The 72089-nt window shown below is 37.3% G+C and overlaps 5 protein-coding genes across 6 annotated transcripts; all 5 read right to left on the bottom strand.

Moving 5' to 3' along the window:
* Positions 1-13633: 13633 nt before the first annotated feature.
* LOC118587270 (olfactory receptor 147-like) lies at positions 13634-14578 on the bottom strand. The gene has a single exon (XM_036193094.1). The coding sequence runs from the start codon at positions 14564-14566 to the stop codon at positions 13634-13636; it is 933 nt and encodes a 310-aa protein (XP_036048987.1). The 5' UTR covers positions 14567-14578.
* Positions 14579-28505: 13927 nt separating this feature from the next.
* On the bottom strand, positions 28506-29438 carry LOC118587268 (olfactory receptor 8B3-like). The gene has a single exon (XM_036193091.1). It carries the CDS (start codon positions 29436-29438, stop codon positions 28506-28508), a length of 933 nt encoding a protein of 310 aa, XP_036048984.1.
* An 18691-nt stretch (positions 29439-48129) lies between these two features.
* Positions 48130-49062, bottom strand: LOC118587472 (olfactory receptor 8B3-like). The gene has a single exon (XM_036193454.1). The coding sequence runs from the start codon at positions 49060-49062 to the stop codon at positions 48130-48132; it is 933 nt and encodes a 310-aa protein (XP_036049347.1).
* Positions 49063-55208: 6146 nt separating this feature from the next.
* On the bottom strand, positions 55209-57966 carry LOC118587337 (olfactory receptor 145-like). 2 transcript variants are annotated; one of them, XM_036193252.1, is made up of 2 exons: positions 57953-57966; positions 55214-56150 (listed from the first exon to the last, which is right to left on the bottom strand). In XM_036193252.1, exons 1-2 carry the CDS (start codon positions 57964-57966, stop codon positions 55214-55216), a joined length of 951 nt encoding a protein of 316 aa, XP_036049145.1. The 2 variants fall into 2 exon arrangements, with proteins under 2 accessions (XP_036049146.1, XP_036049145.1); XM_036193253.1 differs by lacking the exon at positions 57953-57966 and having other exon boundaries at positions 55209-56201.
* Positions 57967-64461: 6495 nt separating this feature from the next.
* LOC118587545 (olfactory receptor 147-like) lies at positions 64462-67903 on the bottom strand. Its single transcript, XM_036193585.1, has 2 exons — positions 67001-67903; positions 64462-64659 (listed from the first exon to the last, which is right to left on the bottom strand). Exons 1-2 carry the CDS (start codon positions 67901-67903, stop codon positions 64462-64464), a joined length of 1101 nt encoding a protein of 366 aa, XP_036049478.1.
* Between the last annotated feature and the right edge of the window lie 4186 nt (positions 67904-72089).

Raw genomic sequence — 72089 nt, 5'->3', positions numbered from 1 at the left:
GTATTTAATACATATTTCTGCATTGGCCGTTGTTTATGATGCACTGCAAATGTACTTATGGTTTCACAGAACATGGTCTTACTACATGTTTGATGTTTACCTTATAAATATAAACAAATAAATTTTTTGGCAAAAATACACTATTGCAAGCATAACATTGAAGCTGAGGAGAATAATACTTTACATAATGATACAGGATTCTTAAAGAAAGTTCATGAACCTTTAGACTCTTGATTTCAAGTCTATTACCCTGTTTAATATACCATCCACCTAAAATGAAATATGATGGCATTTCTAATGTAGTATTATTTTCTTTGCTGATGAGCTATAAATTCAAATCATCACTTTTTTGTGGCAGCTATATTTATTCAGTAAAACTGTTTGCTGGCTCTTTCCTTGTTTAAAACATATGATGTGTGTTTTGCTGATGAAGTTAAAGATGATTGATTAAAGCTAAGGTCTGACTTTCTTTGGAAAAAAACTCAATATTTGAAGAGGCAATTTTGTTAAGGTCCTGGGAAATACTAGACGTTATAGGTAAAAGGTCAAAAAATCAAGATATAGGAAATCCCTGTGTGCAAAATGTTCAATGAAAAGTAAATAGCAAGTTGATCAGATTTGTGTGCATTTTTAAATTAATTTTATATCTGACTATTATTAAACTTAATTACTTATAAAGTTTTGATTGAACAGTATCCATGATGAATGGAGGTGTGATGACTAATCTTGGTTGTCAACTTGACACATTTGGGAAGAGGAAGCATGAACTGAGGAAACATTTACATCAGACTGACCTTTAGGCAAATCTTTATGGCTTTCATTGATGTGGGAGGATCTACCCCTACTCTGTGCTATACCACCCTTGGGTAGGTCCTGGGAGGTATAAGAAGGTGGTTGAATGTGAGTCTGAAGTACTTAGCATCCCTCCAAGTCTCTCTATATGGTCCCTGCCTTTAGTTCCTGCCCTGACTTCTTTTAGTGATAGATTCTAAGATGAAATAAAACCTCCTGCTATGAGTTGATTTTGTTCTTGGTCTTTTATCATAGCAAGAACAAGAAAAATAGGACAATGGGTTAACAGGACTTTAGAAAATTATTGAAAATGAACAGATTTTTGTGCTGATGTTATTAGACAACAGCCTTAATAGAAAAAAGAAGTTGCATTTGAAATGTGCTTTGGGGATATTGAATTTAAGGGAAAAAATGAAAAATCTTACTTTCTTCTTTAGAAATACCTAGCAATACAATGAATACAGGAATTCTCTGGTGATGACATTGATTTATGCTATTTAATACCAAAGAATGTTTAAGTTTAAAGTGTAGTAGAAACTATATTTAAAAAAAAACTAGATAAACCAACTCTGTATTTTTTAAAATTTTTTTCTCATTCTCATATAGAATAAAGACTTTTAAATCCTACTTGACCTGACAAAGTAAAGCAAATTTGAAAATATATTTAGTGACTAACTCATACTGTAGAAAAGTCCTCTGAAAGAATGCTGAGAGTTATGATGGAATATTAGAGGGATATAGTAAGACCAGGGAAGTGAAAGCAAATCCCTGAGAAAGTGTCTTCTTCTCAGGAGACATTACAAGGGGAAATGGCAAGAACATATGGAAAGTGCATAGGGGAAGGGGAGAGACCAGAAATCCTGTAAAGTATCAGCCACAGAGGGCTCCCAACCATAGTGCTTCTCCTACCCTGAAGGGATAAGGCTGTTGTTACTCTTGCTTTCTCTAGGGCCTTTCTGTCTTTCCTAGACTTCAATTCTTGGTCTGTGTCAGAGAATGATTCAGTCATCCCCTACACAACAATCAGGACCCCTGCTGTAGTTCATTTCCCTCACAAGCAAATGATATGAAATGACTGAGCTAAGATTCTTTTCATCTGGCACCATGTCACTATTGAAATATTTTGTAGGATAATTACAATAACTTTTACTATTTTTTCAGTGTTTTCTACTTCTTATTCATAATCATTATATAAAATTGGACATGCATGGTATGTTGTCTCAATTGCTTAGATTTAGATGAACATCATGGTTAAACTCCTGACTTATAGTTCAACATGACTCAATTCCCATTTAAGGATGAAGTTGACCTCTATATAAGAGTTGAAATTGAGGGAATGTTCTTATCTTTATTTTTGCCTTTAAATACAATTGATTGTGCTTAAATTGTGTTTTGAATAAGAATATATTGACATAAGAAATACATTTGTAATATTTAGAACTCTTTGCAAGGATTCCATGGATGGGCACACTGACAGAGTCCACAAGGAGAGCCAGTAGATGACAGCTGATATTTATAAGGCCAACCTGCTAGATGACAACTTACAATGGAGGAAACTCAGACATGGTCTATGAGGAATATTGCCTATAAATTCTGACTGCTTTTGTCTGTGGTTCTCTTGTGTGATGGTTCCCCTCTAAAACAGCTGTTGGATCTGTCCCACAACCTTATCAGAGTATTTCTCATTCCTTAGGCCCTGCCATTCCTATGTACTGATAGAAGGATGACTTCTCCTTACATTGTGTCTTTCTGGCAAATAAAACAAGCTCTCATGGTTCTGCTATTGTTCCTCATTATGGTGAGATACTTAGAATTCTGTTCTCTATTATTAGCTAAGCTAACAGGGCAAACAAAGACAGATGAAATGTCTTGTGAGACCAAAATGACCCATCTTATAAATAAGACCAAAATGCTTTCACCCTAAACTAAGGCCTAAGATTTCTCCTTTTAGGTACAGGCCATGAGTTACTGGAATAGGTCATGAGTTACTAAAATCAGTCAGGCAAGATTCCAGAAACCAGGAAGTGTAAAAGTACAGAGTCACAAGGTAGTCATGAGGTAATGACTGCTAGACTATGGAATGTCCTCTCCCTGGTTCCCTAGGTAACTGACCATAAAAATGCCCCCACCTGAGGGCAGCCAATGAGAGATGGTGGCAGACAACCACTCCCTTAGAAGTAAAGAATAAGCCATGATTTCTAGAAAGTCCCTAGAAAAGAGCCAATCGGAATTGTACTCATACGAGCACCCTTAAATAATGTAACCTTGTGGTTTTTGCCTTTAAAAACTGAGCTGGCAGAGAGGTGGGCATTTCCTCCAGCCTCCACTGTGTTGGATGTATTGAATGAAGTCCCTGCCTAGGCTTGTATTGCTTTTGTATATGCTTTTGGATATTCCAAATTAAGCCTTGCTTTTGCATTCCAGCATGCTCATCTTTGGTGGTCTTTCTTGGGGTCACAATCTGGGCACAACAGTGTCTGGTTAGATCACAGGTGGGACTTTCACAGATTAGACTCAACGACAAAATTACAAAGTGCCTGACTTTGTTGAATTAAAGTCCTTCAGATAATACAGTGACCTAATATGTCCTGTGCTTCCCCAATGGCAACTGATAAAGGGATCCAGCACTTACTTGCTCTGATCCTGTAAAGATCATCACTTTTTACGGACATTCTAACCTTAGTTTATGGTCTTAGATTTTTAAGCTCAGTTACTAACTGATTATTTTTAGTGCTGGATAACAGGCAACTAACTAGCTAACCAATCTAATCTAGTTTGGAAAGGACTTAGCCTTATGCAGTGAGAAAGGCTACACAGACGGCCAGAACTACGGAGAGATGGCCTTGCTTCATAGCCTTGAACAAAAATGTTATAAGGTTCTCTTTCTGCTTAGGCTGCAGGACAGAAAATTTATTTTTATATCTGATACTTTTTTTTCCTCTGCCAGCCAGATTTTGGCAAAAGTGCTGGTGTGAATCAATGCTGCTAGCTTCCCCCTTCTAATTTACACTGGTCACCATGGTTACCCATCACTCCATCCATTGATTATTTGCATGAGGCTCCCAGCCTAAGGACTATGGCTGTTTTTTAATGCTGGAAGCTGTGAAGAGAAACTGACAGCTTTGCCACATAATGTTATCCTATAATGTTAAATACACTTACAAAATGTAGAGTAGTACATGATTTCTTTACTTTTTCTTTAGATCTCTCAATAGTTTAGCCTTCTTCTCTTGTAAGCCCTTAGGTTAATCTCCATAGAAAGATAGTGTACAGTCAAAGATCCTCTCCCTTTTTTACAACCACAGCGTAGCTGCCCACTATCAGTAGCTGGCAAGATTGTGCTCCCTGTGTCTCTTGTCACTTATATAAGGAATGCTTTGTGACCCTGAGAAGACTTTTCTGTAACCTTTTTCTTACTACCTGAATATGTGGTTAAATGTGAATATAAGCTGTGAAGAAAAAGCTGAAGCAGAAAAATAAAGAGGAAGAGCTGAAAAAGATGTGTGTGAATTTCTTCCTTCAGATAGATAGACAGATAGAGATAGATGCATGGAGAGAAGAAGAAGAAGAAGAAGAAGAAGAAGAAGAAGAAGAAGAAGAAGAAGAAAAAGAGAGAGAGAGAGAGAGAAAGAGAGAGAGAGAGAGAGAGAGAGAGAGAGAGAGAGAGAGAGAGAGAGAGTCCTAAATTTTGTTTCACTATACTGTGGATTTTTTTTTCTAGAAACCCTGTTGTAGCCTTGGAGCTAGACTCCATGGGCTACATTAGTACAATCCTAATGGCTTTTATGACAACTCAGAGCTAATAAAAGTGGGTTAAACTATATTATTAATCTGGCATTTGAAGACTCACAGAATGCAATTAAGTCTGATCCATCTTCAGAAGAACTAAATTCTTGCGTAATTTATTTTAGACTTTATTTTCTCTTGTGAAATTTGTTTTTAATAGTGAAAGTATATTTTATAAAATTTATGGGAAGCAAAATTTGGAATATTGAAATTTATTTATTTAGCTTCTGAATTTCTGTTCATACACTTGGATTCTTGGATTTTTTCAAAATACAAATATCTCAATGGGTATTTCCAAACACTCTTTAAAAAGTGATTTTTGTTGTTGTTGTTTGTTGTGTCAAAGGAACTATAAATAATGTGAGAGAAAATATGATTACATTGATGGTATCACAGCGAGAGGTACATTTGTAATGGGAAATGCTGGCTTCTCTGCATTCTGAAAAGATAAAATTTATACTTTGATGGGGAACTTTATAAATTTAATCTATAACAAAAAAAATGTTCTTACTTAAGAGTGAGAAATTTTTCCACAATTAAACTTTGAATTTAATTTATCAAGCCTTTCTCTGAGAAAGCTGTTTTTTCTGCTCAGGATTGATATTACAAGGGTCATGACCAGGTGTACTCTGTTGGAAATCTGGTGAGTCAGATATAAAGGAACTGTGAGGTCGCTTTAAGACTGAAATATCAACATTGTATTGCATACAGGGTAAGCTTACAGAATTACTTTGGACGATTCTGTGTGTTGCCATTGTGTCTCTTGCAGTCCCTGCCCCCATGAAAAGGAAATAATTATTTGACAGACCTCTGTATTTGTCATTTAATATCTATATCTATCTATCTATCTATCTATCTATCTATCTATTGATAGATAGATAGATAGCTAGATAGATAGATAGATATAGATATATATGCCTAAATACACACACTATATATACATATACATGTATGTATATGACAGGCTTAATAAAAATCGTATTTCACATTTGTATATTAAGAATACTCTTGACAAAGAAACAATTAAAGATAAATGAGGACATGAGTTTGAAAAAGAGTAAAAAGTGGGGGCAAATGGGGGGTTTGGAGGGAGAAAAGAAAAGGTAGAAATAATTCAATTATATTATAATCTAAAACATATTATTAAAAATAGATCATAAAATGTTTCATATCTGCTTTTTATTTCCCCTTTCGCTAGTATTTGTTAAGAACATTCTGCTCCAGTTCATATTGAACTTTAAAAATATATATATATATATACATATATGTGTGCATATATGTAGATGTCTGTACATATATAGACACATATGTAAACACATATACACAAAGAGATGTATTCAAAACCTCTTGTCTCTATGAAATAGATATGTAACTTCATCTATATGTTATAGGGACCCACTTTTCTGTCTCAGCTTATTAAAGTGAAGACATTTCTCAATTTTAGGCTTAGGTTCCATAGAAACTACATGTTCATTACAAGAATAAATACATATTGACTCAACTACTCACTGTCTCTGCACAGATATTGGATCAAATATTTATGTCCAAGAAACCCACAAATGTACACCACTACAGTATTTGTAGGACATAAATGACTATGAGAGTCTACCAATATGCTATGTGTATACAACAAAAACTATGCATAGTATGAAATGATATGAAAGTTAGTTTGAGCTTTGGCATGTAGCATATTTACATTCTATACCATATAACTTCCAAGGATCTGTAGTTGAAAAATAACCCCCAAATTGAATATGTAGAAATGTCTGTTTTTGAGATCAACATGGAAATTTTCCATAAGTCCATAGATTTGCTTTTTCTGTGATGTCAGTGGGATGATTCACCATTAATTTACATGAGCCCTTGGTAAAGGAAGAGACTTATGTATTGTGCTTTTTGGAGAAAATATGTGTGTCTGAACACTGAAATCACAGTAAACATAGAGATCTGAGCCTACATCTCTATAAGTGAGTTGGAGACTGGTGAATCATCAGCATGACAAACATCTTTCTCAAGTAGAGTCACAACTGTCCAAGATCAATGTGGGGATGCATGCTAATAGTTCAGTAATCACAGAAGAATTTCATTATTTCTCTTATGCAGGGTAATAATTCATCTATTAGTTTGACACAATAATCCAGGAAATGTCATAGTGTGTTCATCCTCCCTAGGTAAACAAGAAGAATCATAGGCAGAAAATATAATGAAACTTACCATATTATTATATTAGTGAAGTATTTGTTGAGAATTCAAACACAGAACCTATAAACATGGGTAAACTATTGTTTTTTACATCTAACGGGATAATCAAGCAGTAATCAACATTCATGTACAAATGTGGAAATATACAACATATAAATAGTGATTTTGGAGGCTGGAAAGCAGCTGAGTGGTAAAGTATTTGTCTGTGTACAAAAATCCTGGGATCCATCCACAGAATAGCAAAGCAAAGGCAATTAAAGAAATAATTTAGGGACATAATGCATGAATGCAATTTTTTTGAGAAAGTAATAGACTTGGGAATAGGCTTTTGGGATATTAACATTAAAAGTTAAACAAGCATAAAGAAACAAGCAATACATTTATTTCTTTATGATAAGAAGATATTGGAAGATAGAAGTTTAATATTGGTTCAAGCATTGGTTCAAAGAGAAGTTCATGTCTGGTTAAAATATTCAATCTCTAAGGAAATAAAGGTACATCATGGTCTAACATATAAATGTAATCACCTCATTTCCTGATTTTATTTCTGTGATGTACTTGTTGGAAAGTAATTGAGAAGCTTTTTACATGAAATGAAACCACTGTAACTTTTCTGGAGTCTCATCAAGTGGCAAGTATATTAAAAGGAATACTGTTTATTTTCCTTCTGACATTTTTATAGCTAAGATAATAATATTCTGAATTATGAGCAACAAACCAGAAGGCATTCTGGTATAGGATTTTTTTTTTTTACAGCATCCTTTTAAAAATCAAAAGAACTAAAGGCTCTGAGCCCAATAATATCATTCTAGGATAACTGATGAGTAACAATAATTAGGTATCAGCAAGGTATTTTTCTCTTAAATTAGGTACATTTTAAAATCTGTTCCTGATAGTTTTCCTTTTTATTAAGATATTGATTATCAGTAATGTGTAAAATGTCATATATGATAAATAACTTTTAAATTTATGTTGTATCCTGTACCAACAACAGTTATAGACTGTAACATTCTTAACTCTTGTAATCATGCTGAATTCAGTTTCCCATATTTGTAATGTATAATTGAATTTCCTTTTTATTTAGCCCATGCATCTGACTTTCACTACACAGGAGCCACCAATCATAGTTCTACTCTCTTTCAGTTTACACAACTCTGTAGCTTAAGGTCCTGATCCTGCTGGGGTCCAGCCGTCCTGCAGCCACTCAGACCCAAGTAAACACACAGAAGCTTATATTAATTAAAACTGCTTGGCCATTAGCTCAGGTTTACTACAGACTAGCTCTTACACTTAAAGTCAGCCCATTTCTGTTAATCTATATGTTGCCGGGTATTCTGTGGCTTTACATGTGCACCATTACATGCTGCTCCCTGGATGGCAGGCTGGTGTTTTCTAATTCAGCCTTCCTCTTCCCAGAATTCTCCTTGTATGCTATCCCACCAATACTTCGCCTGGCTACTGGCCAATCAGCGTTTTATTAAACCAGTGTACAAAAGCATTATTCTGCAGCACAACTCTTTTAGATTGTATATAAATGAAAGATTATGGAAGATTCATCAAGTGTGATGAATTTTAGGCTCACATATGACTTCAGGTTGAGAAGAATCTGAGGATACTTGATGTACCCTTTTTTCACCCTTTTGTTCAGTCCTAAGATACAAGTACAGTTCCTGGAAAGATGATCAATATGTCCAGAGAGTCAGCAAACACTCCATTGTGGTGTCTGACTTGGTGATCTCCATGGAAAGATGTCATATTCCTTTATATTCATGAGGTTTCTCAAGATGCTGGCAGTAGCTTAAATATTCCTAGACCCTGGTTCTTTCACGTTTTTAATGAGACAGAGTTCTTGATATTAACTTTACACAGTTCAAACTGTGGTCAGCTCCAAGTTTTTAAAATTTCTAATAATATTAAGAGCTACCTAAAGAAATAAAGACAAGAGAGCATAAGGAATTTTATCCTGGTCCATTCCATTTCACCCTTATCTCTAGTTTATTAGTCATATAAATGCAAAAGACACCCAGGCCAACAATTGACACACATATGGATATTTTCAGCTCTATTTCTCTGAGATTCTAACATGGAGAAGCAATTGCCATTTCACTTCATGATGGTGTGAGATGGATTTACTAACATTAGCTTGTTCTTTGCAGATACCCCTCCTTGTATCTCAACTAGGTGAGAGGAAATATTATTGGAAGATCTGTGAGGTTCTCCTGGATCTCTACAGATTCCAGAAAGAAGAATGTCTCTGGTGAATGGTTCTTCAGTAATTGAATTAATTCTCCTCAGATTTACAGACCAGCCTGACCTCAAAATGTCCCTCTTCTTCATTTTTTCTAATAACACATACAATAACTGCATTTGGAAATTTGGCTTTCATCATTTTAAGTCTGCATAGGACATGAAAGTAGAAGTGAAATTTTTCAAAGGATTAGAGGGACTGAACAAGAGAAGGAATAGTGGAGAAGGTAAGATAGAAAAGTACAGTGGAATGTGCTGCACGTATGACATGTTCTTGCATGAAAATTTTCTAAGGTATGATAATATCACATACAATGATTACACAAACTAAAAATTTGAAAGAATAGTACTTTCTCAAAATGTGTTTGAAAATATTAGAGCTTCAGATTTTAAATCTGATGAATTACAGGAGCTACTTCAAGCTTCCTATTCATTTTAAAGAAAAATTAGTTGGTCAAATAGGATGCAACCATTATAAATGCCAAAGAACCTAGAAGTTGCCTTCTTCAGATACTGAGAGACTCAAGCAGGACTAGGCAATCTCCATCAATCTCTACCAATCTTGTTTTCATTTTACAGCTGTAGACAAAAATCTCCCAAGATTCCTATAGGTCCCCCACTGTCTTACCTGCTGGACAACTGGAGCAAATTAGATACTCATACAATTAAGAAGAGAGAACTGGTTATTTCTCAACACATGACTGGGTAAAAAACTCTCCATAAGGAAAAGTGGTCCCAGAACTTCAGTTCAGTGTAGATAGACTGAATGATGAAAGGTGATGTTTTTTATAGTTCTTGTTCTATTATGGATTCTTCTTTTTTAGTGGTAAGTAAGTAGACAAAAATATATTCTGCCAGAGGCCACAAAAATATGCAGCATATCACAACTAATATTCATAATGTCAACCCACCAGATGAATAACTCTCTGATGGAGAAACTTTGTCAAGCAAGACTTATGAGGCCACTGCCTATGAATGACTGATTGCTGCTGTCTGTAATTTTCTTGTGTATTAGCACAATTTTCCCTTAAAACAGCTATGGGACTCTGCCCACAGCCTATTGGTAGCATGTTCTCCACTTATTGGACAGTTATTCCCCTGAATTGAGAGAAGGATGAATTTTTAGACTGTGTAATTTTGGTGAATAAAATATGCCTTCATAGTGACATCTTTGTTCCACAAAATGGTGAGAAAATTATAAGTCTGTTTTATATCATTAGTTAGCTTACAATACAATTATATACAATTAGCTGATATAAGACCTCAGAGCAAATTCAAATTAGACTGAATATCTATATGGATCATAAGTTAAACCTCACAGATAATACACAAGGACAAAGTTGAAGGTGTCTAAACTTTTGAGCCAAGCTTTTTAGACACAAAGCAACCTCAATTAAAATGTCCTTCTCTCTTGCCAGGTCTGGCTGATAACACTGACCAGTGGCTAACTCCCTACACAAATTTCTTAACAATCAACTCATTGCATGAACTTCTAACTTCAAGTTTTATAATACAAGATTCTAGATTCAGCTAACTATTTATTGTTTAAGTCCTAAAATCTATGTGAATAACAGAAAAAGCAATTAGCCAACTAACCAAGTCCAGAGAGAAACAGCTTTATGCTCAGTTAAACCATGGGGAAATTTCAACAATTAGCTAGGGTTGTAAAGGATGTTCTAACTTCATAGCCTTGAATAAAGAGTTACAAGCTACCCTCCTTGTGATCTGCAGTTGCATGCATGATGAAGAATACATTTTTAGGCTTGGAATGCTTTTAATGTCTGGAAAGTGCAGAGCACTTGACAGCATGCATGCACCCCTGCCCTTTGCATTACAGCCTGTACAGCCTCAAGTTGCCATGGTTACTAACTTCCAGCCTCCCGGCCTGAGAAAAACAAAAAGTTTTACATTTTGTTAATCACAAAATGTTAGCCTATTGTTAGTTACACTTAAAAAGCATAGAGTAGTACATAGTTTTTTTATTTCTTCTCTGACTTCTTAATAGTTTATTCTTTTTCCTGTGTAACCCCTACAGCTGAACCCCCTTGTTTCACAGTCATAGCATAAGCTGCACCACTAATCAGAAAGCTGACAATTTTATTTCGAGAGTGCTATCAGTATTGCTCTATTCCTTATTGTTTGCTCAAGGAATGCAATGTGACTCCCAGATGTAGCCTTTGTGACATTTTTTCTAGTGCCCAAAGCTTCCTATTGAATGTGTGTATAAGCTATGTAGATCAAAAAAACTGGTGAATTAGAGCTGCAAGAAAATAATGCATATGACCCTTAAGTATGTGTATAGGTCTTATTTCCTCAGATAGATAAAAATTATTCCTAAGTCCTGCTACTCTGAGGAATTCTCTTTGCAATCCTGGAGCAGTCCTGAGAGCTGGTCTCATAGGCTGCAATAATATTATTCAATATTTAAAAGTAAAAGGGTGAAATCCAATGTGAAGATACATAGTTTCTAAATGCCCATTCTAACTCTATAGATGTTTATTGAAATGTATATACAAATTTCTACAACAAAACTTTTTCTTGATTTTTAAAAAGATTTTGATATTATTAAATAGAAGATAGACAAACAGACAGATAGATAGGTAGATAGGGAATATTTCAAATAAATACATCAGTTTGTAAATGTCTGGAGACTCTAACAAGATATTTTCAAAGTCAATTTTTCTCTACAAATGTCAAAGCATAAACGCCTTCAGGAAAGGCTAAGGCAATGCTTTTACTTTGTAGACCTGGCTCATTTGGTGTTCCAACTATATCATGTAAGAAAGGATGGGTCTTGTGATACCTAGACTTCTCAGTTGACTCCACCTTTCATTATCAGTGTCTGTCCTGCTTAAAATGATTTTTTAAATTCTTTAATCCCTTTTCTTATCTACTATCTTATGTGGTGGGTGGCAATAGAATATTCTTTTATCCATGTTCTTTTCTATCTATGAATGTAAAAAGGCAAATTCACTTAAAAAGATAGAATTAGCTTTTAGTTGCAATTTATTCAGATTGACAAACATATAGAAACAGAGTTCATAATAAATAGAACACGATACAATAGTAAAAAATAATCAATGCAATGGAAACCCATAAGGAAAACTCTCAATAAGTCTTAGGCAATCCAAAGCTGTTTCCAGGCAGATAGAACTAATAAGGCTAATAAAACACATTCAGAAAGAGAGAAATTTGTGAATCAAAAATTTAAAAGTGTACTAGATACAAGATGTGAGAGATATTATTTACTAAATACACTTTTCATTCAACAAAGAAAATCATTACATTGGAACAAGAGATAAGAGAGATGTTGAAAACACTTATTTCTCGTGAACAAGACTTGAGTCTAGTTCGGTGAAACCAGATGGAAGTTTACAATCTTCAATAATTCTAGTCCTGCACATCTAATGCCCTCTTCTGTCCTCTGTTGGCTCCTGCATGCCCATGCTGAACATAGACTCATAGAAGTACAGACACATACACATAAAAACATTTTAATATGATAAATCAGAGAAAAAACAACAGACAATTTTTTGCAATGTGTATTCACATGTTATATGTTTAATATATGTAAATATATGTACAAATGAATTGTTAAGGAAAAATCCAGCAGGTTAATATTGGTTTCAGATGGATAAATGGATGATCTTTCTGAAGTGTAAGTCAAGGATTTAATGATGCTTATGCTAAATTTCAAAATGTGAAAATATTTAATGAAGTTTAGAAAAATGAAACAACTACAAAATATTTCCAGGGTATCTTTAAAATGTTTAAACTGTGGTTTCATAACATTTGATTTAGTATTTTTTTTTTACTTTTAAAGTACTCTTCTTTTACTGTTTTAGTATCTTAAGGGTTGTCATTTTAGCTTTTTTATCAAGAGTCATAATTAAACATCATATTCAATGTAAAACATTCTCAAACCTTGGCTAACTCTCCCACTCTGCAAATCTTAACTTGAAGTTTAAATTCCCCATTTTAGTCATTATTCCCAAATTCTCCTGACTCAAAAATATGTCTTCTATTACAGCAAAAAAAAAAAGATAAAACTCAACTTGATAAATTAACTGAGAGCTCCTTGCTGAAAGATGTTTAATACATAGCGTTTGTATATATGAATGGATGAATTTAATTTACTATGGAAGCTTTTATTTCTGATTTGTAAAGGAGACATCCTCCAGTGGAAGACAGAACACCTAGAATAGAAACATACTGTAACCATGTTTCTCAAGGCCATGTCAGGTCAGTCAGTCCCTCCACTTACTTGCCAGAATTCTAACCTAGCATTGTGAGATGTGGTCATTATCAGGCCTTGATCTTTTGAAATAGGAGGAAAAAATGAAAGTGATCACACAATATTTTTAAATACATTAATTTTTCTGATAAAGTTTTTAAAGTACATGTGAAAGAAAATGATGAATTAATCACACCAATGGTAAATAAAGGTATTCAATGTCTTTAAGAAGTAGAAATTCATTATTGAAAGGGAATACAAACTTTTTCACTCTATTACCAAAAAGACAAATAGAGTAGAATAATGGCCACACAAATGGAACTAATGAAACTTCCAAGTTCTGTAACTACATGACGAGGACACTCTTTCAGATCAACACTTTCTCTTACTCAGGATCTTTATCAAGGCATCTTTAACATCTTTGTTCCTCAAGCTGTATATTAAGGGATTCAGCAGAGGAACTGTATTGGTATAAAAGACAGAAGAGATTTTACCTTCATCCATTGACATGGCAGAGGATGGTTTGAGGTACATAAATGCACCTGATCCAAAGAACAGAGAAACAGCAATTATGTGAGAACTGCAGGTGTTGAAGGCCTTGGACCTGCCCTCAGTAGAGCTGATATGGAAAATACTAGAGAGGATGAGACCATAAGAAATAAAGATGGTAATGCTGGGCACAATGATGTTGATGCCCACAACAATAAAAACCTCCAGCTCATTGATGTAAGTGCTGGTGCAGGAGAGCTGGAGCAAAGGAAGAATATCACAGAAGTAGTGGTTGATGGTGTTGGCATCACAGAAGGTCAGTCTCAGCATGCATCCTGTGTGAGCCAGAGCACCAGAAAATGCCATCATGTATGAGCCAAACATAAGAATCAAACATAATTTAGGAGACATGACAATATTATACAAGAGTGGATTGCAGATGGCCACATAGCGATCATAAGCCATTGAGGTCAGCACATAGCACTCAGAAATGGAGAAAAAGCTGAAAAAGAAAAGCTGGGTCATGCACCCTCTATAGGAAATAATGTTCTTCTCTGATATAAAGCTCATCAACATTTTGGGTGAAAACACAGAAGAATAACAGAGGTCAACAAAGGACAAGTTAAAGAGGAAAAAATACATTGGGGTGTGAAGGTGAGAATTCAGTCCAATCAAGATAATCAGTCCCAGATTTCCCAACACAGTGATCACATACATCACTAGAAACAGGATGAAGAGTGGGCACTGGAGATCAGGCTTCTCTGTTAATCCCACCAGGATGAATTCAGTCACTGAAGAACCATTTTCAGGACCCATTCTTCTTTAAAATAATCTATGTGCACAGCCAAGAGGAAAAGTGTTAGAGGAAAATGCAGCCATGACCACAACAGCCTTTCACAGGATATAAGAGTATCACCAACAGAAAGTATTCCTTTAATTGTGATGTTTATCTTAACTAAATTATTTTCATACACATGTACACACACAATATTATTTCATACTTGCTTTGATTGTTTCCACCTTCCCTCCCCCAACTATTCACAGATCCAGCCTCACTCATTACCTAGCCTACTTTATATTCTTTTTTATTAATCAGGCTAATTTCGGTTTCTCATATATATTTGGAACTGTGGCCTTCCCTAGGAGGATGGCTGACTTACCAGGCTAACACGGTTAGAGAAGACTGACTCTCCCTCTCCCAGCACCCTACAATTGCCAGTAGATCTTAGCTAAGTTTGCAGCTTATTACCCAACTCCACTTTCTGTGCTAGTGTTGGTCTGGATTGGACTTGCACAGATCTTGTGCATGCTTTTACAACCACTGTATGTTTGTGTAGCTACCATTATGTGTCCGAAAAACAGTTTTTTCTCACATTCATCCATTCTCTTGCTCTTGTACTATTTCTGCTCTCAATTATCAACAAGATAAATAACAGAGTACAATATCAAGCCCATTCCACAAATGACTGTCAGTAGTTTTCTATGAAAATATGACTCCTGAAAGGCAAAGGATAAGAAAGGGGAGAGCTGAATCAAGAGAGATCATCATCCTATTCATTTTTCCTTGTCTTGAATTTTCCCCTCATTAGTGATATTGGAGTTATATACCTTGGAAATGTGATGGCCTCCAACACAGGTTAGATTTCGATGAATTGAGATCAGTTCATTGTCATAAAAAAAAAAAAACCAGGAATGGTTTAGTTACTCCCATGTCAGAGAAAAAGCTATAAATGTACAGTAATGAGATTCTGTCCAAGGAGAAGGAACTACTTAATTCTTTGGCCTTCACTAAGGTCTCCAATGTCTCTTCACACTCTCCATGCCCCACTTTTAATGGATTATTATATCACTTTCACTTGAGTCTTAATATTGCATGCTATGAAAAATAGTAACTTATATCTTAGATCTCTGGAATTTAGTCTGAAAGAAGACAATAATATAAACTGAATTTTGAAGTTCACATTTATTCCATAAAAATTATTGTGTTTTGTCATTCTTTACTTACTTGGATGATCCTGGAAGAACAATTATATCACAGATACATTTCAAGTATACATCTAGTCAGTATATCCAAACTAAAAATCATACCTTGCTATCATAACTTACAACCACCTCAAGCATCAGACCAAAATTTCTATCACATTTACCTTCCATAAGTGTGAATTTTAATATGCAATTAATATTATTATGCACTTAGTTATAAACCATGTAGTTGATGACTCAAACTTCTCAGGAGAGAAGTTTTTATGTGTAATAGGAAAAAAGTTGTTTATAGCTATACCTAGGACATTAATCTGTCATTATTTTCCTTAGGGGCTTGATTTTTACTCAAGTTTTCCTTCCCTTTAGGGATAGGAAATCCCCCAGGAAAAACGAAAAATAAATTATTTCTAATTCATCAAGAAGATTGAACAGGAAGTGCAGAATTCTACTTCATTAACACAGCAACTGAGCCACAATTTTGAACTCACTCAATCTGCAGGGAATCTGTGAGGAATCTGAAAATTAGGCATGAGATCCCTGCATCCTGACCTGCTATGAAACCAGCTACAATGGATCTTGTAGGTAAAAATAAGCTACCCTCTTACCATGCACTGTTCTTGACACAGCAACACAGAGTAAGGATGAAAATTTACCCCTGGGAAATGAATGTAATGCAAATACACATATTCAATGCCACATTGTGTTCATGGGTTATCCATAGGATCATTTTCTATCTAGCCTGTCTCACAGGTCTTTCATGACAACACAGTGTATATACTCTTATCCCAAATGCCAGTGAGAAAGTGATGGCATCTGAGACTGGTAGTCTGTATAGTTAACACCTTTACTTAGGTTAATATAGGGGTAAGAGTTCAAAACTCTCTCCTACTGGTTTCTCCCTAGAGAAGAAAGGTTCATGGTACTTCCAATGCAGCAAATCATCTTTGGGTTAAGTGTAGATGTTTGGCTACTATCTATAATGCTAGGCTATGGTGGAGTATTAATAGTAATTAAGATTCAGTAGCCTTGTTTTCAGTTCCAGTAAGAATAGATATGTGGAAGTGGACTGGTGACCATCACAACTCCTACCCAATGTGTGTCAAAGACATGAGATATCAAAGCTCCTAGCCCTACTACTCCCAAGCATCTCCCTAGGGTACAAAGAAGTATGTGATATGCCATAACACAGCTTATTTGGATACTGCTGTTCAATTGATTTCAGTCCCTGTTTTATCAGAACACTGATTGTGTGTATCATATTCTGAACACCTGGTAGCCACCAGCGACAAAGCAAAACAAGAGTTAATGTTATTTTTAAGCCTATCAAAAATAGTTAATAACAATATTTTTCAAACTCTACCCAGAAGAGGAAGAAAAGTGAAAATGTCAAAATTAATATGATAAGCCCAGTGTTACTAAAGTCACACAAAAAGTCATCCCATGGACGTCTTTTAAGTGTCTGTTTGTTTGCATATCTCAGGTAGCACGTATAGGCTAATTTGGACATTGTTTAAAACTATTGTTTTCCAACCTATGAATGAGGATGTGTTTCCTTATATTTATGTCGTATTAATTTCTTTCAGGAAAGTCTGGTAGGTTTTGTTGTTCAAAATGTTCTACTTTCTCTTGGGAAGCATTGGTATACATGCTTATTTTCTTAATTTCCACTTTGTATTAATCATTGTTAGTATATGAAAATGCAATTGACATTTAAATGTTAATATTTATAATTTATTTTATGTTTGTATTCATTACAGGATTTTTGTTTTTTCATTAGAACTTTGGAAACAGAGGGCCACATCCTCTGTAAAGAGAAACCATTATTCTTCAATGCATCTAATTTAATAGCACTTGTTGGTTTTCTTGCCCAGTGATTCTATCTAGAACTTTCAGTGATATATTGAATGAAAATTTCAAAAGGGTTGTCAGTGTATTGTTTATCCCAGAATCAATGTTGAATGAGCTCTTATCCTCTATCCTTATTTTACATAATTTTCTCATTCTATCTTAACATTTTTGTTATTTTGAGAATTACCATGTTTTTATAGCACATTTCACTAATCACATTTAAAGATGATTTAGATCAATTAATCATTTATTGTTAAACCATGCCACATCTCATGCTGTACTCAAAGAAATGTAAACTCCACTCCTAGTCTACACAAATAAGACTAAGAACCAATTATTTGTTGGTTCTCTCTCATATTTTGTGTGTGTCTACAATGTGTGTGTGTGATCTATGGGTTTGTTTTATGTGTGTTTGTGGGGTATATACCTGGTGTGTGTGTGTGTGTGTGTGTGTGTGTGTGTGTGTGTGTGTGTGTTTGCACAAGAGCACACAAACCTGTGTTTATACACAGGTGCATACAAGCACACATTCAAATATGCATGCATCCTATGAACTTGAATTAGAACGGCAATGCCTCATTTGGATTCTGTAATTATATTATATAACAGCTATGATAATTGAGTAACCCTTTCATAAATACCAACCCTAGATGATATAGCCTCATTATTAGGACAGCTGTGGAACCTACAGTGAAAGTAATGGCTACTACAGGAAGATGGGGCCTGAGTAGGGATTGGGAGTGCTTTACTGGGATCTGTCCAAAGCCTGAGTCTGGGGGGAAGCAAGGGTGGCCATAGAAGCAATGGCTAACAGGAAAAGATGTAGGTGGCTTTCATAACCCAAAAGGCAGGTCATAGTTCCAGTGATAGCACACCCAGTTCCAGCTTTCTTAACTGATTTTAGAGAAACACTGGAAGCCTCTGAAGATTATGCTGTCTACCTACATCACTCACACATTGGTCTACAACAATAATTGAGATCTGTGTTGGCCAGGACAGTTCATGACTCCTTGAATAAATAGCTATCTAGACCTGAGAAAGGCTCGCCAAGTTCCTCCTCCAGAAATAAAGGAAAGAAACACATTCAAAGATAAAAACTTAATGTGCTGGCAGTGGTCCTCAGTAGTGCAGCACTTGCCTAGTCAGTCCTGAGAGTCCCTAGGTTCTATATCCAGCACTGCTAGACAATGACAGTGATAACTGCAACACACATTGATGGGCTGGGAACATGGCTAAGTGGTTACAGGCTCTTATCTGTTCCCATATAGGACATGCATTTGCTTCCCAAATCCCATCTCAGGTGACTCACAACACCTCTTACTCCTGCTCTATGGAATCTAGAGTTCTCTTCCAGACTCCATAGGCAGGCACACACACACACACACACACACACACACACACACACACACGAAATTAAAAGTAAACCTTTAAAAAATAAATAATTTGAGAGGTGAGTGCCTGGGTTATAGTCAGAGAGGCAACTACGCCTGGGTCCCACCGCTGGACACAGGCCACCTCGGGAGGACCTGACCAACTTGGCCCCAATTTCCTGCCAATAGGCGGGCCCTGCGTGAAGGCTCCCCTCTTCCAAGACTGCAGGCAGAAACTGCAGTCTCCATACCCTGCCCCCACACCCATTTGCCTGAGACCCCAGTCACTTCCTGAGTCTCAGAGACCAGCCCCCAGCTTCCACCCGCCCTGGAACTCCCATCTGGACCAGAGACCCCAGCCACTTCCTGAGACTCACATACCAGCCCCAAGCTTCCATCCTGCCCTGGAAGTCCCATCTGGACCAGAGACCAGAGGAACTCCCATCTGGACAAGAGAAGCTCCCATCTGGACAACATAAGGAAACCCCAGGGACTTCCCAAGACTCAGAGTCCATTCCCCCAGCTCCTACCCGGCCAGCACTCTCATCTGTACCAGCGATCCCATCTGGCCCAGAGCTTCCATCTGGACCAGAGAGAGGCTTCCGAAATCTGTCAACTCTCTCTGGACCGAGTACAGTGATAAGACCAAGAACGAACACAAGAGGAGATGGGCAGACGTCAAGGCAGAAGTACATACAACAAAATAAAGAGCAATACAGGATCACCAGAACATAACCCTTCTCCAACAGCTAGACATGAACATCATGGAATGGAAGAAGAAGGACGAGGAGAAGGAGGAGGAGGAGGAGGAGGAGGAGGAGGAGGAGGAGGAGGAGGATAAGGAGAAGAAGGAGAAGAAGGAGAAGGAGAAGAAGAAGAAGGAGAAGAAGAAGAAGAAGAAGAAGAAGAAGAAGAAGAAGAAGAAGAAGAAGAAGAAGAAGAAGAAGAAAATAACCTTATAAGTAACATCATGAAGAGGCTAGAGCCTTATGTAGAAGAAATCAAAAATAAAGTAGAGTAACAGACAAACAAAAAAAATGGGAAGAATGCTATAAAAACCTAGAGGAAAGAACAATTAAAGCAGAAGAAAACAATAAATCCTTGAATGAAAATCATGAAAAAGCAAGGGAGACAATCCAAGATTTGAAGAGGGAAATAGAAAAAATGAAGAAGACACTATCAGAAGGAATGTTGGAAATAGAAAATCTGAGTAAACAAACAGGAAATTCACAGGAAAGTATAACCAACAGAATGCAAGAGATGGAAGAGAGGATCTCTGGTGTTGAAGATATGATAGAAGAAATAGATTCATCAGTCAAAGAAAACACTAAAACCAACAAAGTCATGACCCAAAATGTCCAAGAAATTTGGGACACCACGAAAAGACCAAACATACTAATAATAGGAATAGAGGAAGGAGAAAAACACCAACTCAAAGGCACAGAAAATATATTTAACAAGATCATAGAAGAAAACTTACCCAATTTAAAGAAGGAAATGCTTATAGAACACCAAACAGACTAGACCCCCCAAAAAAGTCCCCACGCCACATAATATTTAAACAACTAAATGTACAGAATAAAGAAAGAAAATTAAGGGCAGCAAAGGAAAAAGACCAAGTGACTTATAAAGGCAAACCCATCAGAATAACATCCGATTTCTCGATGGAGACTTTGAAAGCCAGAAGGACCTGGACAGATAGAATGCAGACACTAAGAGATCATGGATGCCAGCCTAGACTAATATACCCAGCAAAACTTTCAATCATCATAGATGGAGTGAACAAGACCTTCCAAGACAAAACCAGATTTAAACAATACTTATGCACAAACCCAGCCCTACAGAAAGCACAAGAAGGAAAATTCCAACCTAAGGAAGGCAGATACACTCATGAAAACACAGGCAATAGATAACAGCACAGCAGTAAACACCAAAGAAGAGAAGTACACACACACTACCACCAAAAAATAAAAATAACAACAGGAACGAACAATCACTGATCAATAATATCCCTTAATATCAATGGACTTAATTCACCTATAAAAAGACACAGACTGACCGAATGGATGCAAAAACAGTACCCATCTTTCTGCTGCATACAAGAAACACACCTCAAATTCAAAGACAGACACCTCCTAAGAATAAAAGGCTGGGAAAAGACTTTCCAATCAAATGGTCTTAAGAAGCAAGCTGGTGTAGCCATCCTAATATCCAGCAAAATAGACTTCAAACTAAAAGCAATCAAAAGAGATGATGAAGGACATTACATACTCATCCCAGAAAAGATCCACCAAGATGAAGTCTCAATTCTGAACTTTTATGCCCCAAACACAAGGGCACTCACATATGTAAAAGAAACATTACTAAAGCTTAAAACACATATAAAACTCCACACAGTAATACTGGGAGACTTCAACACCCCACTTTCACCTCTGGACAGATCGGCCAAATTGAAACTTAACAGAGACATAAAGGACTTAACTGATGTTATGGTTCAAAGGGACTTAATCGATATCTACAGAACATTCCACTCAAACAAAAAGAATATACCTTCTTCTCAGCACCCCATGGAACCATCTCTAAAATCGACCACATACTTGGCCACAAAGCAAATCTCAAGAAATACAAACCAATTGGAATAACCTCCTGCATTCTATCAGACCACCATAGTTTAAAGTTAGATTTCAACAACAGAAAAAAACTACAGAATTCCTACAATCTCATGGAAACTGAATAATGCTCAACTGAATCACCAATGGGTTAAGGAAGAAATAAAGAAAGAAATTAAAGACTTCCTAGAGATCAATGAAAATGAATACACCACATACCCAAACTTATGGGATACTATGAAAGCAGTGCTAACAGGGAAATTCATAGCATTGAATGCCCACATAAAGAAGCTGGAGAAATCTCATGCTAGTGACTTGACAGCACACATGAAAGCCCTTGAACAGGAAGAAGCAAAGTCTCCCAGGAGGAACAGACACCAGGAAATTATCAAATTGAGAGCTGAAATCAATAAAACAGAAATAAAGAGAACAGAACAATATAAAGGATTAATGAAACAAAGAGTTGGTTCTTTGAGAAGATCAACAAGATACACAAGCCCTTATCCAAACTAACCAAAAGATAGAGAGAGAGCATCCAAATTAACAAAATCAGAAATGAAAAGGGGGATATAACAACAGACAATGAGGAAATCCAGAGAATCATCAGGTCATACTTCAAAAACGTCTACTCCACAAAACTGGAAAATCTAAAACAAATGGATAATTTTCTGGATAGGTACCACATACCTAAGTTAAATCTAGACCAGATAAACCATTTAAATAGTCCAATAAACCCTAAGGAAATAGAATCAGTCATTAAAATTCTCCCAAACAAAAAAAGGCCTGGACCTGATGGTTTCACTGCAGAATTCTACCAGATCTTCAAAGAAGACTTAATACCAATACTCTTTAAATTGTTCCACACAATACAAGCAGAAGGTATATTACCAAACTCCTTCTATGAGGCTACAATTACCCTGATTCCTAAAGCAAACAAAGATGCAGCAAAGAAAGAGAACTATAGACCGATCTCCCTCATGAACATTGATGCAAAAATACTCAATAAAATTCTGGCAAATAGACTCCAAGAACACATCAAAACAATTATTCACCATGATCAAGTAGGCTTCATCCCAGGGATGCAAGGGTGGTTCAACATATGAAAGTCTGTCAATGTAATACACCATATATACAAACTCAAAGAGAAAAACCACATGATCATCTCACTAGATGCAGAAAAGGCATTTGACAAAATCCAACACCCCTTCATGATAAAGGTCTTGGAGCAATCAGGAATAGAGGGACATACCTAAACATAATAAAGGCAATCTGCAGCAAGCCAACAGCCAGCATCAAATTAAATGGAGAGAAACTCAAAGCAATACCACTAAAATCAGGAACAAGGCAAGGCTGTCCCCTCTCCCCCTACTTATTCAATATAGTACTTGAAGTTCTAGCCAGAGCTATAAGACAACATAAAGAGATTAAGGGAATACCAACTGGAAAGGAAGAAGTCAAGCTCTCCCTATTTGCAGATGATATCTTAGTATAGATGAGTGACCCCAAAAATTCAACCAAGGAACTGATACAGCTAATAAAAACCTTTAGCAACATTGCAGCATACAAGATCAACTCAAAAAAATCAGTAGCCCTCCTATATACAGTAGACAAACAGGCTGAGAAGGAAATCAGAGATATATCACCCTTCACAACAGCAACAAATGATATAAAATACCTTGGGGTTATGCTAACTAAGCATGTGAAGGACCTATATGACAAGAACTTTAAGTCCCTGAAAAAAGAAATTGAAGAAGATGTCAGAAAATGGAAAGACCTCCCATGCTCATGGATAGGCAGGATTAACATAGTAAAAATGGCAATCTTACCAAAAGCAATCTACAGATTCAACACAATTCCCATCAAATTACCAACAGAATTCTTCACAGATCTGGAAAGAATAATACTCAACTTCATATGGAAAAACAAAAAACCCTGGATAGCCAAAAGAATCCTGTACAATAAAACAACCTCTGGAGGCATCACGATCCCCGACCTCAAGCTCTACTATAGAGCTATTGTAATAAAAACAGCTTGGTACTGGCATAAAAATCTACATGTGGACCAATGGAATCGAATTGAAGACCCTGACATTAACCTGCACACCTATGAACATATAATTTTTGACAAAGAAGCCAAAAATGTACAATGGAAAAAAGAAAGCATCTTCAACAAATGGTGCTGGCATAACTGGATGTCAGTGTGTAGGCTGCAAATAGATCCATACCTGTCACCGTGCATAAAACTTAAATCCAAGGGGATCAAAGACCTCAACATAAATCCAGCTTCTCTGAATCTGATAGTAGAGAAAGTAGGAAGTAGTCTTGAACGCATTGGCACTGGAGATCACTTTCTAAATATAACACCAGTAACACAGACACTGAGAGAAACAATCAATCAATAGGACCTGCTGAAACTGAGAAGCTTTTGTAGAGCAAAGGACATGGTCAACAAGACAAAGCGACAGCCTACAAATGGGAAAAGGTATTCACCAACCCCACATCTGACAGAGGGCTGATATCCAGAATATATAAAGAACTCAAGAAATTAGACATCAAAATGCCCAACAGTCCAATTAAGAAATGGGCTATAGAACTAAACAGAGAATTCTCCACAGAGGAAGTTCAAATGGCTGAAAGACATTTAAGGAATTGCTCAACATCCCTAATTATCCAGGAAATGCAAATCAAAACGACTCTGAGATACCACTTTACACCTGTCAGAATGGCTAAGATCAAAAACACAGAAGACAGCTTACGCTGGAGAGGATGTGGAGCAAGGGGAACTCTCCTCCACTGCTGGTGGGAATGCAAGCTTGGACAGCCACTTTGCAAATCAATATGGTGCTTCCTTAGAAAATTGGGAATCCATCTCCCCCAAGACCCATTTATAGCACTCTTGGGCATATACCCAAGGAATGCTCAATCATACCACAAGGGCATTTGCTCAGCTATGTTTGTATCAGCTTTGTGTGTAATAGCCTGAACCTGGAAACCACCTCGATGCCCTTCAACTGAAGAATGGATAAAGAAAATATGGTACATATACACAATGGAGTACTGCTCAGCAGAGAAAAACAATGACATCATGAGGTTTGCAGGCAAATGGATGGATCTAGAAAAAATCATCTTGAGTGAGGTAATCCAGACTCAGAAGGACAAACATGGTATGTACTCACTCATAGGAGGATACTAGATGTAAAACAAAGATGTCTAGTGTAGTGCCCTGGAACTCCCAAGTTGGGTAACTGCGGCCCTGCTTGCCTGACCTTGACCTTGATGTCCTCCCTATGCTGATTCCCTGCTGGTCTCCTCCCTCCTGAATGCTTAAGGGAAGTTCTTTGTTTGTGTATCCTGCATTTGGTGTAAACAGCTTAGATGCAAGAATGTAGAACATTCAGTAGTGAACTTCTGCCCTCTGGGGTTCCTCCATTGTGCTGTAAGCCTGTATTTAAGGTTCCCTCCCTTCTTCAATAAACGGCATTCAGCATCCCCTGGCACGAATGACCCGCTGTCTTTTGTCTCTGTTTTTTGATCCACAGCCCCTCGCTCAGACATGGTAAATGGGTGGTGGTAGCATGGGTGCTACCGCAACAGACTAGGCTGCTACACAACTCCAGGGAGGCTACCTAGAAAATGGGACCCTAGGAAAGACCCAAGGATCACCCAATGACAGAGAAATGGATGAGATCTACATGAACAACCTGGATGACAGTGGGAGTAATGAAGGGCAAGATTTGAGGGAAAGAAAGCTTAGGGGGACAGGACATCCCAGCTGGATCAAGAACAGAAAGGGAGAATGAGGAATAACAGACCATGATAAGTGAAGACCACATGAGAACAGGAATAAGCAGAGTGCTGGAGAGGTCCCCCAAAATCCACAACGATACATCCTCTGTAGACTGCTGGCAATGATGGAGAGACAGCCTGATCTGACCTAGTCCGGTGATCAGATGGCTAAACACCCTAACTGTCATGCTGGAACTCTTGTTCAATAACTGATGGAAGTGAATGCAGAGATCCTCAGACAGTCCCCAGGTGGAGCTGCAGGTGTCCATCTGTCAAGAAAGAGGAATGTCTGCAGGAGCGTGAATTGTTGAATCCAAGTTTGCAAAAAGCACAGGGACAAATAGCCAAACAAATGGAAGCACCTGAATTATGAACCAAAGGCTGTGGAGCCCCCAGCTGGATCAGGCCCTCTGGATAAGTGAGACAACTGAATAGCTTGATCTGCTTGGGAGGCACCCAGTCTGTGGGACCTGGATCTGTCCTTAGTGCATGAGCTGTCTGTTTAAAAACTTGGGCTTACACAGTGACACTTTGCTCAGTCTGGAAGGAGGTGACAGGACCTGCCTGTACTGAATCCACCAGGTTTAAATGAGTCCCCAGGGGTGCCTTGATCCTGGAGGACTTGGGAATGGAGGGGAGGTTCTTGGGGGAGGGTGGGGCTGGGGACAGGACGGGGGAGGACTGGGGAACCCATGGCTGATGTATAAAATTTAAAACACATAATAATAAAGAAAAAAATAAAAAAACAGAATATAAATAAATAAATAAATAAATAATTTATAATGGTTACATGTTGTTGTAAACAGAGTGTTTCCAACATGCCTGATCCTTTCATGTACTACTTTTTATATGCATCCTACTGATGATCAAACTGAGGAATTCACACATGTTAAGTAATTAATTTACCAAAAGTTTAATATAACTTGCCTCATCTCCCCCTCCCTCTGCCCTCTCTATCAATTTTGACTTTGAGACATGTTCTTGCTAAGTTGCTCTAGTGGGCCTAGTACTGATCTATAGTCTAGGAATCATTCAATTTTATCATCATTTTATCTCAGCTCCCTGAATAGCTGGGACAACCAGTCAGCCTCACCAGCCAGTGGCTATGTATTCTTTCCTGATAGAAACTTAATCCACTTATGCCCTATCTATGTGATTGTGTTGAAGTAATTTTCTGAGGTTTACTATATAGATCCAGAACTTAAGTGAGTCTTCATTATCTCCATTCTTCCAAGGAAATGGCTAAGAAAAGCTGTAAAGGTATCAAGTTGGTCCTGGAATGGTATCGGCCATGTCTGGAACTGCACTGAAGTGTGAAGGAAGAGGAAGAAGTGAACCCAGTGTATTCTGCCAGACATTTGGACCACTGATGTTATTAACAAGGACCATTAATGAAAGATGAAGTCAGAAAATCCATTTTTAGAATAACTCTAAATTTAAAAAATAAATAAATAAATAAATAAAAGTCCACCCAAGACCAGTAGTTATTTTCCTGACAAGTATTTCCAAGTTAAATCCAAAAATATTCATATAGGAACAAATAATAGTTCACTGTGAAGGGAAAAGTAAAATTCATGGATTTAAAAATGCCCAATACCTGAAATAGACAACACATCACTTACAAAGCTCAGCACCTAAATACTGAGTTTAAGAATGGAAATGACATAAGGGCAAATTTTAATTCAAGTTGTTTTTTTAAAGCTACTATGTATTTTTTTATACTTCAAATTAGGGATTATAAAAGTGGTTATCATCTTGCCAATTTAAAAATATATCCAACTCTATTATTTTAAATAGACAATTTCCTAATTTGTTCACCAAAGTTCAACCTTAAAAAAAAAAATCCTCATCTGCTAACTGTACCTTGATCATCCTGCAACTTACATTCTATATGGTAATTGTACATGGAAGCCAACAAAGTCAGGATTTGTCTTCAGGCTCCCTTTACTATTTAGTAACTTGAGCCTCTCTCCTGTTAAGAAAAATACGGTCCTTACAATATTTCTAGGAATTTTCATAAAGTATTAGAACCATAGGGAGAGCAATTTTCCTGACTTTCCCAGACTAAAATCTATCTTTCTACGTGAGGCTCCAGGGCCACTTGCTCTCTTGGGCTGTCTTCATGCTGCTTGATTTCCTACAAATGCAGCCAATATCCACCTCCCAGTGTAAGAACCGCCATTATCCAAAGCTCTGCTTGTATGAAGGCATTGGGGATAGTTAGCATTATATGGCATTCAAAATCAGGAGAGAGATTATTTTTCAAATCCTCCTTCAAAATTATCTTCAGTCACAGGTTCTCAATGCCTAGGCCCCTTCATTCCTGATTTAAGAACTATTGTTATTGGGGGAGGGGCATTGTTGTTCGTTTGTCCTCTCATCTATCTTGTTCTCCTGCATTACAGAACAAAGAAAACACTCGGATACTTTTATTTATAATATTATGGATGAACTAAACTCACTATTCCAAAAGGTTATGACTTCTCCTACAAAAACAACAATCCTTAACAAAATGAAAACTCTTAATCATAGAGAAAAATGTACATATCACACAGAAGCAAACCACAATCAAATTCAAAAATGGAACTATTGCCATAGTTGTAATTCCTCCAATAAAAAGTAATAACATAAATTTAGACTACATATTGGTACTATCAGTCAACTTGAAATCAGGAAACTTTAAGTCAATGGCCTCTCTGAGCATCAGTATCCATTATACAAAGTAAGTGAGTGCTAGCAACCAGCACAAGCAGAAAACAGAGGGTGCAGGTATAAACTGTGATGTGTCTTAGTTTTAACTGGACACTGGTGGTTTAAGAAATTATTTACATTACAAAGGGGAAATCTGCAGAAAGAAGGCAAGGCATTATTCAGACATACATTCCCAAAGACACATTATGAACAAACCCAAAACCGCTTACAAAAGATCAGACTTTATGTTACTCAAATTAAAAACAAATTCAAAATTTAAAATGATTCAGATTTCCTTTATTAGGATATGAAAGAAATAAGAGTTGCATTAATCAAGGTACAATGCATTTCTACTCCAAGGTATCATGTGGTAAATTTTAAACATTAAATTTAAAAACATAATAATGCCTATGGAAAATGGGTTAAATACAATCCCATAAAGCATTTTAAGTAACTATAAAGTATCCACTCAAAATTTCCAATTCCTCGGAATTTTTCTCAGGGCCATTTTTACATCTTTGTTCCTCAAGCTATAAATTAATGGATTCAGCATGGGAACCACATTGGTATAAAAGACAGAAGAGACTTTTCCTTTATTCATAGACCCAGCTGAGGAGGGTTTAAGATACATAAATGCACCTGATCCAAAGAACAGAGAAACAGCAATTATGTGAGAACTGCAGGTGCTGAAGGCCTTGGACCTGCCCTCAGCTGATTTTATATGGCAGATGCTGGAGACAATGAAACCATAAGAAATAAAGATGGTGATGCTGGGCACAATGATGTTGATGCCCACCACAATGAAAACCTCCAATTCATTGGCATAGGTGTTGGTGCAGGAGAGCTGCATCACAGGGAGGAGGTCACAGAAGTAGTGATTGATGGTGTTTGCATCACAGAAGGTCAGCCTGAGCATGAAGCCTGTGTGAGCCATGGCACCGGAAAATGCCATTGCATATGTACCAAGCATAAGGTTCAAACACAATTTAGGGGACATGGCAACAGTGTACAAGAGTGGATTACATATGGCCACATAGCGATCATAGGCCATTGATGTCAGGACGTAACATTCAGAAATGACAAAGAAACAAAAGAAATAGAGCTGGGTCATACATCCCATATAAGAAATGACATTCTTACTTAATATAAAGTTCATCAGCATTTTGGGCGTGAACACAGAAGAATAGCAGAAGTCTATGAAGGACAAATTAAAGAGGAAAAAGTACATTGGGGTGTGAAGGTGTGAGTTTAGTACAATTAAAATTATCAAACACAAATTTCCCAATGCAGTAACGATATACATTGCTAAAAACACAAAGAACAGGGGTATTTGGAGATCAGGCTGGTCTGTTAATCCTACCAGAATGAATTCGGTCACCAAAGAGACATTTGCAGAGGTCATGTTTCTCTAAGAATCTGCAGACACAGGAAAAATGATCTCATTAGAAAATGATCCCCTCTTCCTATCATAGTTCCTTGATGTGTGTGTTAGGAATCTATGAGACAAGACTGCCTGAATACATAAACTGTATGGAGCATAGCCAAATTATCTTACACAGGAAAAGGCGGTGCTGAACAATGTAAACGTAATTTCTAGAAAAAAGGATTAATGGGAAGAGATGAGAAGAGAAACTTTCTATCTCATGTAATTTATTCTTTCACTAGAGTTCTCCCCAACTAAATAAATCTGGAAGACAAGGTGCTGGCCAATTAATGCTAACCACAGATACAGATTTATCTCTTGTACAGCTATGGATCAGACTAAGAGGTTGTTTTTTTCTACTCAAAGTCACAGATAAAATCATGAACCTAGAAAAAAAATGTAAGTCCCGTCCCTGGAGAGGTATCCTGCAATTTGTATGGCCACTACATCTCTTAACATTCTCCCTAAACACTTTCTTGAACAATTTCACTTGAGTCCCTGGATTACACAAGACAGGGAAGAAATGACATGTTACAGTCCATTTTCTGTTAAGGAGAATGTTCATATAGTCAGAAAATCAACGTATCAGCAAAAATTTAAAGATTCCTTACCTTTGCTCTTCAGTGTATGTAGAAGAGCAATTTTGCATTCCAAGGTGTTTGACCCTTTGTTTCTAGTTGGAGACTACAGTAAAGACTTAATGCATGATATACTCTAGAAATACTTCTGAACTACAGGTAATAGATTGTGATTAGATCTTTGAGTGTTCTGTTCCAACAGCAGAGGAAATAATTTTATGATGATCCTCACACTGCCACTAGATAAGGCAATGGTTTTAATGTGACTTAAATGGTTTAACCCACTTGCTTATAAATGGGGTAGAAGTAAAGTTACTCCCTTCCCAAAAGGATAGTGTTTTAATATAAAAAGAAATTGAGGTAGTTTTATTTACAACTTGGATTGTGATATGCCTTTGGTTTCTTAGAGACTCAAAATTTTATACGTTTCTCTTCAGGGAAAATACTCCCTCTTGTGGAGATGGAAATATAAACCCTCAACTTTCTCAATTATCTTGATCCCTGTAGAGGGATCTGTTGTGGAGTTCCTTGTATATTTCTTCATCATAATTAAGAATTTGCAGCTGGATATACTCCAAGCTCCCTAATTACTTTCTCTAAAATTTTAAGTAAATGACTTCAAGTCTTCTAACCTATAGAATGCCTTTAGAATTCTATACAATGCCTTTAAAAAACCTATAGCATATAACCTATAGGATACATTTTTTTTAAGGAATTTAAAGGATCAAATTCTTTGTCTAGTTGTTACTTCTAAAAACCCACTGGGCACTTTTATCTGAGAACCTTGCTTGGTCAGTAGTTGGACTTATAATTTCATTGTCTCAGTACTATATTTTATGAGAAAATACTTTTATTTCAATTTATGTATCTTACCTTATTTATGCCTAACCCTAAATCACAAATCATTTCTCTTTTATTGTTTTCAATAAGTCTTCAATTTCAATGATTATGTTTATATATCATTTTGTGAAATTTCTAAGATATGAGAAAGGTATTCAGATCTGTTTTATTTCTGATTTTTCATAAAGGTATATATTTATTACATTCTCATTACTTGAAAAACTTGTTATTCATCATTAATTTATGCATAATTTTCAAAATCAATTAGTCTAGTATATCATAGCATGGTCTTTTACTATGATGTTCAGTTGAAATATTCTGCTGAGTCCAGTGGTGGTACAAGCCTTTAATCCCAGCACCTCAGAAACAGAGGCAGACAGATCTCTGTAAGCTGGAGGACTGCCCAGTCTACAGAACAAGTTCCAGGACAGCTGGGGCTACACAGAGAAACCATACCTCAAAAAAATTCATTCCAGGAACTAAGCATTGTTATTGTTTGTAGGCAGCTATGCTTATTTGGACACTGAGCATAATATGTTTCTAAGGACATATGTTTATTGGCCAAAAGAATGAAAGGAAATTATTATGATCATAGACTCACTCCAAAACATATGAAGAGTACAGAAAAGATTATGAAAAAGTTTCAGCCAGAGACCATAACTTCTACAAATATTTCAGGAGATCAATTTAGACAATGAATGTTAACACTCTCTTGGTAACACTTTTCTATTCTTTGATAATTTTATATGCATTTACACACTGAAACAACTATATATACCAACTTCCCCCTCCAACTTCCCTTGTATCTTCTTAATATCTTCATCTCCTAAATTCATGTCTTTTCCTTTCATCCCACTAAGTCCAACTATTGATGCCCATAGTACATGGGAATAGGACAATTCACTAGAGCTGGAAAACCTTCCAGTGCCCACTCACTCAAAGAACAATTTTCTTCCCTTATTAACATCTATTGTTTGTCTATAGGTCTTCAGTAAGGAATAAGGCCTGGAGATCATCTCCCCCATCTTTGTAGAAATTTTAATTGGCTTTTCCTTGTGTAGATCGTGTGCTGGTAATCACAGCTATTGTCAGTTTATGAATTTAATAGTCATGCTACATCCAGAAAATAGCGTTTCACATCACTCATCAATATCCTTCAACTCCTTCACATTTTTTCCACCTTCTCTCCTTTTGTACTCCCTGAGCCTTTGCAGTAGCAGGGTTGAGTTAATAAAGATGTTCCATTTAGGGCTGACCACTCAATCTCTTATTCTCAGTTTTTTGGCCAGGTATGTTTCTCTGCATTGACTCTTGCCCACAGCAAAAAGAAGCTTCAATGACCTAGTTGACAGCATTCTAGGTCTATCATATAAACATATATATTTGAAGGTAATTTGACTACATGAATGTTTACCAAAATACTAGGACTTTTGACCAGGCTTACAGTATTAGACATGATATTATCTCCAGTGAAGCAAGTCTCAGATCTAATCAGAAGCCAGTTAGTTGCCCCATAACTCTCATGCCACTATTACATCAATAGGTACATATTGCTGTCAGGTTAGTATTATTGAATGCAGAGCCCAGTGCTGGTTAAGACTATTATTGTATTCCCCCCCCAGAAGCCTGTATAGCACCTAAGCACAATAAAAGCTAGCCCATAGGAAAGAGATCTCCTAAGTATAATATATATATATATATATATATATATATATATATATATATATTTAATTTCTTATTGTTTGAGAATTTTCTATAATCATTTAATTCATTCTGATAAAGCCCACCTCCCTTTCCCTTCCTTCCAATTCTTCCCCATTCTCCCTCTGACATGAAAACAGTTACACTGCTATGGCAGAGAATACTATTTTGATGCAGATATCCACTCCCTCTGGCTCTGACAATATTTCCACTCTTATAGTATGGTCCTTGAGAAAGGGTGGTTGAAAAGAGGTAACCTGAACTAGTGAATACTGCACTTCACAGGGGACATGGATTATCAAATGAAAATCTGTGTCAGACATGGGACATTTCTCTATTGGTCATGAAGGCTTCAGTGGTATAAGGAAAAATACAAGTCATTCCTACTGCTGTTGGTTGCCCACTATAATTAAATAACAATACTATGTTGCTGAAGACACCACTAACTTTGAGTGGAAGAATAAGAGAAATAGATCTTGAACTGACTATCTTTAGTTGCCCCATTTATAGTGCAGTACTCCATATTCTCTTATTCTCTGTAAATTTATCAGTAATAAGTCTCTATTAATCACAATTGGTTTTGATAAGAAATTACCTCAATGAGGGTTAAAAGACTCACTAGCCTATATACATAAGTATATATGAAGATAAGAGTTTAGGGGACAATTTGTTTCTATGTATGTTTAGTAGAACAGTAGTATTAGATTCTCCCGTAGAGCCTATTACATATCTAGCCATGGATGTGAGGCCCAGTTAATTTTACCAAGCATGAGATTCTGTCTTGTATTATGGACTTTAAATCCAGTCATGAGTTGGAATACTCTCATTACATTTGTGCCATCATTGTACCAGTGAGCCTTTCTACCAAGACTAGTTATTATTGTAGTTACAAGGTTTACAGCTTGATTATTTTTCTTCCTCAGACTGTTCTTAGAAACATACTACACTGTGAGGCTCACAGCTCAGAACCAGTTTGATCTCTCCATTTCCTATGAATCAAATATGCACTTCAGTAATAGAAAATTCTTCAGCAATAGAAACTTAATATCAAATTCTGGATGAAAATCAAGTGCAACAGATATCTTTTAGCTGATGAATAGATAATAAATAGATATACAAAGGAATAATATTCACGTTAAAGAGAAATGAAATTGTGAATAAATTAATGGAGCTAGAAATAATCATTATGAATGAGGTAACACAGAACCACACAAACAATTTATGTTATTTTCCATATATGAATGTTATATTTCAGTCTTCAGATGTGTATGCATTTAAGTTAGAATACAAATAAAAGGAAGAAAACTAGTCAAGATCCGTAGGGTTGGCTTTAAGATTAAGGGAATAGAATGCTGGTGTTATGAAAGAGTATTGGCAACCATGTGGCATAGTTTCAGAGCAGTATATGAATACATGTCCAATGGGTCTTCATGAGGTAAAGCCCGAGGAAATGGTTTCTCACTTAGCAAGAACCAGTAGACTTCAGAACAGTAGAGAAGGCTGCTGAAAATGTGTAGCCTGCATGTTCTCTTCTCTCTTGTAATATTGATGATTCTCTTGGCAGTTTTTAGAATCACTTTGTCAGTCATGCATGGCACAGATGTGATCATGATGGGAAACCCATTTTTTCTCAAATATTTTCCCCTAAAATTCTTTGGGAACTGATTCTTCTTAAGTTTGTTATAGAGAGGCTTAGATGTATATGACCTTTTTTGTAGAACAAGATAATATTTAAAGAAATGCAATCTAACTGTATACCTAACTGTATGTAGACAGCTTATGGCAAATAATTCCTATAATTAAATATAAATATGCTTTGTTAAAATTTGAACAATATTGTTGTTCTTGAAAACGTGTGCCTATATTTATCACCCTTCAGATTTATAAGGACAGGATATGCCTTGCTTGATGTTTAGCCAAGCTAGCAAAATGCTAAGCTTTGATTATGGTTTAAAGGAATTTTTTATGTAAAAGTTGGGAAAAAATCTTTTTTTTTTTTTTCTGGAAGTTAACGCTGTTAGCTCATGCTTCTTTTTGAACTGTAAATAAAGATAACTCAAGCTATTTGGGTCCAGCCACTTACATGAAACTCATCTTGTATTCAGACAATTCTTCCACCAACACCCTTTCCCTGTCTCAGCACCTGAACCTGCAAAGAATACCAAAAGACCATTGCAAAGGAGAAAATATAAATGATGGAAGGAAAAGGACAAAGTCAGGTTGGAATAAAAGAGAAGAGTAGGAGAATGAGTATGGGGGTGGGATAACTAACATGAAGACTTATTAACTGAGGACATGCAAATCTACTACTGTAGAAACTACCCAGAGCATAAACACCTACATACATAGGCATTTAAATATATCCATCCTTGCCATGTATATATATATAGCCTCCATGGTTCTGTGGGTTGCAGTCTGATTGTTCTTTGCTATATATATATAGCATGGGGGACCCTAGGATGACTGTAGCTTATAATAAGATTTGGTTTTACTCAATTACTGAGCAACCCTCAATGAAACTTTACACTATTAAGATAAGAATTTATACTGTATCAAGCTGATAATAGACAATTTAATTAATTAATTAATTAATCTAAAAAAATAAAAAAGAAAAGAAAAAATTGAACTATTAAAAAAAAAGCCAAACAAACATATTCTGCTAAAGCAAAAAGGGGAAACTAGGGGCCCATCATTCCTCTCCACATTCTATTCTTTCCTTTGTTTTATATATTTTAAATTTTTTATCGGTGGATTCTGTTGGAATATCCACTGCAGATAAGCACCAGAGGGCTCCTGTTGCAAATCACCCTCTTGAGCAATGGAAGGATCTTTCAACTAACACTTGGAGGGGACCCTATCTGGTGTTGGTGTGGGCCCGGGATTCTGCTTATGTCTTTCCATGGGACAATGAGATTCCTCATTGGGTTTCTAAGTGCTATGTGCGCCCTGTGGCTGCAGCTGAAGCCCAACATGGCAGAGACCTATTGGGCCTTCATGAAAAACTCTCCCCTTCTGATGCCAATGGGGATTGAAAGCCCAATATGGCCAACTTTGGCAAGCATTAACGTAAGCCTAGGAACTGGAGCCATGTGGTTGGATTCTCCAGAAGGTAATGTATGGTAACTGCTTTTTTCAAGTATGTTTGAGAATGTGTCACCCAGACACCTTAGAGATTAAAGATAACACTGAAGATCACTGACCTCCATTTATTAACAGTAGCATGCCAGCTAATCATTTGCATTTTCACAATCCTATTCAAGCTGGAGTAGTACCTACGTCTCAGGAGTGGCTCTGTGCAACATTTTTTTGCCTCCTGAAATTCATTTAGCCCCCTTTGAAGATACCTTAAAATTTGTGAGCCTGAATGTAGCCATTATGAGACCATTAGTTCTGCTCCTTGTGAGCTGCCTATTTTTTTCTTTATGGTTCTTAGTTGTTCTTTTCCAGAGCTGCCAGCTTAAATCACGCTGAGATCAAGAAAAATGGGCCTTGGCGGTTTGTATTCGCTGGAGTTGTATCCATGCCAGTGGATACCCACATGCTCCAGAAGAGAATTTGACATCGCTGCTGCCATTGTTGCTGTTATAACAGTGACAACCACTGCTACTATTGTTTCTGGGATTGCCATTTCATAATTAGTTACTACAGCTAGCACAGTGGAGACCCTGGCAGCAAAAGTAGCTACCACAATTAGTTGATCTTTCATTCCATTGGGCATGACAAATTTAAATCAATAGTTATATACATTTTGATTGGCTTTGAAAGTTATAAATTTACAAACTCAAGTTCCATTTGCTTTTGAGATACCATCTTACAAGGACTCCACTGCTGTGGATATTGCTCTGTGTAAATAAAGTTCTGATTGGCCTGTGGCCAGGCAGGAAGTATAGGCGGGACAAGAGAGAAGAGAATTCTGGGAACAGGAAGGCAGAGGGAGAGACACTGCCAGCCGCCGCCATGAAAAGCAACATGTAAAGACACTGGTAAGCCACAAGCCATGTGGCAAAGTATAAACTAACAGAAATGGGTTAATTTAAGATAGAAGAAGTAGATAACAAGAAGCCTGCCACGGCAATACAATTTGTAAGCAATATAAGTTTCTGTGTGTTTACTTGTTTGGGTCTGAGTGACTGTGGGACTGGTGGCTAAGAGAGATTTGTCCTGACTGTGGGCCAGGCAAGAAAACTCTAACTACACTCCACTTTGCAGTAAAGCTCGTTAAGGAAGGGAATGGCTCAGTTGCATTTAGCCTACCGGCTATGGGTGGGTTAAAACTTCTGTTGGTCTTTTCTGTATCGAACACACAGATTGCAAGCCCAGAGCCACTTAGAGATCTTTGGCAACAGTTAACTCTGCAGCTCTCACATGACTGAGCCTGTATGATAATGAGTATTCAGAGACAGGTAATTCCTGAGGAGTGCTCACCAACCTAAGACAGAGCACCTGTGTGGGGTAGACAGGAGTCTCCATGATGGGTAAGGTGACATGACATCCCATGCAACCTAAGTCAGAAACTCACTTTTTAGTAAAAGGGGGGGGACCTGTAGGTCCTGAGCCCCCATTTTGGGTAACTGTTGCCTTGCTTGCTGACTTTGACCTTGATATCCTCCCTATGCTAATTCCCTGCAAGATTCCACCCTCCTGAATGCTTAAGGGAAGTTCACTGTCTGTGTATCCTGCATATTGGGTGTTAACAGCTTAGATGCAAGATTGTACAACATTGGAAGCGAACTTCTGCCCTCTGGGATTCTCCCATTGTGCTGTAAGTCTGCATTTAAAACCTCCTCCCTCCTTCAATAAACAGCATTCATCATTAAAAAAAAATATGCTTCTGGCCAGGGCTACACAGAAAAAAAACCTGTCTTGAAAACCTAAAAAAAAAGTTTGTTTCCTGAATAAATAAATAAATAAAGCCATCCTTAATTAGGAATATCTCTGTGAGACATCATAGACTGTCAAATACAACCCCAATCCTAGGTATGGGTTACCTCTTTTTGAGCTGTTGATCAGTGGGATCTCTCATAGATTCCCTGAGAGTATCTATTGCCATTGTCCTAAATTCTATTTTTAATTAGCTTACAAACTAGTGACATTTCATAAGCCTTCTTCACACATACTTTTAGTTAAAACATCTCCTATCTCTTTTCCTTCATACTCAATTTCTATTCCCTCTTAAACCCTAATATCCCAGTATTCCATTCCTGTCTGTTCATATCATGTGTTCTACTTCTCTTATTATATGTTTTACTTGGAGAACAAGATCATAGGCTCCTAATTGTTATGGGATTTGGGTAAAGCCAACACAACTCACACACCAAGTCAATGCAGAAAACAAAAGCTGATTGTAATCGAACCACTCCTGATTGATCACAGTGGCAGAACAGACTCAGGAGTCAAACTGCTACCACATGCCAGAATGTCACAGAGCTTTTAATCCCAAACATCTATGCCAAGTATGACAAGTTACAGTTACATTTTTCATCAATCAGATTCAAAGATTAGGGACTTCCCTAGAAACATAGCTCTGTGGTACACTTATCTTGTTCTCATTGGTTGGTTTATTCAACTGTGATAGGGTGACTTGCTCAGAATTCACATCTTAACTTGCCAACCAGGATGTCAGTTACCCATGGAGGTCTGTGGCTGTCTTGGGAACTTAAACATTATTTGACCCTTGTCAAAAATAGAAGTTCTATCAAAAATGGCTTCAGTTTGTTTCCTTCTTACACTAAACAAATGCTTCATGCAACTCATTTTTGTCATGGTTTTCTTACCTTCATAAATCTGCTACATTCATATTCCCCTATGTCTTTGTATTCCCCTTCTCTACATTCATTTCACTTATATTCTTCTGTCCATGTTCCCTGTATGCCTCTGTCAGTGTGCTGTTTCTGATTTCTTATCTTACATTTTCACGTTCCATCATGTTCATAGATCAGTGTCTTACTCAGCATTCACTAGTGAAGCTCCCTCCTGCAGTAGATAGGAACAAACATGGAGATCCATACCTGGATGGTGTGCAGACAGTAAGAGACCTTGGAACACTCAGTCCTTGTCCTAAATGGAATGTCTCCATCAAATCCCTCCCCTCCAGGCTCATGAAACTCTGCAGAACACAAAGCAGAAAGATTGCAAAATTGGGGATGGAAGACACTGTAGCTAGCATTTTCCTGGTCCTGCCTGACCCAGGGTCAGGACAAATCTCCCTCACCCACCAGTCCCGCAACTGCTCAGAACCAACCAAGTAAACACACAAAGACTTATATTACTTATAAACTGTATGGCTATGGCAGGCTTCTTGCTAACTGTTTATATATCTTAAATCAACCCATTTCTATTCATCTATAAGTTGCCACATTGAACAGGAATCTTAAAGAGTCTTATTAATAAAATCAAACCTGAGGCCAGTTATTGGGGTGAATTCTGGAAGATCAGAGAAGCAGAACACAGTTACCTCACCTTGCTAGTTCCTCAGGTGATCCTGTTTCCTCAGGCTGGAAGCTTCTGAGTCCTCCTCCACATGAATCTCAGCTGAACTGTGTTGCTCCAAAGCCTGAATGCTTAACCAACCAAATACTTAACTAACTACATGCTGTACTCACTTAGTTTCTGGTCCTCATGCCTTATATACCTTTCTCTTTCTGCTCCCACTCCCTGGGATTAAAGGTTGGGTTTCTGGGATTAAAGGCGTGGGTCACCTTGCTTAGCTGTTTCTAAAATGGCCTTGAACACACAGAGATCCACCTGGCTCTGCCTCCCAAGTGCTGGGATTAAAGGCGTGCACCACCACCACCACCCAGCTTCTGCTCTGGCTTGCTCTGACCCATTTTCTAGCCACCATTTTTGGCTTTGTTCTAGTGGCTGTCTGTTCTCTGACCCCAGATAAGTTTATTTCGGGGTACACACAATATTTCAGGCAACACAATAGCCACCACATTCCCCTGTTTTTGTCTAAAATTTAAAAAAGGTTATAACTAATACAAGAAAAATCATATCCAATAAGTATATACAATATACATAGTCAAGAATTACATTAACAATGTCTAGTCCATTAACATTTGACAAATTCAGATAAAACCTCCATTATATATAGTAACAATGTCCAGTCCAGTAACATTTGATAAACTCAGACAAAAAAATTTTCAGTACTTATCCTATTTAAAACAAGTAGTTCCTTTTTAAATGTAGATCCAATAGTTGACCTTTTATCTGATCATATCCATATTCTCTCTTTTTTCTTTACATAATAGCTTCAGTAATCTACCTTTTGTCATTTTTATATCTTCTCCTTTTTCTTTTTACAGTAGATTCAGTGATCTACCCATTTGTCCTATTATTTCTTCATCCTTTTTCTCCGAGTAGATTTATTGATCTACCTCATGTCTAATCTCCATGTTCAGCTCTTTTCCTGACCATTAACAATTAACAACTTGTAACCAACCATCATAAATAATGACAATATCCAAAACTAATTAAACGACCGAAAACCTACCATCCCACCTCTTGGGAATGTGGGTGTCATTTCTTAAAATTACTTCCATCTTTAGGGGATCCTGAAAAGAAAATTTTTGGGTTAATTGTCAAGTCTTGTATCATTTGTCCAGCCGCTACATAATGAGACAGTGCAGGGCTTATTTCTAGTCCTTGTTCAAGTAGTCTGTCAGGCTGGATCATCTCAGCTAGCCACCTCAAATTGTCCTGACCAGTTTGTAGTCCAAAGTCAATCTTTCTGTGGTGCTAATGGCTTTACCATAGTCCACATGAATTCATCTTTGTTTGATCCCATCATCCTTGTGAAGATTTCAAAGTTGCTGTTAGGCGTGGTCATGGTTCTCTGAAGACTTTTTTTTTTTTTTTTTTTTTTTGCCTCCTCTGTGGTTTGGAGCAAACACAGTCTGATAAATGTCTGACTCTCTGAACCATGAACTTTCTTCACTAGAAGAGAAAATCTTCCCAGCAATTTCTCCCCACCATTTGTCTTGCCAAACTTTTTTAAAACTGACCTTTGTCGATGCTTTCTTGTAACACAATGGTCCTGGCAATTCTCTGAAAGAACAGTAGTAAACACTTCATCCCAGGTAGCAGCATCAACGCAGTCACCAACATAATGAGAAGCAGCCAGCAACTCGGAGCAGCAGTCACTGCCTCCATAGTTCCACCACTGTTTGTGGCTCGGCCCCAGCTGAAGCTTCTCCTAGGTTGGCCTCAAACTTGGGATCCTCCTGTCTCTGCCTTCTTCAGTAAATCCAACTGGCATGCGCCACCATAACCAGCCTAGTGTAGCTCAAGCCTGAGCTGGGGCCTGCAAGGCCACAGGCAAGAGGCTTTTTCGTGAATTCGTACCTCGAACTTTGGGTGCCAGATATTTATTTTTAAAACTATGTAATCCTTTATATAACTGTATATATCACCTTTTTGCCTCTTTCAAGCCTATGTATATTTTACACACATTGTAAAGCATTTAAAGTCTTGTTCCATCTGAATCTTTCTTATTGTAAATCAATTGCTTTAAACAGCATTTCTAAGACTGAAATGGCCGCTGTGGCTGCTGGCTCCTCCTACTTCAGCTTCCCAACATGGTAGTGGTACAATTTATTACCAGCTCTGGGTCTGGAACAATGTGTGCCATCAACTATCAGAAGCAGTTCTATCAAAGCATATAGCCAAGAAACTTTTTTTTTTTTTTTTACTAGCAAAGGCTAAATCCACCACACAGCATCATAATGTGCTTCTTGCAGACACCTGATTCCCACCATACTGCAGGTCAAGTATACATGCCACAAACCCACCATATAGTAGCTCAAGCATGCAGGCTGTGGCTAACTTGAGAGATACAACTAGGAAGCTGTTTTAGCTCTGATTTAGAATCATCTTTCTCAGGTTTTAGGTGGAAACTTGATCTGTGGGGCACCATTTGTAGCTGGAATTTTCCTGGTCCTGCCTGACCCAGGGTCAGGACAAATCTCCCTCACTATCCAGGCCTTCAGCTGCTCAGACCCAACCAAGTAAACACACAGAGACTTATAGTACTTATAAACTGTATGGCCATGACAGGCTTCTTGCTAACTATTCTTATATCTTAAATCAACCCATTTTTATTAATCTATAAGTTGCCATGTGGCTTGTGGCTTACCAGTATCTTAACATTTTCTCATGGTGGCAGCTGGCAGTGTCTCTCTGCCTCAGCCTTCCACTTCCCAGAATTCTCTTCTTTGCTTGTCCCACCTATACTTCCTGCCTGGCTCCTGGCCAATCAGCACTTTATTTATACAGAGCTATATCCACAGCAAGACACCAAAGGCCTTCTAGACACAACAGAATTGAAATACATATAAATTTACAGAGTATGACAATATGCACAGGGCTTACACAGGTCTCAACCAGATAGGGTCCCAGAACTGTTAGGAGAAGTGGACATAAGCCCCCATCCCTAACCCAGAAGTTATATCCAATTGATAACTGCTTGCAAGGGGAAAATCATTTTTCTCCAATAGAGTCTTAATGGATATATAAACCATACTTGTGGGCAGATCTCATGCCTGGCAGTAGATGGACAGCACAAAGTGAACTCTATGGTATTTGGGAGGGGGTTCTTTTTTCATAATATTTTCCAAGATTATTTTTTAACCCTATAGTTTTTGGGGTTTTATTTTTTGCCTAATATTATGGTTTTGGATTTTATGTCATTATGGGATTTCTCTGTATGTGTGTTTCTCTGAATCTATATGTATTTCTTGTATTGTTTCTTTGGGATTGTATTTTCCTCTGCTCATTTCTGTTTTGTCCTATTCGGGTATGTTTGTTTTTGTTTTATCTTTTTTTTTTTTTTTAGATGTCTGTTTTCTGAAGAGAGAGGGACAAAAAGTGTAGATTAGTGTAGATGTGAAAGTGGGGAAGATCTGGGGGGTGTTGATTGTGGGAAGGGAACTCTAATCAGAATGTCTTATATGAAAATCTATTCTCAACAAGAAAAGGAAAAAATGAGAAATTGAACAGTCATCAAAAGAAGAAATGCAAATGGCAATGACTAGTAAAAACTTGAAGAAGACTCAACTTTCTGAGAAGTCATCAATGTAATATAGATAAAACTACTAGAAGGTTCCACTTCTCTCCAGCCATCATGCTCATCATCGGGAATACAAAGAACAACAAAGGCTTCCGTGAATGTCGGGAAGGGGAAATCCTTATACACTGTGGATGGAAGTGTAGATTAGTGCAACTGATGTGGAAACCAGCCTGAGGATTTCTCAACAAACTAGAAACAGATCTACAGTATGACTGATTATATATGGCCTCGAGGGATATTCCCAAAGGAATTATACATGCACACTCACATTCATTGCCCATCTATTGACAACAGATAGGAAATGCAATCAACCTAGATCTCCATCAACTGATAAATGGAAAGTGAAAATATGGTATATACACAGAGTAGTAAATTAAACAGGTGTAAACAAAAGTGGAATTTCATTTCTCTTTAAGGCTAGAAAATAATCCATTTTATGTATCAGATTTTGCTTATCTATTAATGAAAGGACATTCAGTTTCCTCCCATGTTTGTATCAATTGTGACTAATGTACTATAAAATGTATAATCATTCAGTCATACGACAATTATATTTTAAGTTTTGTGATACTGGGGATCAAACTTGGGGTCTTAAACTCTTACACAAGTGCTCTATCTTCAAGTTATTTCACCAGCTGTAGAGTTTAACTTTTACATAGCTTCTACTCAGCTTTCCAATGGCTATACCACACTCATATTCTTGTAAACATTGTGTTGAGATTCTAGATTATTAAATCTTCACCAACACGTTTCATCTGCTTTACTTTGTTTTTACCAAGATCTGCAGAGTTAACATCTGATGGTAGTTTTGGTTTAAATGTTTCTAATGACTAATGATAGTGCGCATTGTTAATGAACTCAATGAAAATTTGCATGTTTCTTTGTAGACATGTATGTGCAATGCAGGCTCTTTTCATTAGCAGGTTGTCATTGTGTGGTTAGAAGAGTTACCTGTATATTCTGTGACTGTAAAATATTTTCTTCTGCTCAGTGCTGTGGAGGTTACTTTTCTCATTGCTCTGACAAAATACAAGATAATAACAACTCAAAGGAAAGGGAGTTGTATGGTTGACAGACCAAAGGAAAGATTATCATGATGTGGAATGGAGGTGGCAGAAATGATGGACAACTGGTCACACTGTGTCCAGAGTCAGGAAAGAGAAAGGATTGTCACTGCTCAGCTTACTTTATCCTTCTCAGTCTGAAATGCTAGTTCATGGAATAGTGCAACCTCGAGCTAAGGTGTATCTTTCTACCTCTGATAACTTAATCTAGAAACTCCTGGACAACATGACCAGGAGGTCATCTCCCAGGTGATTACAAACCCGGTCAAGCTGATGGTATATACCCTCATAAATGGACAGCTTTATTCACCTGAGAGAAATCTCCCCATAGTGAAACTCCTCTGTTTCTGTGGCTGCCTGTGTTTTCATGTTATTGTACAGGAGTCATCACCTCATGTTCCGCTTGGATTTTGGGTCCTATGTTGTTTTGTAAATAGTTTATTTTTAAATCTTGACTCTAGGAATTTAACCCACTTATAGTAAATGATATACAGTGTCTGTAAGGGTCCAATTTAATTTTCTGGCATGTCTACTTTCAGTTTTCCTAGTTGAAGAGACTGCCCATCCCCCCCGATAGATGGTCTTGGAAACCTCTTCAAATGTTCCTTTACCCTTCAGCTAAGAGCTTGTTTCTGGACTCTCTATTCCATCCCTTGTTTATCACTCTTGCGGCAGGAGAACCTAGGAGAATGGAACCTAAAAATAAGGCAGACTAAAGTCTCATGCAATAGCCAAACTTATTCAGAATATCAGATAATTTATGCTCTATGAGTTAAGAAGAGTTGAATGAGTAAACTGTATAATCCTAAGGACAAGCCACATGTGACACAAACATGTTTTCCCATAAAGGCATATAAACAAATAACAATAGCCTGTTGTAATGAATAATATGAAATAAACTCACCCCTATCTGCGACCCCCGGTAGTGCACAAAAGCACATTCCAAGAATAATTTTGTGTTTTTTAAGAAACTGAAGTCATAAGACTTCTGTTTTCTTGGAGTTTTTCTACAAGCACTCGGAATTAACAGCTTCATTCTTGGGCAGTGTTCCAACAATCTCTAATTACCTTTCCTTATTTCCATACCACATTGCTTTGATCACCATAGGTTTGTAATAAGTTTTGAAATTTGGAAGTGGGAGCAATCTAGCTCTTTTTTCAAGGTGGCTTTTCATCTTCATAGTCCTTTGAGATTATTTATGAATATTAAGATTAAAAATGTCACTGGGATATAATGAGGATAGCACTGGTTCTATAGATGGCTTTGGGAAGGTATTTACAGTATAAAACTGCTAAGTTTTCTGACCACTTAACAAGGGTTGTGTTTTCTGTGTGGTTGTCTCATTAATGTCTTTAGGCAGTGTTTAGTGGTTTTCTTCTACAAATTTTTCAGCTCTTTGGTTAGTTCCTTATTATGTACTTTTTGTGGGGGGGAAATGTGCATATTCCTGTGGTGTGTGTGCACTTATGTGTGTAGGCACCCAGGTGGCAAGGGCATGTGCTTACATGACTATGGAAGCAAGATATTAACAATAACATATCTAAATTATGAGCAAAGGATATTTCTGTGTATTTATACCTCAACTTCTTTTAGCAATGTTAGGCAGTTTTCAGAGTACATACTTTGATGTCTTTGATTATGAAAAGTACAGTAATTCTCCAACATATTGTTCCTTTTGGATATATGGACTTATTAAGTTCCTCATTAGATTTTTATTGTTAGCAAATGGAATGACACATTAATATGCTGAGGATACGGGTCAATAGTAGAGTACTCACTAGCTCATGTGAGGTCCTGGGTTTGACCCTAACATGTAGCAATTATAATAATTCTTCTAATAAAAATTTGAAGAATTTAATTGACAGACGACTTTATTGAGATAATAGAAGAGGGTAAAGGAAGTTCTATAATTTGGAATGAAAATATACTCTCTTTAAAGCACTATTGATTCAAAAATAATCTTTATTGCATACCACAAATCTATTCAACTGGACTGAAAATTGTCTTCCATTCTTTAATAGACATAGGTGAAAGTTCCTCCTGAGGTATGGTGAACAGAGTGTTTCTGCCCTGGACAAGTCTACATTGCTCTACAGTTTTACATTGCCTCTATAGGTTCACTTCTTTGAGATCCATTTTGTATTGTAAAAATAAAGGTTAATTACATACATTTGGGCTTTTGTTCCTTGTGTTTGCTTAAGTTTATTCATTTTTCATATAAATAACGCTCTATTCATAGCTTTGTAAGAATGTTTAACTGTGAAAATCAGGATTAATACATGACTATGTAAATATTATATATGGGTGTATAAAGCAAAACTGGAGCAAAATTTTGATGAAATAATCAATATAATGGTCATATACTTATGTAAATAAAATATGTATAGGATCCCTGAACTCTACATTACTCTTTAAGTGATTTTGTTGTTTTTGTTGTTGTTGTTGTTTGTGGTATTCAGGTTCTACTTCTGTTCCTGATTGATGTTACATTAATATGTGAAGTGTGATAATTCTTCTCACTAAGAGAGATTTGATTTAAAAAAAAAAAAGAACATGATGCACAGGATCCCACTGTCCTCTCACATACTGTAGAGGACAGCCTGACAGCCTCTATCTGAATAAAAAATATTGCTATAGTTATTGTAATTTTTCATGTTTCAGGTGGGTAAAGCAATAATTTAAAATGACTTTTGACTATAAACACTTTATCTACTCACACTGATTTACAGAAGAGAAAAAGCCAGCTCTTCAGGACTAGTATGGAAATAATCTATTTGTCCTTGATACTTTTATTATGTTGACAGTCCATTTTGGAGATATTTTGTTCATTTTGCCCACATGAAAGTCAAACGTGATAGAATGATTTACCTGTCTCTGGATCTTCCTTTGGGTTAAACTTTTCTTCATTATCAATTAACCTGAGCTTTTTAAAACCTATTCATAGAGATGTTTCAGTCCTCACAATATTTCCAGGAAGTTCCAGAGAAGATAAAGGATGCCATACAAAGAGGCTTCCATTGCCTGCCATGCCCCATCTGAAGCCTTCTTCTAACCAGTGTCTTGATGACCACTTGCTCTTTATCCCTCGACTTAACTATCCTCACTCCACTTGTACCCAATGATGTAGTCTGCATTCATTCCCCAATAAAGCAATTTTCCTTACTCAAAACACTATTAATGCATAGTCATTCTGGGTGTGAAGGATGAGGTGAGATTAATAAAGCAAGGGAAATATTTTCAATGCTCTACAGAATAAAGTTAATATCCAGGTGGTAATATGATTTTCAGAACCCCTCAGTGATTCTTTGCAGAGAAAGGCTCCTATACACTCACTGCCTTCTTGGCTTCCAGTTTAATGACTTTGGTCGACACCCTTCCTGTCCCAGGTCTTCTTTTCTTTAATTACTAAACCCTTAAAACACATTCAAATTATTTCATTTTTTTAATTTTGTAGATGAACTCAACTCCCTACTGCAAAAAGCCTGGCCTGTTCTAACTAAAAGAATAATTCAAAATAAAGTGACACCTAAAGCAAATCTAGACACAGGTGTCCTCCACAGAAATACTGTAATCCAAATTCAAAGACAAAATATATTCTCATGATCATATTTCCAAAATAATAATAAAATATTCAGAAAATATATGAATTAATAAGGTGCTTGAAACCTGGAACTACTGGCATATACTACAGTTTTAATTAAGCTATTGATTACCAATAAATCACATCTTTCACATTGGCAGTTGGAAAGGGATATGTTGCTTTTCAATGGAAGATGTACAGAAAGAACAGAATCAGATGTTTGAATTACTCATTTAAAGATATAACTTCAGCTGGGCGCACACCCTTAATCCCAGCACTCGGGAGGCAAAGGCAGGTAGATGTCTGTGAGTTTGAGGCCAGCCTGATCTACCAAGCGAGTTCTAGGAAAGGCACAAAGCTACACAGAGAAAACCTGTCTCGAAAAACAAACAAACAAAAAGATATAACTTCAAAACAAGAAATCCACACACAGTGGAAACTGCCATTCTAGTGTTACTACATCTGACCATTTGAAGACATGTTTTAGATTACAATACAAAAAAGTTAATTTTTAGTTAATGGAGGGTAGAATAAGTTGTTTTACTGAAATTATTTTTAAATAAGACAGAAAAATGTCAAAAAAAGGAAGATGGCAGACTCTGGAAATATTAAAAGCAAATCTACAAGACTCAGATTTCCTTTTATAAAGGGAAAAAAAAACAGATCAAGTTTCTGGATTATATCAAGAGTTTCTGCCTATTCAGAAACTGTAAAAAATTAAAATGAAAAGTAGAATACTTTCTAGGAAAGGAAAGGACAGAAATCTCCCACTAAAATATTGCTCATCAATTGAAACTATTCCTGCACAAAAATAAGAGGCATAAAGACAAGCTTGTACAGTCAAACGGTCCTGCTGCTCAGGGTTTTCCTAAGGGCAACTTTAATATCTTTGTTTCTCAAACTGTAGATTAAGGGATTCAACATGGGAACCACGTTGGTATAAAAGACAGAAAAGATTTTTCCTTCATTCATAGAATCCCCTGAGGAGGGTTTGAAATACACAAATGCACTTGAACCAAAGAACAGGAAAACAGCAATGATGTGGGAACTGCAGGTACTGAAGGCTTTTGACCTGCCCTCAGAGGAACTGATGCGGAATATGGTGGAGACGATGGAACCATAAGAGATAAAGACAGTTGAAGTAGGAACAATGATGTTGATGCTCCCAACAATACAAATGACAAGTTCGTTGACATACGTGCTTGTGCAGGAGAGCTGGAGCAAAGGAGGAATATCACAGAGGTAGTGGTTGATGGTGTTGGCATCACAGAAGGTCAGTCTCAGCATGCATGTAGTGTGAGCTACAGCATCAGAAAATGCAATAAAGTAGGAACCAAGCATGAGACTCAAACATAACTTAGGAGACATGACAACATTATACAACAGTGGATTACAGATGGCTATGTAGCGATCATAGGCCATTGAGGTCAACACATAACATTCTGAAATAACAAAAAAACAGAAGAAATAGACTTGGGTCATACATTCCACGTAGGAAATTGTATTCTTCCTTAAAATAAAGTTCACCAGCATTTGGGGAGTGAACACAGAACAATAGCAGAGGTCTATAAAGGACAAGTTAAAGAGAAAAAAGTACATAGGGGTGTGGAGGTGAGAGTTCAGCACAGTCAGAATGATCAAACACAGATTTCCCAATGCAGTGACCAGATACATTGCTAGAAACACGAAGAACAGGGGCAGTTGGAGATCAGGCTGGTCTGTTAATCCTACCAGAATGAATTCGGTCACCAAAGAGATGTTAACTATATCCATTCTTCCCTGAGGAAGTCTGTGGACACAGAAAATAGAGTTGCATTAGATTCTATTTTCCACACTCAGTCATGGATCCCTCCCATCCATGATATGTGTGCTGGAAATGCTTTTTCTAGCCCCAACTATACATAAAAAATCAAATGGTGCAGTCACAAACAAATTATCTTAAATCAGAAAGTAAATGAATTTCATTATAATTTCTGAAAAAATATCACAAGATAAAGGAGAAGACTACACTGAGAAGGGTTCAATAGTCTCCCATCTCCTGCCTTTGTTCATTAGAGCCTGCCCTATAACAAAATTGGAAGCAGATGCCTGGACAGTACAGTGATAGTTAATGCTGCAAATTTGTCTTTGCTATGATATGCATTAAAATAATGTGCCTAATCAAAAACTAAAAGAAAAAGAAAGTGTCAGGGAGAGAATGTTTCCTGTCCCTGTGTCATGAAGTATGAATCGTGAAGAATTAAGGCCTGACCTTGCAGGAAACCCTAACAGAGATGCTGCAAATCCAGTGGTCACCAACACTTCTCTCTGATTCCTCTGAAGGCTTTACTTCTGCCTGTTCCACTTGGGTCTCATTTTGGACAGGACAGGGAAGAAGTTGCTGAAGCCTATCCTATATGAAGAGACAGAAAGGGAGTAGATTTGGATAGGAGGAGAGTCAAAGATAACTTCAGAGGAGTTGAGGGAGAGGAAACTGTACCCAGAATATATTATATGAAAAAAAATTCTTTTCAATAAAATAAAAATAAAAAACAAACATTCATTTAAAAAGGGAAAAAAGAGGGTGTTACTATATCTAAAACTCAGAAACACAACTTCCAGTTCAAACACAAGAGATCACTTACTTTCCCATTTATCCCTGTTTAACTGGATATATATTTCAGATTCAAAGTTTTCAGATATTTCAATTCAAAGAAGATATACACAAGACTCAATTTTCCTGGATCAATTTCTGAATTGCAGAACATTATTTCTGATTAAGGCTTTGAATCTTTTCTTGAAGCAGAAGAAGGGCCCTTTAACTAAAGGATATGCATGTTTATAAACAGAGTGGTAGAGTGTCTTGGCTCTTCCTCAGAGGAGAGCATTTAAATCAAAGAAGGAGCTGAGGAAATTATATTACACTCTGAATCCTGATCCTAATTTCCTGAGAGACCCACAATTATACTCATCCTTCCCATTCACTCTAGAGAACATTTGTCCCCAGTGTGTAGAGAGAGATAGACTCTTGCCTCCCCAATTATCTTGAGAGCTGAAAGAAAATCTGAGTTTAAAGTTCTTCCTTTCTTGCTTCCTTCAGTTAAGAGAGAATTACCTACAGGTCCTACTCCTGACTAAATAACTAAATTCTGTGTCTGAAAGTTGTAGAGTGTGATAGTGAGTCACCTCCAGTTTTGTACTACCAGAAACATCACAGCTGCTATTTTTTAAAATATATTTCTGAAAAAGAACTATACCAGGAGACATACTAACATGGAAGGGAAAAAATCTCATGGAGCCTCAACCCTATAGAACTGAATAATGCTGGGAATAGTCTTCTCACAAGAAACCTACCGCAATTGGTTATCCAACACCAATATCAAGTGATCAGTGATGAACCCATATACAAAGAAGTAACATAATATGGAATGAGAGGTGGTATTTACATATTTAGGAAAATGTATGGATATATGTAACAATAATAAAAGATATAGAGACCCTGAATTTTAGAGAGAGCAAGGAGTTGTACATGGGAAGGGTTAGAGGCAAGAACAGGAGAATATGTAGTTGTATTTTAAATTTAAAATCAAAATATGAAAATATATAAATACTATAAAATATTTTGGGAAAATAAAATAAAATATAGCTGCATTGAGTACTCAGTTCCCTTTCCAACCTCCAAGCATTTGCATGCTCACTGTTTAACTCCCTCTCAAATTAATGACCTTTTTCTTATTATATTATATTCAAATATGAACAATTTATTAACTATTAATGAACTATATCAATCACTATATAGCATTAATATATTATTAATTATATAATTATATGCTATAATCTAAATTAAATAGCTATAAATTAATCTAGTCTCAGAAAGACAAATACCATGTTATCCCTCCTCTGTTGTTGATGTTTTGTATAGATAAATACAACTATATACACACATACACACACACACACACACACACACACATACACACACACACATACACACACACACACACACACATACATAGGACAGGAATGTTGTGATAACCCACAAAAGCTTCCTAGTGAGATCTGAGCTTGCTTTACACAGCAAGGCTGCATTGGGCAATGGCTTGAACATGTGCATGGCCACCAGGTGTCTGGGATGGTCTGCACCTGGCTGTGCGGGGAGGAGGTCTTTTCCTCCACTCCTTGGCATTCCTTCAAAAGCCCTTTAGGGCCGGCAGTGGTGGCACATGCCTTTAATCCCAGCACTCATGAGGCAGAGCCAGGTGGGCCTCTGTGAGTTTGAGGCCAGCCTGGGTTACCAAGTGAGTTCCAGGAAAGGCGCAAAGCTACACAGAGAAACCCTGTCTCGAAAACAAAAATCAAAAACAAAAACAAAACAAAAAGTTCTTTAGAAGAGAGAGAAGGGCCTTGTGGGTTTTTACCAAGGCTCTCTCAATGCTATCCGATGTTTCTAACTGTCTCTCTCTCCTCTATATTTCTATCTACATATCCCTTATTTCTCCCTGCTCAAGAGTACCTTGGGGAAAAAAAAGAGAGAGCTGGTCTCTCGTAGAATGTAGTGTAAGAAGGCTGATAAACACTGGATTGCAGATATGAAAAATGGTCTGGTGAGCATGTATGCAGGAAATATACTCAATGAGTCATAGATTTTATATGAAAATCTTCTTATGTCACATATTACTATATATAGTGTCAATGTTAAAAATTAATAATTTTGACCTGGTGTTACATAAAAGATTTATATGTAATATTATTGTATAAAAACTTTAAGCATTTTTATCCAATGTAAAATATATTAATTATTCAAAAATAAGCCTTTCAAGATTTGAAAAAGTACAGATTTACAAAATCTGTGTATTCTATTAGGAAGGTTGTAGACAAACATTATATACTAGAAAACAAATACAAAGAGAATACATTTCAAATTCATGTAACTTGAATCTCAATAAAAAGTATATTAATCACCAGGTGGTGGTGGTGCACGCCTTTAATCCCAGCACTTGGGAGGCAGAGGCGGGTAGATCTTTGCGAGTTTGAGGCCAGCCTGGTCTACAGAGCGAGATCCAGGAAAGGCGCAAAGCTACACAGAGAAACCCTGTCTCAAAAAAAGTATATAAATTAATAAGGATACACAAACTTTTGTATGTCCTAATCTGACAGGCATTCTCTTTTGTCTCTACAGAATCAATAATCATGACACTTAAAACAGGCCTTTCTACTGGCAGGTAAATTATACACTATGATGAAACATATTGACAGATGATTTGCTTATTATGAATCATTATATCCTTCTTTTAAAAACACTCCATCATATTCTCATTCATTTACTGGATAAAGCTTGCTCCCTGGATGTTGGCTGGATGGTTTGGCTTTAGTCATGGAGTTGAGTGACTACAGCATACCTTGCACTCCATTCATTCTAGACTATACAAACATCTCCCCATTGGCATACACATTTGGGTGAAGCATTTAAAGAAAACTTAACACTTCATATTTTATTCAGACACTCTCAGAAAATTATACTACTACTTTAAAAGTACTATCTTCAAAAGTTGTACCTTCTAGTCCAACCAAAACTGCACCCCAATATTTTTAGGTGGTGCTCTACTAACCCCCAAAAGTATGTCCTCTTTCTCTCACTTGAAATCCTGCATGAGACTTTTCTAGAGTTGCGAGATTTATAGCTGTTCAATGCAGAAAATTTAATAATTTCAACTTAAATTGATTGGTTCCATTTAAAATAGTGAGTTCCTTTTTAAAACCTGAGAATCTCAGTAGCTATTTGAATCTTTCTTACTTATCTTAATGTGTAAAGGGAAAAGAAAATTACGTTGACTAGTCAAGATATCACTATCTTAAACTTTAAGGAACCTAACTTGAAATCACAGAGGCCTACGGATTATTTGGGCTTACTGGCAGACACAGACATTTTCTTCATTGACAGAAAGATGGATTGATAGCCAGATATATAAGCAAATAAACAGATAGATAAATAGATATGAAGGTATTGTTATGTCAGTTTATTAATGTCTGGTGAGCATCAGAGTCTACATTGATTTGTTCCCATGAATATCAAAATACTCAACTTTTCAAATGATACTAAGCCAATATATTCACATTTGGGGACTCTGTAATATTGGTGAATTTCCTACACCATGTAAAAAAGTCAGGTTTGCCGGCCAGTGGTGGCACATGCCTTTAATCGCAGCACTCGGGAGACAGAGGCAGGCGGATCTCTGTGAGTGCGAGGCCAGCCTGGTCTGCAAAGCGAGTTCCAGGAAAGGCGCAAAGCTACACAAAGAAACCCTGTCTCAAAAAAAAAAAAAAAAAAAAAAAGAAAAAGAAAGAAAGAAAGAAAAGAAAAGAAGGAGAAAAAAAAGAAAAAGAAAGAAAAGGCATGTTTGGTAGACCTTCAGAATGCTCAGTCGACACCTTCCACCATTCTCAGTGAGAATGTGTCTGCTCTACTAAAACTAACACTGAAAAGTGTTGTAAGATCTTCCTTGGTTTAATTTCTTCTACATTAACTTAAAGGAGGAATGTGATAGTGAAGCATTGTTTTCTTTAATTTTCTTTGTTTGCTTATAATAAATATACTCAAGTGTTCTCTGTGTAGATGTACAAAGGCCCGTTTATTTCTTCTAAAGACTTCAAAAGCATCATTGTTAATTAACACTTTATTCTCATTGATAAATAGGCATAAACAGAATCTGTAGTGCAGCTGGATGAAGTTAGAACACAATTTTACCATTTCTCATTCTGTGTGATGTGTACTATTTAAGAAGAATGCTAATTAATATACTTGGCTGTTTTCCCTAATTTTCATTAAGAACATGCATTCTTGGTCAAATATTGGAAAAAAAATATCCAAATGGTCTTGAAATCCACACTAGGGTTGCAGTAACCCATTGTTCTTCAAATTTCTTATTTTGTGCCTTTGAAAGTGTAATTCAGAAAATCTGTTCTCCTCTGTACATTCTCTGCTAGAGAGTAACATATCTCCTTTATTTGATAATTTGACAGATATGTCAGACTCCTTAAAACCTATGACAAACATCTCATTTTGCACCATTATGCAATGTATTATATCTCTGTTAGTCAGGATTTTCATATTTAGATGCAACTATACCAGCATAAATTGCACTCTTAACATCTACTTACTGTATGTGCAGGACACCAGTGTGATGAGAAATTTAAGACAATGAAAAACAAATGGAAACACCAAATGATGGAAATACTTCCAATGCTTGTGGATTGGTAGTTTTAGTATTGTAAAAAGGGCTATCATATCACAAACAAACTACAGATTAAATGAAATCTGCATCAAAATTCCACTTCATTTCTTGATAGAAATTGAAAACCCATGAGCATCCCTTCTGTATACATGCTTATGTAAAATGACTTAAATGAATGTAGGTTTGGATGTTTGGTAGGATTTCAAACAACTTCTGAAGCTGCCCTAAACAAACTTTGGCAAATTTATGTAATTTATACCAAGAGGTTATTATTATAAAATAAAAATATTTATACTCTCTGAAGTGTTGAAGATGGCCTTGTCCTGTAATATTCATTATTTGCTCAAGATATAATTTGTTATGTGAATAAAAATAATCTCACTTTTCTTATAAATATGTGAGTTTTTCCCTTTTAAAACTGAGAAGTTTGATTTACTTTTCAGAAAATTGCTTCAGGGGCTGAGAGAATAATGGCTGTGAGCACAAGACTGACTGTTTTAATCATTTTATATATACATTTTAGCACATCATGCAGAACCTTAAGTTTCAACTTCTGGTAATAGTTTCTTCCAGTTCAATAAATCAAAAAAAAAAAAAAATCACAACATTTTCTTGGAAGAAAAAGTGAAATACAGAGCTGCCAATCAAATGTGTTGACTAAATAAAACTGTACCTGTACCCAAACATGTAGGCATGAAGATGTATGTATCTAGTCAAACCTTCCACCTTGTCAGGGTTTTTCTCATGGCAACCTTAACATCTTTATTTCTCAAGCTGTAGATTAAGGGATTCATCATAGGAACTACATTGGTGTAAAATACAGAAGATATTTTTGCCCCATCCATAGACCTAGCAGAAGAGGACTTGAAATACATAAATGCACCTGAACCAAAAAACAGAGAAACAGCAATGATGTGGGAGCTGCAGGTGCTGAAGGCTTTGGACCTGCCCTCAGAGGAACTGATGCGGAAGATGCTTGAGAGGATGAAACCATATGAGATAAAAATGGTAGGAGTGGGAACAATGATGTTGATGATGACTACAATATAAGCTACAAGCTTATTAACATAGGTGCTAGTGCAGGAAAGCTGGAGCAATGGGAGGATGTCACAGAAATAGTGATTGATAGTGTTGACATCACAGAAGGTCAATCTCAGCATGCATACAGTGTGAGCTACGGCATCAGAAAATGCCATCAAATATGAACCAAGTATCAGATTTAAACACACTTGAGGGGACATGACAACATTATACAAAAGTGGATTACAGATAGCCACATAGCAATCATAGGCCATTGAAGTCAGCACATAGCATTCAGAAACAACAAAAAAACAGAAGAAATAGAGTTGAGTCATACATTGCACATAGGAAATGACATTTCTCCTTAATATGAAGTTCATCAGCATTTTGGGAGTGAACACAGAAGAATAACAAAAGTCTATAAAGGACAAGTTAAAGAGGAAAAAGTACATGGGCGTGTGAAGATGTGAATTCAGCAAAACTAGAATCATTAAACCCAAATTTCCTAATGCAGTGACCATATATATTGCTAGAAAGACAAAGAACAGGGGCATTTGGAGATCAGGCTGGTCTGTTAATCCTACCAAAATGAATTCAGTCACGAAAGAGACATTTACAGTATCCATTCTTCTCTAAGACAATCTGTGGACTCAAGAAAAAAAGCTGAATTAGAAGATAATCCACACTAGTCACCCATGACTTCCTTGACCTGTGATGTATATTCTGGCAATGTTTCTTCTAGCCCCAACTATGTATACGTAACACTGAATCAGCTATTACAGTCATAAGCAAATTATCTTACAGTCACAAGGTCAGCAGTAATTTCAATACTATTTCTGGATTAAAAAAATGCATGAAAGGAATGCAAAAGGAAAATGCAATAAGAATGATTCAATCTTCTCCCATTTAATTTGTTTTTTTATTAGAGCTCTCTCTACATCAATGAAGTCTGAAACAGATGCCTTGGCAAGCCAGAGCTGGCTTTTGCTGCTACAGATTCTCCTCTTCTATAGCATGAATGATAATAAGGTGTCTGATATGAGAGTATAAGAATAGGATTGATGTATCTGCTGCTCCATCTCACTGAGGCATGAATCCTTTACACTTGAGTCCTGGCCATGCATAAGAAGCCTAATAGAGTTGCTGCAATTCCAATAACCATCAATACCAACAACTCTTAACACTCTCTAATCCCCTTGAATGATTTCTTCTGCTGTTTTCTCTTAGTCTCAACTAGTATCAAATAGGGAAGAAATAGCCTGCTAAAGACCATCCTATAATAGGAAATCTGTTACTACGCCTGGGATCCAGACATCACCACATCACCATTCTCTCTCTCTCTCTCTCTCTCTCTCTCTCTCTCTCTCTCTCTCTCTCTCTCTCCTTTTCTCTCCCTCCTCCCCACCTCCCCCATCTCTGATTCTTCTCTCATACAATACATCCCAACCACAATTCCCCTCTCTCCATTCCTCCCAGCTCCCCTGCATCTTCCTTGCCCCCTGATCCACTCCCACTCTATGTCCCTTCATAAAGGAGCAGGCCTCCTAGAGATAACAACCAAACATGACAAACCAAGAAACAAAAAGACAAGACGAAAGCCCTCATATGGACAAAGTAACCCAAAAGGAGAAAGAGAGTCCCAAGAGCAGACAAAAGAGTCAGAGACACACCCATTCCCATTGTTAGGAGTCCCAGTCCAAACCTTGAAGATCTCTTAGGTTCCTATTTATCCCTGTTTATCTGGAAGAAATATTTCAGAATCCAAGGATTTGTATCCTGTCATTCTAAGAAAATACAGTCAAGACTTAATGTCTGAAATCCTCTGGAATGATTTCTGAATTTTAGAAAATTATGAGATTAATACTTCGAGTCTTTACTGGAAGCAGAAAAAAATGATCTGTGATAATATTGTCACAGTTCCAGTTGATAAGGCTCTGAAGATTTCATGTGAAGTTACCTGCAGAATACATTTGCTTATAAACAGGGTGGTGATGTGCCTGCTTCTTCCCCAGAGAATAGCATTTAGATAGAATAAGGAACTTGGGAATTATGTTACACCCTGAATAATAATCTGTCTTTAATAATAAATCTAGAGGGATTTAAAATTTGTCTTGTATTTTCTCTTCACTCTGTGGAAAGTCATTTCCCAGTGGATGTAGAAAGATAGACTCCCATCTCTCCAATCATCTCAGGTTCTATGGAGAAATCTGTGACTGGGGTTCTTTGTCTCTTCCTTTCAGCAGTTGAGTGAGAACAGACTGTACTCTTGGCTTACCAAGTTCTGTGTCTGGTAGGTGTTGTAGCATGTCACCTTCAGTGCTATGTCACGTGAAACACCACAAGTGCTTCTTTTAAAGCCTTACATATCTTGAGAAATTGTTACTTATAAACACCTACTAGAAATTTCTGATTACCCTGTTCAGCCAATGAGCCTCATTTTTTTCATACTGTCTTCTGAAGAAAATTCTTTCACTTTTAGATGGTTATTTTCCTTATGGCTGTGATAAAATGCCCTACAAAAGCAGGTTAAGAATTAGTTTATTTGAGTTCATTACCTTAAGGTATAGTCAATCATGGTAGAGTCATTACCATAGCAGGTCACATTACAAAGAATCCACATCCAGGAAACACAACTCATCGCACAGAGCTGGCAATCTCTCTCAGGTCCTCATTCTTAGGAGCCAAACACTTTACAGAAAGTTATCTCTCTGGCCCCAATATTTTATTCTTCTTTAATATTCTGATATATAGACTTATTTCCTTAATTTCCTTTTAGGTTGTTCATAGAAATTCAACTTTTAGTGTTGACTCATATTTTGTTGATTCAAATTTCTTTTCTAATTACATGTATTTTTGTTGAATCTTTTGGATGTTTCTACCGAATACCACATTGTCTATGAAGAAATGTCATTATACTTTATACTTTCCAATTTGGTGTGTTTTGTTTCTTTTTCTTTTCCAGAAGCCTCATCTAGAAGTTCTCACACTGTGTTGAATAAAAAGAGCAAAAGTGAAGGGGTAAAGAGTCAGCTCAGTGGCTAAAAGCACTTACAACTCTTGTAGAGGACCAGGGTTCTGTTTCTAGCAACCAAGTGAAGTGTAGCTAGAGTTTTTCTTGTCCTGCCTGGCCCATGATCAGGACAAATCTCTTTCACCTGCCAGTCCCACAGCTGCTCAGACCCAACCAAGTAAACACACAGAGACTTATATTACTTATAAACTGCATGGCCATGGCAGGCTTCTTGCTAACTGTTCTTATATCTTAAATCAACCCATTTCTATTAATCTATAAGTTGCCCCATGGCTTGTGGCTTACCAGTATCCTAATATCTTCTCATGGCAGCTGGCAGTGTCTCTCTGCCTCAGCCTTCCACTTTCCAGAATTCTCCTCTCTCCTTGTCCACCTATACTTCTTGCCTGGCTACTGACCAATCAGTGTTTTATTTATTAACCAATCAGAGCAACACATTTAACATACTGAACATCCCACAGCAGTGAAGTGACTCACAATTCTTTATAACTCCAGATACAGAGGTAATATGTATATTCTGGAATCTACCAGCAATGTCCCCTATACATTCATAGACATACAGGCACACAGACATACACATATATGAAGGAAAGTGAGGAGGGCATTTGTTGGTTTCGAGGGAGGAGAAGGGAGAAGGAAATGATACAACCTCAAACAATAAAATATAAAAAAAGTATATGGCTTACTAATCCTAAGAGTAAGCTATGATTGACTGAGAAGGACAAAGAGACTCACTCGTAGGTCCTGGGCAGACCAGACTAACCTTCAAAGAGAAAACAGGGGCTTGTCTAGAGCCACAAGGGGACAGGCAGGCAGGCACTATTATGGTTAACAAATGTATGGTGTGGTGAGAGAGGAGAGAGAGAGAGAGAGAGAGAGAGAGAGAGAGAGAGAGAGAGAGAGAATGGTTCATGTCCTGTGGACAGAGGCAGATCTGAAGAAATGAAAGCAGTAAGGAGTGGGCTGACATGGATGGCTTGATTGCCACCTAGGGTCATAGTGATGTCTGGGCATGGGCTGCTAGGGCCTATATGCAAGTTCATGGCTCTGAGGCAGTCATGGTCTACATCAACGTCTTTGACTCCTGATACCATGAAGAGGGTAGAGCTGTACAGAGGTGGCCCAGTCCCTTCCTGGCTGCAACACTAGGGAGAACTGGTCCTGTCCATCACCTGCTCAAGCATTCAGGAGAGAGGGTCCTACACCACACCTCCCCCAGCCAACACAATAGAGCTGACATTGTTTATAGGCGCATGAGTGAGCTTGCCCTGAGGGTGTGAGAATGGGAGAACAGGTCATGACCCTCTTATCTGCCATGTAGCATCATGGGTGAGGAAAATATGTCCTCCTCCCCTCACCCTTCTATACCTGCAGCAGGTGGGGGACATAACCCAACTCCTCACCAGCTACAGCACTTGGGAGAACAGGTCCTGCACCTTATCTGGGCAGCACAGTGGAGTTTCCCCTGCAGATAGGTGTATGGCTTTAGAAGGGTAGACTGTTACTATCTTCCTCATCTGCAGTGTAGTGGTGGCGGTGAAGGGAAGATGTCCTACCCTTTTGCCCCTACTGCCTCCAGCTGGCAAAGGAGCTGACCCTCCCCTTTACCAGCTGCAACACTCGGAAAAGAGGGCCTGGCACCTCATCTGGGCAGCACAGCAGAGTCGACAATGTTGTTGAGGCACAGGTAAACCAGCCCCAAGAACATGAGTACAGGAGATCTGGTACCACTCCTCATCTACCATATGGTAGCATGGGTGGGGAGAGATGTCCTTTCCCCTACCCTCTATGCCAAAGTGGGTGAGATAACTGGTCTTGAGATCATAAAAGCATAAGAACTGCTCCTGTCCCTCACCAGCAGCACTAAGAAGAGCAGGCCCTGCTCTTCACCTGGGCAGCAAAATAGAGCTGACCCTGATGGTGGCGATGTGGGAGAGATAACCTCAAAGTTGTGAGTGTCAGAGAGCTGTCCCTACTACTCATCTGTCATGAAGCAGTGTGGACAGGGGAAAGATGCCCTCCCCCTTAATCCTCACCCCTCATTACCTATGATGAACACGGGAGATGACCCTCCACTAGAAATAGGAAAAGAAAAAGGTAGATCATTGAATCTACTTTAAAAATCAACTACTTGGTTTGAATAGTTTACATGGGTTTGGATTTTTGATGCAAAATTGAGATTATTTTTGCTATACTGTATATGTTATAGAAATGATAGGGTAAAAAGACTATTGAATCTACTTTTAAACAAAAAATCCACAATTACTAGTTTTAAATATTGTACATTGATATGGATTTTTATATATTGATACAAATTTAAAGTTATTTTTATTAGAATATACGTACATATGTTTCTATTCTTGTTTAAGGTATTGTACCAATATAGCTCATCTAACAATGTAATGTAAATTTCTAGTCCTTGAAAGTTATTATTACAAACTATTTAGGATAATAAAGAAATGCAGGTTAATAGTTAGTCACCTACTACAATCAAACTTTTAGTTATGTTAGGTATTTTTTCAAGGTCAAACAGTGGTATATTTAAATATAGTGGTCTTTAAACACTTTAGAGATCTTAACAGGTTTTTTTTATATTATAAAAATGAGAAATGTATGCTGCTAGCAGCACCAATCTACTTCAAAGAAAATTATGGGCATCAAAGAAACTTTATATGCAGTGTACTTTCTTTGTGGTAAGTTAGCCACTGGGTAAAAATCTGCCCTTACTTTGACTACTGACACTATGCTGTCCAAATTGGACAAGCAGGACACAAAAGAAAGTGACTGCCAAACTTTGCCAAAAAAAAAAAAAAAAAAGTGGGATAGTTCTTCAAAAATCCTGCTTTGGCCAGGCAGTGGTGGCACACACCTTTAATCCCAGCACTTGGGAGGGCAGAGGCAGGCCAGCCTGGTCGCCAAAGTGAGTTCCAGGAAAGGGGCAAAGCTACACAGAGAAACCCTGTCTTGAAAAACAAAAACAAAAACAAAAACAAAAAAAAAATCCTGCTTCACAGAAAATCCTGTCAGATACGCTATGCCTATAGGCAAAAGATGAATGCCCCAACATTGCAGAGGAGCCTTGGGTGACTGTCCAGGCTGGCAGAGGTTTCTGTCATTTCTTATTTTTGGAGTATGTTTTCTCTGCACTTCCTGTTTACTCAGGTAATATTATATCCTTCTCAGGTTTCTGATGGAGTTGAAGACTAGATAGTTTTAGTTAAGTTTTCCTTGTTACCAGATTCAAAAAACACACTCATAAAAGAGGTATAAAATGTATAAGATTGAGATACATAAAAAGATAGTTTTCAGTTGGTAATGAAAGTTAGGATAGAAAGTGAATTAGGTACAACACTTTGGATTCACCAAGATAAGATAGATAATAGACTATTTTCTTTGAATTTGTCAAATGCTAATGGACTAGACATTGTTAGTGTAGTTATTGCCTGCATATACTAGTATATAGGTATTGTACTTACTATATATAGTTTTTCTAAGTTAGTTAGAACCTTCGCTTTTTGTTTAGACAAAAAGGGAGAAATGCTGTATGACATTTTGTTTGTGTTCTGACAAATAAAGCTTGCCTATAGATCAGAGGGCAGAGCCAACCACCAGTTTACCATAGAGGCCAGGCAGTACTGATGCACACTTTTAATTGCAGTATGTGGGAGGAGGAAGCAGACAGATCAGGATTTCAAGGGCACCCTGGGCAACATAAGATTGAACCAGTCTAAAAGAGAAACAGAACTGGGTGGTGGTGGTCCACACCTTTAATCCCAGCACTAGGGAGTTGGAGACAGGAATATAAGGCAGGTGGAGACAGGACATGTCCCAATTCTGTCTGAGTAAAGACAGGATCCCTCCCCATTCAGTCTGAGGATTCATAAAGATACCCAGTTAGGTCTGAGATTTCAAACATGTAAGAAATCTCTGGTTGCTGGCTGCTCCACTTCTCTGACCTGTATCAGATTTTACCCTAACATCTGACTCTGGATTTTTATTGTTAAGACTAATTAGGATCATGCTTCACCACCTCTTTCCAGATGCAGCACTCAGGAAATTAGACCCTGCTCCTTGACTTGGCAGCATAATAAAGCTGATCCTGTTGGCAGAGGCTCGAGTGAGCTGTACCTGAATGTGTGAGAGTGGGATAGCTGGCCACACACCACTTATCTGCCATGTGTCAGTGAAGGCAAGGGAGAGATGCCCTCCCCTTTCGCTACAACCACTTGTGTTAGATGAGGGAACTGACCTTCCCTTTTACTGGCCATAGCACTCAGGAAAGTGGGCCCTGCACTTCACCCTGAGCAGCAGAGTAGTGCTGACCCTATTGATGGGAGTATGTGTGAATGAGCCCTAAGAATGTGACCATGGGAGATCTGGCCCACTCCTCATCTGCCACATGGTGGTATAGGTTAGGGAGAGATGATTTTCTACCACCCCCACCCATACACATACTACCACTACTTGCCACCTGTGGAATGTTGGAGAGCTGGCCCTGAGATCATAAGAGCAAGAGAGCTGTCTCTGCTCCTCAACAGCTACAGCACTCAGGAGAATGGTCCCTATACCTTGACCCAGCAACACAGTAGAGCTGATTCTAAAGCTGTAGGTGTAGAAGCCAAACCCTGAGAGCAGTAGAAGCAAGAGTCCTGGCCCCACTTCTTGCTCATGCTGCAAGAGGTGAACTAACTGGGGCAATGCTGGAGAACTCACCCTGGTGAAGACTGGGAGAGCTGGTGAGCTGACCAACCCTGCAACTACTGAGGCCCAGAACCAGGGTTATGATTTGGCCTACCTCAATATCCACCCAAACTATGATCTACTACAGGATCTTCACAACTCAGGGCAACAAGAGGATATCCAAGAGGAGTCCCAGTGAGGGCCCAGAATCTATAGTGTAGCAGAAACCAGAGGCCTCAAACCAGATCAATGACTCTTTGCAATGAATACTTGCCATGAAAGATATATGGATAAGAGAAAATAATAATAATAATAAGAGTACACTAGTTGCATGTAAACCTTGGTGGTAACCAGCAGCTCTCTAATTGGACTTAAAACCCATTCAATGGGACAGGAATCATGTCTGATACTGGAAACTTAGACAACTACCCCAAGATAGTGAAGTCATAGATCAAGTAGGAGAATCTGAAGCTACCACTTTACTAAACCAGCATAATCCCTAATTATGTTGTTAAAATTTACTTATACCCACAGGTAAGTGCAGTCCTCAGGAAACATTTATTCACAACAGGTGGATATTGCTGTGGGATGTTCTGTATGTCAAATGTGTTGCTCTGATTGGTTAAAAATAAATAAAGTGCTAATTGGCCAGTAGCCAGGCAGGAAGGATAGGGTAGGCAGGACAAGGAGGAGAATGGTGGGAAGTGAAAGACTGGGGAGAGAGATACTGCCAGCCGCTGCCATGACAAGGAAGATGTAAGGTAATGGTAAGCCACAAGCCACGTGGCAAAATATAGATTAATAGAAATGGGTTAATTTAAGATAGAAGTAGTAGATAACAAGAAGCCTGCCATGGCCATACAGTTTGTAAACAATGTAAGTTTCTGTGTGTTTACTTGCTTAGTTCTGAGCATCTATGGACCTGGTGGGTGACAGAGATTTGTCCTGACTATGGGCCAGGCAGGAAAACTCTAACTACAGGATATGATTATGGAAACCCACAACCAATCACTGTGCAGAACTGTAGAGCTCGATCCCTATAGATACATCTACACTACATTAGACTTCAGGCTCAAGAAATCACTGGGGAGAAAGAGGAGGAAATATTGTAATAGTCAGAGAATCAAGAAGTTTGCTGTGAGATAGTCTCCTAGGAATATCAGAAGCTATACCATAAAGTCTCTCTAACATAACTACCTGCCTAAACATGAGCCGAACAAGGACAACAATTCACATCCCAGTGTGGATGGCCTTGACCCTACACGAAGAACTATGGTAACTAAGGATTGTTGACAAGGTGAGAAATACTCTTCCCTGGTGAATGGCATCCAATTGGTCATCCAATACCACATGATCAGCTCTGAAAACATACATACATGAAAAATTATACAGATGAAGCACATTGTATGAATATATGTAGGAATTAGTCTGTAAACAGATAAATATATATGCATTTAACAACAATTCATGAGAAAAAGAGGACATGAATTTGAAAGAGAGCAAGGAGCAGTATACAAGATGTTTTAGAGACAGTAAAGAGAAAAGGGAAATGATGAAATAGTATTATAATCTAAAAAAATAAAATAAATAATTTTTAGAAAGGAGTCTTCATAGCTTTGACAATGAAACTGAACAGGATATGTTGACTTTAATAGGCAGTATGCAGAAAGGAAGAGCATCAATTCTGAATAATGCTGCAATGACACATTGCAAACAAAATGAGAAATCACACAGACAACAGCAAACACCATACTAGTGTTGCTTTACCTGGCCATATATAAGACTTGTTTTCATTACTGGAGAAAGAAATGTAAGTTTATAATTATAGTAGGAAAACAATGAAGTTTTTCTTTGTAATTATTCTTAATATGATATGTTACAGGCATATAGTATTGTAAAAATGGTCAAGAAGAAAAATGAGATACTCCGGAAAGATCATAGAGGTTTTACAAGACTCATGTTTCCTCTATTGTGATACAGAAGATATAAGGTTAGTTTTCATTACAGCATTAATATGTATCTCAAAATGTCGTATTTTATATTTTAAGTGTCCCTAATAATTATACTACTTCTATAACTTAGAAATACTGAAAATTTAAAAATACAATAAATGTTTTAAGAACAATAAATAGAATAAAATGTTACTGCTGACATATTGTAATTGAAAACAAACTCTTTCTGTGCCCAAACAACAGGCACCAGACACATGTGTGCAGTCAAATCTTCCACCTGGTCAACATTTTCTCAGGGAAATTGTAACATCTTTATTTCTCAAACTATTCATTAAGGGATTCATCCTTAATGGGAACCACACCAATGGGCTCACCAGTGGGCACACAACTGAATACTATGCTGCCATGTCTTCCAGAATAACATTTATATGTGTGCATTGACTGTTTGCATGTCTTTCATACCATGTAGTTTGAGACATTTGTCAACTTATTAAATGATATTAAATGGTATTTAATTGCTGATACATCATTTTATAGATATGCCTTTATTTGGTGTATTCCCTGAAAATATTCTTCCATTCTGATACAACTAAAATATTTTATTGATAAAAAGTACTCATTTAAGTTAATTTTATCTGTTTATCTTTTTTTCTTCTTGGTTCAATGTTTTCTAAAGAACCAAGAAGAAAAAAAGATATAGTTTAAGTTTTTGTGTATGACGTTGGTCCATTTTAGAATAACCAACATTTGCACATGGTTTTCTTTGTGGATATTTCTGATTTCTGATGAAATTAGTATGTTGATTTATTGTAAACCAATGAAATACCCACATGAAAATCTGCTTCTGAGTTTTATATTTCATCCTATGAGTTTGTGCATTTTTACAATAAAAGTAATCTGTTGTGACTATCATACCAATTTTAGAAACTTCATATAAATGCGATCATTCAGTTCTACTTAGTGAAGTAGAACCCAAGAAATAATCACAGTTGCAAGCCATTTACTACAGTAATTTGTCTGTGAAGGATGAAATGAAGTGGAGCTGAGTCAGTGTGGAAAACCTCAGATCATAGAGGAAAATCTTACATCTAAAAGGGACGGTGGAAGGATTAGGTGGGGAAAGTTCAGACTGAGGACAGATCCAAAAGTTATTGGAAAGATCACAGGAAATTTCCAAAAAAGCACTTCCTCTTAGGAGGGGCTCATTCTGTGGAGAAATTGGCCAGTCTTAGTCCATACCAGAAAATGAACTAATGTGTTTGAGTATGACTGTGGGTGCACCGTGATGTATTTGAGGCATATAAAAGTGAGCACTAGAATGCATCTGAAGGAGCCTTGGCTACAGACTTACAGCAGGCTGTGCTCTGCACAGTTGCCACCCTTGATGGGGAGGGGAGCTAGTAGATTCTATAAGCCACAGTAGTTTATATCTCAAGTTAAATTATTTATTATATTTTATTAGTACTCATACTAGTAAATGTTTGCTGTATGATCCATACAAGATGTACTATTTCATGGGTACTGCCTTATCTCACAGATAATTGAATATTAAAAAGAGATTGGAAAATTATTGAAAGAATAGAGTAATGATATGGTATAGCCCCTGTGTTAAATGTGATTGTTGTAATACCGAGCCACAATAATATCGATAATAATTGTAACCACCAGAACAATACATGTAAAAGCCAAATTGGGATAAAAAATATCTTCATGAAAATAACAGTAAAAATTTAAGATTCTGTAAATTTAAATTTTAGTTCTTTGTATTATTTTATTTACAATTATGGTATGAATCTACTACGGAGTTTAATCATAACTTTCTTCAATGCTATTTTGACATCCTTGTTCCTCAAACTGTAAATTAGTGGGTTGAGCATGGGAACCACATTAGTGTAGAAAACAGAAGAAACTTTTCCCTGGTCCATAGATTCAGAATGATTGAGGTACATGAATGCTCCTGATCCAAAAAACAAAGAAATCGCTATGATGTGAGAACTACAGGTACTGAAGGCTTTTGATCTTCCTTGTGTGGATTTGATATTGAGAATGTTGGCAAGGATGAAAACATAGGAAACGAGAATGGTAAAGCTGGGGGCTGTGATGTTAACACCCACAACTATGAGAACTACAACCTCATTGACATAGGTGCTGGTGCAAGAAAGTTGGAGGAGGGGCAGGATGTCACACAAGTAATGGTTGATGACATTGGCATTGCAGAAGGTCAGTCTGAGCATGCAGCCTGTGTGGGCAGAGGCTCCAGCAAATGCCATCATATAAGAAGCAAAAGATAGCATAGAACATACCTGAGCAGACATGGTAACCTTATACAGCAGTGGATTACAGATGGCCACATAGCGATCATAGGCCATTGAGGTCAACATGTAGCATTCAGAGATGACAAAGAAGAGAAAGAGAAACAGTTGGGTCATGCAGCCCACATATGAGATGGCATTCTTCTCAGAGACAAAGTTCATCAGCATTTTGGGGCTGAAGACAGAAGAGTAACAGAGATCAATGACGGAAAGGTTGAAGAGGAAATAGTACATGGGGGTGTGCACGTGAGGACTGAGGCCAATGAGGGTGACCAGGCCAAAGTTTCCCACCACTGTGACAATGTAGATCATTAGAAACAGGTAAAAGAGGGGCATCTGGAGCTCTGGACGGTCTGTCAAACCAGCAAGGACAAACTCAGTCACCAAGGAGACATTTCCAGCCAGCATGCTTATCACTGAAAATCTGGGGAGATAGAAAAAATTTTTAATTGGCAGATATCCTATAATCTGTTCCTAAGTTTTAATTCATGATAAAGGACTGGGATAATTTAAGTTCTCTTTTGTTTTGCAGCATCCAAATGTGCTGTCACACCCCACCACCTTTTGGATCAGTACCAGTTTTACCTACATGAGTTATTTCTCTCCTATATGGAAGATAGAGAATGAATGGCCAAATAAAATCTTCTGGCAAATTAACAAGATTATTTTTAAAGTTCTTTCACTAACCTTTCACTTCCTAGTTCCCTATTCCTGCTTAAATGATTTACTAAACACCTCAATTCTCCATTGATGACCAGGAAGAGATCATTGATGTAAGAGGGCCAGGCTCTTTTTCTTATTTCCCCACCCCACCAAAAAAAAATCTATATTAGTCTATTGGGATTCCAGATGTATTACTTCAAATGTCCAAGGAATCAATCATTGATAATATGTATGGGGAATATCTGTGTTACCTTAGATTCACGTGTAACCACATATTCTTCTGTTCCTATACATTCCCTTCAACTATAGCCTAAATTAGAGAGTGAATGCAGAGTTACAAAAACACTTCCAAATGTATACGAGGGAAATAAAGATAACATATCAGTGCTGGATATTTGTAAATAAATGTTTAAATAAAATTCTCAAACTATATTCTCGTGTAATCTTTCTGGATGTGTAGCACACATCAACATTTCGTAAAAGAGACAATCTCTCCTTCCTGGATGTTGCTGCTTGCTAAACTTGCCATGGTACCAGAGGAATAATGAAATGAGATTAAAATGAGACACAATTAGACAGTGGAGTAGGAGCCCTGCTGCAATTTCTTGTCATTGGATATAATAGCCCCAAATGTTATCTTGCGTGGGTGAGTGGGACAGACTGAGACCAGAGGAACTTACCCTCTTTCCTCTCAAACCACTCCTTGCTAGTTCCTCACGAGACTCACCTCTGCTCATCTGGAAGAACTGGCTTTGGAAGAGTAAAATCTACACTGACAGAGCCAAAGAGTCTTCTTTTCCTTAATCTTGGAATTCCTCACATTTGGGAGGTTCTAGGAATTATGATCGGATGTAGCTCAAATCCATAGTGATGAATTTACCAAGAGAAAATGAAGGAAAGTAACATACCAGACCTCAGAGCCACCACATCCTAGAGCACACTGAACTTGCTTCTGGCTTTTCAGTCTTTCAGACCCCATTAAAAATCCAGAAATGCCTGTCCCTTAGGACATGCCATCCCTAAAGTGATCAAATAGGAAGAGAAGAAATAATGATGTTTGTGTTTATGCCTCACTTCATGATAATAGATGTAAATTTCCCACCAGGGATTAAACAATTCCCAGGGTACACAAATATGGAGTCTTTAAAGCCATTCATAAATTTAAGCCTAGACTTGTTGTGATCAATATTCACTAATTATAATTCTACTATATTACTTTTAGTGAATAAAGTAGTATTTAATAATCTTCTGTAATAATTTTAATATCTTGAGTGCTATTAAATATTCAATAATAAACCCCAAATTATTTTATAGGCACAAAAATTTTCATTCAGCTATTTTTTAATATCAAATATAACTTATACAAAGTAATGGGCTTGGTAAGACATTTTCACCTATCCATATAATGTACTTTCATTATATTCACCTATTTGGTTGAACTTTGTTAACCCCCTCTCATTTTCTATTTCTGCATGCCTAATAGCTTCCCCTTTCATGTACCCTCTTTGTGTATTCTCCGTGTTTCTGTTCACTTGTCTTTGAGAGTAACTTATTTCACTTTTTTCATCCCTTTATTACAAAAGACATTTTACTCTATAACTGAACAAAATTTTCATTGCACAATACCTCAATATGTGAGCTATCATCTCATTATGTAGCTGAGGCTAGCCCAGAAACTTCTTATTTAGTGCAACTCACCATCCTCCCAGCTCAGCCTTCCAAGTGCTGAGGTGACAAGCATCCACCTCCATACCCACCTCACTCCATCTTACTGATCCACAGCTCGGCATATAGACTGACTCCATGCCATGGCTTTGTGAAATGTGTTCCTATATGATCTGTATCTTATAGAACTGACTTTAACTTTGGAGAGCTTATTGTCTGTGAGATATTTCTGGTTTATTTGTAAGCTCACATTTTTTTTTACTTCATTTACTTCATTACCACACTAATTTACATCCCACCAACAGAGTAACGGGTACCTTTGGTCACATGGACTCACTAATGTCAAAAGTGTGTTTATTTATTTCTGATGGTAATATTTTTGGCTACAGTAAGATGGAATCTTGATATAGATTTGATTTACATTTCCTCATGCCTGAGAATATTGACTATTTTTTCAGGATTTTATTTACTATTTGTGCCTCATCTTTTGAGAACTTTCTGTTCATATCATTTGCCAGTTTACTGACTGGGGATTTTTAGTGTATAATTTTGAATGATTTATGTACTCTAGATAATAATCACTTGTTGGATTAATAATGTCAAACAACTTTTTCTATTCTAGAGGTTGTCTTTTGACACTCCAAAATTATTAAAGAAGACACACACACCATATATATATATATATATATATATATATATATAGATAGATAGATAGATAGATTAGATATAGATAGATAGATATAGATAGATAGATAGATATAGATATAGATATAGATAGATAGATAGATAGATAGATATCATAATTTTTTCTAGCTCAAAATACCTTTGCTCTCAAAGGATTAAGTCAGATATACAAAGAAAGGATCCTATACACAAACTATGATTTTTGATAGAACCAGCAAGATATTTCAGAGGAAAAAGACATTTGTTGCTGACTCTGAAAAACAGAGTTCAACAACCTGAACCCACAGATAAAAGGAAAGAACTGACTTCAGCAAGTTATATTATGTCAACTGTGTCATGTGCACCCTACATAAACACACACACACACACACACACACACACACACACACACACGCACATGCACACACACACATAAAGATACATGCATATATGCACATGCATACACACATACTTAACACACATATACAAACATATGAGTCCTGTGGGATGTTCTGTATGTCAAATGTGTTGTTCTGATTGGTTAAAATAAATAAAGTGCTGATTGGCCAGTAGCCAGGCAGGAAGGATAGGGTAGGCAGGACAAGGAGGAGGAGAATTGTGGGAAGTGGAAGGCTGGGTAAAGAGATACTGCCAGCTGCCACCATGAAAAGAAGATGTAAGATACTGGTAAGCCACAAGCCAAGTGGCAACTTATAGACTAACAAAAATGGGTTAATTTAAGATATAAGAAGTAGATAACAAGAAGCCTGCCATAGCCATACAGTTCTAAACAATATAAGTTTGTGTGAGATTACTTAGTTGGTTGAGTCTGAGCATCTATGGGCCTGGCGGGTGACAGAGATTTGAACTGACTATGGGCCAGGCAGGAAAACTCTAACTACAAATGGTGCCCAACGTGTTGGCAAGAGTTTCCACCTAAAACCTGACAAAAAAAGATTCTAAAACAGAGTTAAAAACAGCTTCCTAGTTGTCTCTCTCAAGTTAGCTGCAACCTGCTGGTTTGGGCTACTATGGCAGGTTCCTGGAATGTGCAGCTGACCTGTGGTGTGGTGGGAATGAGGAGTCTTCAAAAAGGCACTTTATTCTGCTGCCTGGTGGATTTAGCCTTTGCTAGTTTAAAAAAAAAAAAAAAAAAAAAAAAAGGTTTCAGGACTATGCACTGCTTTGATAGAACTACTTCTGATAGTTGATGATGCACAGAACTCCAGACCCAGATCTGGCAGTAAACTTTACCACCACCATGTTGGGAAGCTGAGGTGGGCGGAGCCAGCAGCCACAGTGGCGTTTCAGTCTTACAAAGATGGATACACTGAGAATCGGGTTTATGTTGTCTTTGGAATTTTTAACTATAAAAAAAGATTTGATTGTAAAAGCTGTTGAGTTAAATAAATATGTAAATTTTAAAGGTAACTTGACTTCAAAATTTGGATATAAGGATATGTTGCTTTGGAAAAGAGACTCTGCTTTTGTTTCCACAGAAAGCCAGAGGCTGTGGATTTGTTCCAGATTAAGATATATCAGGTTTGATCAGCCAAGACCACCTGAAAGGTCTCCGATTGACAACATCCACAAAGGTTTCAAG

Source organism: Onychomys torridus, chromosome 7, assembly GCF_903995425.1.
Source record: "Onychomys torridus chromosome 7, mOncTor1.1, whole genome shotgun sequence".
Lineage (NCBI taxonomy): Eukaryota > Metazoa > Chordata > Mammalia > Rodentia > Cricetidae > Onychomys > Onychomys torridus.
The sequence above is the reverse complement of the archived record's forward strand: the minus strand, read 5'-3'. Positions and strand labels throughout refer to the sequence as shown.

Coding starts and splice junctions, on each gene's coding strand:
- LOC118587270 (XM_036193094.1), bottom strand. CDS start 14,566: ATGGGTCCTGAAAATGGTTCTTCAGTGACTGAATTCATCCTGGTGGGA.
- LOC118587545 (XM_036193585.1), bottom strand. CDS start 67,903: ATGCTGGCTGGAAATGTCTCCTTGGTGACTGAGTTTGTCCTTGCTGGT. Junction 64,660..67,000: donor TCAAAATAGCATTGAAGAAA/GTTATGATTAAA, acceptor ATCTGTTTACAG/ACTAATTCCTACATATATTC.
- LOC118587472 (XM_036193454.1), bottom strand. CDS start 49,062: ATGGATATAGTTAACATCTCTTTGGTGACCGAATTCATTCTGGTAGGA.
- LOC118587268 (XM_036193091.1), bottom strand. CDS start 29,438: ATGACCTCTGCAAATGTCTCTTTGGTGACCGAATTCATTCTGGTAGGA.